The following is a 67,947-nucleotide window of genomic DNA, read 5'->3' on the forward strand; positions in this document are numbered from 1 at the left end:
TGATTTAAGCGACGTACGGAAAATACCCCACCCCCTGCCCGTTGTCTGCAGAAGTTATCCTCAATTTATTACATCCGAGTATCAGGCATAGACAAACGACCTGTGAGCCTGCGTTGTGTTGCACCGATGCCAGTCCTGTGTCTGCTTGTGGTGTATCACGTGGACTTCTACACCTATCTAAGACGCAGGCAGACGCTAAACACGTCCCACTTTGTGTAAAGTACTGGCAATGAGTACAGGATTGATTCATGCCTTGTGCCCTTTGCTGATGGAATCGCTTGTGAATCCCTCTGACTCTACCCTGCTAAAAAAAAAAAAGTTGTCCACCACCTTCAACAGGAAACAAAAATGGAAACCATTTAACACATTTTCTAATTAAAGTAGCCGTGGCAATGCAAGAGTTGGTCATTTAGTACAAACTCATTTTTTTTTTCATCTGTTAGAGCACCACAACGAGGTATAAACTGTTAAAACATTAATATCCCCAAAACAAATAATGGTTCTTTAGTCTCCAACTAGCACTGAAGGACCACTAACGTTCTGGGAGATTTGGAACAACTTGTGTAAGATAGTAGGAGACGGGGCTTGTTCTCTTAAGAGTTATTAATGTCACCAGGAGGGACTCCACAACCAGAGACAAGAGCAACTGGGTTCTGAAAATCTATGCCGTTTCATTGAAAAGTACACTGTGTTCACCTCACTAACAACGGTGAAATTTTCACAAATATTTGCAGACATTTATACAATGCTTGATTCTGTGATTTTTCAACATCTTATGTCTGAAACAAGAAGTGCATTTATTAAACCACAAATAGAAAATTTCTACTTCACATACAAGTTATTAGTTATTTTTGGCATTACAGAATTAGCACCATAGAATACCCCATACTAAACCCTTGAGAGACTAGCCCTTACAGAGACTCATCATGTGGGAGCCAAAGGAGAATTCTGGAACGTCTCTGCTGTTAACCAAGTGTAAGTGACCATTCTATCCAATATTCCTACTAAAAATAACATTCCTGACTCCCAGCCTTTTGTAACAAACTTTACTAGCTACAACCAGCAGTGTGTGGCAAAGCGGAGATGCTCACAATTCTGCAAGATGCTCCCTCACAAGTCAGCAGTTAAATCAGCTGCTGGTTAAACCGAGTTCTCCATTTAGCTGAGAGATGGAACTTGCAGCTTGGAATCCCAGAATCTTCCATTTGTGTCCCAGACATGCCGTTTTAGGATTGTGATAAGGAGCAAAACTAGGAGCACGTACACTACAATAATTGTCTTTCCACTCAAGCTGTGCTACCAAAACAGACAACATGCCTTTGCAAACACAACCTCCACCTGGTGTAGTTGAAGAAAACTCATAAACGACAACCCATTATTAAATAGCTTTTATTACATTAATACAAGGAATTACATATTTGTATGAGCAAAACTATGTAAACTTCAAGCAAAGCAGGACATAAAATAGAAAAGTGCTTAAAAGCAGGATTTCTAAATCTGCTGTGCTGTGAAAGATCTAAAAACCAGCTACTACTCGAGTGGATGTAAAGCAAGCATCACACTCGTAGTGATTAACGCGTCTTAAAACTCTTCCCTGGCTGCAAGACGCTCAAGGAAGAAATGGAGCTGAAAGGATAACACTGCAGACCTGGATAAGTTAGGAGAGTGTTCAAATTGCAAGTTCCTCAAGTTGTTTGTAGAAGGATGTGGTCCACACAACAGCAAGAGCAGGTCTCCTTCACATTTTAGGTCTTATTTTATCTTCAGCAAGGTGCAACCTGGAGATATGAGGTTAGGAAAACAAAAATTAAGACGTACTTCTGAGGTAATGTGTACTTATTTAAAGTCTCTCTCTGAAGATCACACACACATATATATATATACATATACATATTAATTCCTGAGCTATTGCCACCAATCATGTGTCATTATCATAGGGAAATGACTAATCATACGGGAATCAAAGGCAATATATAGCAAATTGGGGGGTGGGGTTCAGAGGGTGTTCCTCAAAGTGTTTTTTTTTTTTTTTTATTTGGATGTTCTTCTTTTCAAGCCTGCCTATGCTCGATTCATGTCCAAATGTCAGTTAATGGCTTTTTTCTATATACACACATTCAAATACAGAGAAAAAAAAATCTAAATTCACAGGCAACATCATCAAGGAAAAGATTCAAGTTCAATGTTGCAAATCTAAAATGGCTTCCACTTAACGGTTGCGCATTTTACTTTTTGGATCCTTCTCCAGAAAGCGTAGAATAGGACGGATTAAAAGGAAGTATTGTCTTTTGGCAGTGAATTAAAACATCGAGACACAGAGGACTTTAGGCTGAAACTGCACATTTTAGAACCGGAGAGAGGCTTTACATTAGGATACAGTGGAAAAAGGTTCAAGGTGAAGGATGGCATGAAGAGACAATCCATGTTTGCTTACACACGGTGTCCTTTTAAAAATGCTGCCTCTGAACCCACCAAATGGACCGTTACATTTTTAAAACAGTAAATTGTTTCCATCAGTAAGGCAATGCATACTTAACTACATGAGCTAGCTTCAAAACGTACAACAAGCAAAGATGGATAAAACGGACGACGCCGTGCAGTGCCTCGATCTTGAGCTCATTGTTTTGCAGATTTGCTAGGGTGAGTGTGCTGTTCAGGCAGCAGTGTAACAATTCAGCAGATAGCACCATCACTTCATATGGGGGGGGTTGGGGGTCTGCAGTTTGATTCTAGTTCATTATGTGAAGTTTGCAATTGTTATTTATGTTTGGGGGTTCCCCGCTATTACAGAAGGATGAGGTTTCACTGTAAGTTGCTCCACTGCCCCTCAGTTTTTACCCCTTGATGTGAAGATGTTTAGATCTTTAAGGTGGCGATTCTGCTGCCTCACATGTCCAGTGGCTTTGGTTTGAACCCCATACAGAGAAATACACACCCCATCTTATCTGCCTCCCACTTCCTCAAAGATGTTCTTGTTTGGTCAACTGGAAATGCCAATCTGGCACACTCCAAGTCTCAAGTAGGCACCACAATGAACTAGTTTCCTGTATCTATCCTGCCTTGTGCCCAGTACCGCCAGGACAGGTTCTAGCCAAACATCCCAATAACCCTGAATTTGGATTTAAACTTTAGGATCCAACACTGGTCATGTGCATGATATATATTTGCACAAACAAAATGACACAGTTATACCCCCCTATTTAATTATGATTTGAGAATAATAATGGACATATCCTAATAAACTCCTTTCAACTGCATTTTTTAACTTTGCTTTTCGTATTATGTTTTCCTACAGCTTTGTTATCACACTCATTAGTTGTTGTTATAAAGAACACAAGTTGCCTTTTGGTTTACAATGCATCATTTCCAGGGGGTCCCCAGCGCCAGTCCTGGAGGGCCACAGTGGCTGCAGGTTTTCATTGTAACCCTTTTCTTAGTGACCCATTTTTCCTGGTAATTAATGTCTTTTTAATTTATTTTAAATGGACTAGTTAAGGTTTGTGCCCCTAAATTTCTTTCCTTAAAAGGCACCCAAACTGAAATGAACTGTGAAATGAATGAGTGAGCCAACAGAAGACCAACTAAGTCAGGGCCTCAAACATCAACCAGTTGCTTAATTAGGCAACGATTCTTCTTGTTAATTAAGCCCGTTCTTTTAATTCCAAGGCTTGTTGCTGCTCCTGTTTTTTCATGCTTTCTGAAATGATTGATTGTCTCTTTTCTGTTAAAATGTTTTGCGGACCTGAGCAGATCAGCATTCCAAAAACCTTCACCTTTCTTTATTTTCAGATATTGTATGATGGACACAGTTTGCTGGTCATGTTTTGTATCTCATTATTGTTTGGCTTCTAATTAAGGAACAAAACAATCAAGGGGTCGGAGTCTTCAAGAGCAAGTTATTTTGAATTAATTTGATTTATGTAAAATTAGCAGCAAAAAAAAAAAAAAAGTCACTAATTAAGGATTAGAATGTAAACCTGCAGCCACTTTGACCCTCCATGACCAGAGTCGGGGACCTCCACCCCAAGTATACTGCAAGCACAAACTCCAAATGTTCTTCCTATTTTTTTTAACCCATCATAATTGTGATTACAATTTTTTGCGTCTATCGTTTAATGAAATACACACAAGATGAACATGAATGCTTAATTACATTCACAGGAGGCTTGCTATTTCAAGAGCCACCATGCAGAATAAATGTCGATCCGCGGCCCCCACCCTTGGGCACTTGAACTGGTACAGGAGAGTTTGCCAATTTCAACAACGTAGGCAATAGTTAAAGATTATAGAATTAATAGGTGTTGTGTGCAGCCCAACTCATACAGTATATTTCTGATGCATGGAATTATAGTTTCAAAATTATGTTGAAGGCCTGGTTTTGTTTCCTTGGCAGCGCGACAGTCTCGGTTTCATTTCTATTACATTTAAATTATCCTAAAACGTATTAGAATTTACCCTGAAACTGGAGAGGGCAGATCATTTCTGTGGGTCTGGGAATACCTCAAGGATGCTGTGGTGACACTGAGCCGTCGACGACTACATGGGGCTTTCAAGTGGCTAAAGTTGACCTTCCCTGCATACTCGTTATTTAGCTTACAACATCCGAGATACAATTGGGAACGTTTCTTTTTTATCACACATCCGCCCCCAAACAAATGGAGAGCAGGTGGGTGTTGTGACTTGCTCGTGTTCACACGGTGCCAGTAGCGAAATGTGAAAGACAAACCCCATGGGTTGAAGCCCATCCCCTCACTGCCTGCTGCTTTATTGATACTCGTTATTTTCTGTTTACTTGTTTAAATGCATGTGCTTTATGCAAAATGAACTAACAGCTGTACCACTTTACTGAAATTCGGACAAAAATGCAAATGTTTATCGATTTTCAACGCATGTTATAATCACTAATGAATTTTAAAAAAATGAACGTGAAGGCAAGCTGTAAAAAATTAACGCCATACTAATTTAGTCCATTGGAATTAACAGTGACTATGCCAGCCACTTTTACTGATGTTTTTTGCTCTCCCACTCGTGTGGCTGTAAACGAGCAGATTTCTGTCCCAATCAAGGGCGCTGCTGCAGGTTTTCGAACAAAGCTAAACCTGGTAACTAATTGTCTACGCCTGTAAACCTTTGAGTTTAATTAGCTAATCGCTTATTTGTTGCCACGTACAAACTAATAGCCTCATACACCGCGCTCAGACATGACAAAGTCCATCCATAGAATTCCTTCTTCAAACACAAGGACATTACGTACCTCTAAGAGGACGTGCTCCGGCACCGTCGTCGCTTTAGCTCGCTGTTGTGAAACTTGGTAGCGATCTTTCTTTCATGTCCGGCTGGGCAATGGCGGTTGGTGTTCATCCCAATTTCTTTCTTTGTCCTCCCTTTCCCACCTGCGTGACAGGAGTATTCCTGCATGTTATAATACTCATATTCATCATAATGCTCCTCTTCGAAGGAGGCCAAGGTCTCGCTGTCGTTCGACATTGCAGACTTTGAATGCGTGCTGCCCACACAGTCGATCAAAAACTTCCACAGGAGTGTTGTGCACTGTGTGTGTAAACAGATGACGTCAGGCATGGGAGGGCGTGTTTTACACTGTCAGCAGGCTTCCTATTGGCTGGTAATGGCATTACCCAGAAGTTTGCTTGAACGCATGTGCAAAATGTTGTCTCTGACTTTTGGGTGATTTAATTGTAATGGATCTTTGGGAGTCCTGGACAGATGTGAATGTAATCTTACGCTTCGTGTTTCAAGTTCGTGTCAATTATGTTATACAGATTATTGTCTAATATTCACATAGAATAATTGAGCAATTACATAATTTACCAGTTCTTATTGCCTTTCCACCTTATAGCAGTGTTTCTCCGGTAGTTCTGGGAATACTTTGTGGTATCTGGTTTTTTTGTTCGTGAGAGCTTCGGTAGTCAAACATCTTGTTTTGGTCAACATTTAAAGCAGAAATGTCGAACTTTGCGTTTTCCAGTTGTGCCACTGCACCAAGTAATTCCAGGTTTTGATTTACTGTTTTCTCGTACATTTGTAAGAATGTATAACTTTATTGATGGCACAGGCGTTAAACTGTTCTAGACCTCTTTAATACCTTCGTCAGCTCGTTGTTAACAAGAACGCGGCTAGGTATCTTGACACAGAAGAATTATCATAAATGAAGTGTATGTTAAATTACACATTTCTTTCAACTGTGTGCTAAATCTACAAGAAGAGTTAAACGTGACAAATAAAAGAGGACATAGGTCCCATATAATGCTTGAAACAATATTCTTCTAGTTGGAACCATCAGATTTAAATAAGTTCTATACTTGGTTTAACAGCCAGAAAAGAAAGGCATTACAGTTGGTTTTGTTCTCGTACAGCTTATTAGAACCCAACCATCCATTTTCTGAGCCCATGTCTTTAGTACAGTTTTGCAATTCAACATGCAGAACCAGCCATAGGGAGATGGGTCCAGCTGCAGGCCCCCGAAGCTCCGTGTTTCAATAGCTCCGCTAGGCAGGCAATTGGATTCAAATTTTTGTCAATTGGTTTACTTGACTTGAGTCGGATATCCGTCCACCAGCCCTAATCTTAACCACAGTGTAACCACTGATCAGTGGTCAGTGCTACCACTGATGTATAATATAAAGCAACAACCTCCTCAATGGAGTGGACCTCTGGAGGTCCACAGCTAGAGTCTATTGGCCACAGGGCCCACTTAAACACACCCTCACAGACACTTTGACACAATAAGGATTTGCTCATTAACTTGACCAAAACGTATTTGTTTGGATTGTGGGAGGAAACTTAATGGAACAAATCAAGTTAAGGCAATCACCTAATCGGTAGCTGCCTAAGATTTAACCAGATCAAGGCTCGTTTGCTGCAAACTGTCAAAAATATCCACTGCACAACCGTCACCCCAGTACACAACCGCCCACACTTACACTTCCATTTTCCAAACCTACTTTAACCATTTTTATGGTCATACTGGACAGTGTGCCAATCCATCAAAACACATACCCTATAGAAATGAAAACTATGAGTAATGAAAGTCTTACATTAAAAATTGAATCATATATTGCAATAGGTAGTTTCAGCATGTAAAAGAGTGTAGTCGATAGCCTTAGGCAGTGTAAGAGTTAAATATTAAAGGCTAACGCCCACAACTTTTCTCTAAAGTAATCTGGAAGGCCAGCACTGGCCTTTACAAAAGCGAGGTTTTGAAATGAGCCATGCAAATAAGAGCTGGACAGTCAAGTGGCTAGAAGGCAGCGATATATTTTGAAGGTCATAAGATAATGGTGGAAAGGTAGTCATGTCGATCAGGAGATTATCTATGGCCATTTAGCCCAAGAAAGCATTGATAAGATTTACAAGCCAGAGGGTAAGAATGTGACAGGTAAATAAGATGGGGTCATTCCTATGTTCAGGAGGCTTACATGCCTTTAAGGGTCAAGGTAATGGTGACCAATAATGGGACAATTATATTAATTAGAAACTTATCAATGCTTATTAGGTATTAGAAAATATTGGTGAATAAGCAAAAATACAGAAATGTATTAGTCAGATAATGATGAGTAAAATATACTGAGTGAGGTAATCTTATGTTAAGTGATTAAGTGTTAAAACGAGGTACTGTCGGACTAACAGCACTCACTTCAATGAACTGGGTCGGTTTTGTGCTGTGCAATATACTCTAAATTCTTTTTTTTTATTGAATTTATTAAAAACAAACAACATTCCATACAAGCAAGTCAAATTTTACAAAACTAGGTTCAAATCAAGTTGACCCCTACCTATGAGAAACCGAGCTAGGACAACGTAGTGAAACTTTAATAGTAGAAAAGATAAGTAAGTAAATAAATGGGATAAAAAGGGGAAGAGAATCCGCTTCCTCAATTTAAAAGCTTATTCTAAAATATTATTAATTAGATCCTGCCAGGTTTTAAAATAGTTTTGCACAGATCCTTTAAATGAGTATTTAATATTTCCCAATTTTAAGTAGCATATAACATCAGTTACTCAATGATTGCAAAGAGGAGAGTTAGGATTCTGCCAGTTGAGCAAGATCCACATGCTAATAGTGAAGTGAAGGCAATCACAGTTTGTTTGTCCTTCTCCACTTTAAGCCCACCTGGAAGAACACCAAACACAGCTGTTAATGGGTTAGGAGGGATTGTGACACCAAGGCTGTCTGAAAGGCACTTAAAGATTTTGGTCCAAAAATGATGTAAATTCTGATTGCTCATCCAAGAAACTCTGTGTTTTCTTCCAAGAGGGAACAAGTCACAAGCCACATACAAGGTGTTCCGTATTCTCACACATTCTTGCTTATCATTGTTCTAGAGAATGGTGACATGTTGTATGCTGGTCAGACATGCAAGTAGGAATTTCACCGTATTCTGTATATGTGACTACTACTGCTACCAAACATCCATACTGAGCAAGTTTAAAATAGACAAAAAGGCTAACATGCTTTGAGGTGTGGGAGAAAAAAATGAACAGAAAAACAAACCCTGCTGAGGCAACAAGAACTTCACAACAACATTTTGAGCCAACTGCTGTGCCAGCATGTTGTCCTCTTCTAAATAGATATATCTGAGAATGAGTATCACTTATCATGCAGAAATCAGTTAAAACTGGAAAAGCATGTGTCAGCAGGCAGTGATGAGGAAGATTTGCCTTTGATATGATCACAAGAAAGTCATATGAATAGCCTTCAGACAGGCCAAGGAAATCCTTTATCTTTGCTTTGGATAAGTGACTCGAACAAAATTAAGCTACCAAAGAAAATGCTGATGCCAGGCAATATAAGTTAATAACATAGTATTTATTTGACTATTTTGATTGCTGTATTTGTCCCCTATTTTATTTGGAGTGTGTAACATCAACCTTACTATCTTTAAGCATTTGAGTTAAATAATGAATGGTGTATTTATTTCAGTTTTACCGGACACATGGGGGGGACGGCACGGTGGCACAGTGGGTGGCGCTGCTGCCTCGCAGTTAGGAGAAACGAGTTTGTTTCCCGGGTCCTCCCTGCATGGAGTTTACATGTTCTCCCAATGTCTGCGTGAGTTTCCTCCCACAGTCCACAGACATGCAGGTTAGGTGCATTGGAGATCCTAAATTGTCCCTAGTGTGTGCTTAGTGTGTGGGTGCGTGCCCTGTGGTGGGTTGGTGCCCTGCCCGGGGTTTGTTTCCTGCCTTGTGCCCTGTGTTGACTGGGATTGGCTCCAGCTGATCCCCGTGACCCTGTAGTTAGGATGGATTGGAGAATGGATGGATGGACACATTGGGGTGCATGGCAACATCATTTCTGAGGCAGTTGAACCTGCCACTGCTTTTATGACACAAATAAGATATCTTGTTATGACAATTTTCCTTGAGAATTAACAGACTGAGAAGGGCAGATCAGAATAGGTTTAGGGATGGAGTTTAACCGATTAAATTTAACTTCTCCAGCATGTCACTGGGCCTACTGTCAGTGGTCAGTATGCCTGATTTACATCAAATGGGCATCTTCACTGGTTGCCCAATCCACCTTTATTCGGGTCTTTCTGGACTGTCATGCTCCTTAACCTAGCCGAGAAAAACATCTCCCACATCTAATATCAGTAATACTATGTTGTTGATCATTAGGAGAATTTTTTTTTTTTAAGAAATTTTATGCTGAGTGACTGGATATCCAATCAGTTGTCGTAAGGGTCTACAAATAAAGAAATAATAAAAATAAAAAGGCTGGCAAAACGAGATGGGTCCAGCTGCAGACCTCTGCAACTTTGTGATTCAGTAGCTCCGCTGCACAGCCAGTTGGATTGCAGGTTTTTGTCACTTGGTTTACTTGACTTGAGTCAGATAACCTTCCCCAACACCATAATGTAACCAGGTGCTATCACCTCCTCAATGGAGTGGAGTTCTCCAGGCGCACAGCTAGAGTCTATTGGGCAAAACAAGTCATTTTAAATAAATTTCATTAGGCAAGCATCAAAAGTCCGCTGAGATCACATTGGTCAGACAAACAAGTGGTGCTCTTTCTGTGAATAGAAGCCAGAAGAATGAACGTGTGTTAAAAGCCAATCAAGTTTGTTACAAAGAAGAAAAACAGATTTCTTGCCAAATCACAAAACAAAACTCTAAACCGTAGTTGCAACCATAAATTGGATAACCCAGAACATCCTGGGTGTCATTTTAGGCAACACTTAACAATCACAGCACAAGACATCCTCAAAAAAAAAAGACGGTGGCAAACAAAGATGCAAATAATTTCAAGCCACTAGAAAGTAACATTAAATCAAAAACTTAACATTAAACTTGAATTCAGTGGCCCTAAAAACTACAGCAACTTCATTTTATCATGCAAACTTTTTTCCGGGCTAGAAAAAAAAATAGAAAACAAGTTATAATACAAATCAGTGTGTGTAGATGAATAATGATTGTGCCCACATGAAGTGGGCAAAAATATGGTGGTTCCAATGCCAAGTCTGTTAATATGAGATTAGGACGCTATGTGCCACCAGAATGAGTTTGCTTGGTATGTAGCAGGAGGCGTGTAGTGCCAGTAGTATTATGATCTCGTGTATAGATTATAGTGACATTATGCCCATATGACACACTCTGGTGTCGTGGTAAACAAGAATATACTAAAATACACAATTCCATTTTAATAATTATTTCAGAACCCTTTGTGCCAATGTTCTGTGATAATTACTTGGAAGTGACTTTCACAGATTAAAAAACAAATTTATCTTGACTGTAACACGTCAAATCAGAATCTAGTTGCTTTTCGGTGCTTGTTAGGCTTCTGTTTAGTTGTTTCACGGCCTCAGCAGCTGGTAACATTTTTCATCAGCTCACGCTGTTTTAGAGAAGATGGAAATCAGTATCTTAGGTGTGTTTGCAGGATCTTCAGTGTGTTCACATCTCGTGTCTTAGAAGATCACATAATGTGTCACACTCATTAAACCACTGGATGACTTCTAACATTATTATTATTATTCAAGATACCCCATTGGCAGGAACTCATGGAGAGCCTCTGCCGTTTATGATGACCATGATTGCTCGCAATCATTAAATCTAATTTAGCATTGACTACACCTTCTAAGAGTGTATGTGTTACCAAGAAATGCTAGGAGCTGTCTGAATCCATCGGTGGTGGCAGCAGCCTCAGCCCCATTGTCTGTCACCTGCTGCTTGTGTGAGATTACTTGTTATTCATCTGTTGACCTTTTTCCAATTTGATGTCTCCTAACTCTCCATCCATTAGTCTCACTTATCTGATTTCATGTTTCATAATGTTGCCAGTTACTTTTGGTTATATGCCTCTCAATGGTCCCAAACTCAAAAGGGTGAAGACCTGAGCATACTACATCAGGCATGATATTTATCCCAGCCTACCCTCCATCTTTCCTTCATACGTCTGATTGATTTACTGTAGTTTGCCAGCTAAAGTTTCATGCCTTTAGTCTTTTGTGCCCTTTGTTTTTTTTTAACATTCATTATATTCTTTCTTGACTCCAGTTTTGTATTTGACTTTGTCTTGAATTGTGGTGTGTTCTGACCCTCACCTATCCATCCATGTTCCCAACTCCCTCTGCTCACTCTTTCCTAATTGGACCAGTTCTTGAAACACAGCACACTCAAATCCTGCCACAGATTTTCCTGAATTGCCACAATGCGCCAGCTGCCCAGCCGCTGATACCGAGTGTTGACTCCGACAGAAGGGGCCTGGCTGGTGTTTGGGTGTTGTCCTGAGACCTAAAGGCTTCTCGTGGCCTGCATCACACATGCACTTAACAGATGATCATGTCACAGGCCTCTGCTGCTTGGTGCATTTGGCACAACTTTACACCCAAATGTGTACTGCTGGTTCCAAGCAGTGGCTTCTGTGCACCTTCAGTGTCTGTTTGTGCCCAGGGCTGAACTACAAACTAAAGGCTTGAAATCCCATCTCATGTATGTTTAAAAAAGCTACTAAATAAGTACTGTGGTTGTAATCATTTGGCTAAATGAATTAATTACAATATTCATGCCCCAGCATGCTCAGGAGCACATAAAAAATCCTAGGCAGGCCTTGTTGACTTAGCATGAGAAGTTGCATGTCTAGACAATGAGGCCTCAGTGACTTTGGCGGAGGGGAAATTGTCAGGGTTTGTTAGGCAGACACTTTAAAGATGGTTTGTTTGTTGATGTTTCCCTAGGAACAGTTCTAGTGCTGGTGTGGTGCAAAATGTATACATTGAGAGCTAGTTCCATGAAAAGTGTCATTTTTTGAGCTCCTTTAATTTATGACAATAGGCATAAGCATGCCTTTACGATACCTGAGGCATTGTGGCTAATGTCACAGACCCCACAGGCAGCATGGATGTCTTTGATGGGCTACATTTGGCTCCAGGATTGTATGCCACACATATCTGCCCTAAAGTGATGTCACAGTGCAATTCAGAGAGAAGGTCATCTTCATAAATGTCCAGAAGGGAACACCTTTGGACTGTGACTTGTGAATTCTTCAACTTAGTTTGAACTGCAAGCTTAAACACAGGAGGGACTGTAAACCAAATTGCAATCCACTTTACACCAACATTTCCAGATAGTAATGGCCTGGGCATTGAGCTTTCACTTATTGACAAAAAATATGTTTTGCAGGTGGCTTTAAACATGTAGACACCCAGCTTCCCTTGAACTTTTAATCAAACATGACTAAAATATAGGGTGGTCCAGATCTAATTATGCAACTTTTAATGCAATGCAGGAAAACAATACAAGACAAAGGAATTGTTTGAAATATCTTGTAATAAATGAAAATGGACTTACATTGAATTAATTCACTGATTTTCCATGTAATGTCCCACTTGTCCTCCAATTTTTTGTGAATTCTCTATGTAGTAAACTTAATAAGTTATAGCGTAATGAAAATTGCATAACTAGAACTGGACCACCCTATATGATTCAACCCTGGGGCCTCAAATTCAGCTTGTGGAAGGCAGGTTTTCCGGATACACACTTTTTAAGATTTTTTTTTCTTTGAATTGTTGCTATTTCATTAGTTTCACTTTTATTTCAGAACTTCTGTAAAAAATATTTGGAATCTTTCGAGTCCCAATTAATCTTTTTAATGAGGTCAGTGAGACGTGTGCTTAAAGACTTTGTACCATAATTCAGGATATGTTTCTCTGTTTGGAATTTCAGCACAGACAAAACGATTGACATCATCAGTTAATTTTTTTTGCAAAGTAACCAATAAATGCATGTGAGGTAAACCACGTTTTTGAAATTCTCTGATTTAAACTTCAAAGCCTTACAATATTTACATACTTCTTATATATCAACTGTGTCCATATATTCGATCTCTATTCACCTTTTCGTTATTTCTCCGAGTAATAATTTCTCTTTGCACTAATGTGATGTTTACTTTCTTTTTTTTTTGACACCATCATTTTTTTCTGCTTTCATATTCTGTATCTCGCTCCGCATGTGTTTCGCGCCTACGTTTTTTTGGAGTCTTTTGAATTCCAGTTTTCATTGTCTCTAACCTGCTTTACATGTGTTTGGCCCCCTTATTTTTTAATCTTTTTATGACGTTTTACTTTGTTTTCTACTGTCTTTTATTTCTGACCTCGCTTTTGTTTCAATGACACCTGGTCCGTGGTGATTATTTTCCCTTTTTCGAGTAATAATTTCCATTTGTTTGCGCTGCTACGATCTTTACTTTCTTTTTTTTATACTTTCTAATTTTCCTACTTTCATATTCTTTAACTTTCTCCACATGTGTTAACGCCGTTTATTTTTTGAGCCTTTCAAATTCCACTGCTTTCTTAATCTCTAACCTGCTCTGCATGTGTATAGTGCCAACATTTGTGAACGTCTTTATAAAGCTCTACTTTGTCTTTTACTCTGTCTTTTAATTCTGAGCCCGAATGGATGTGCATTGTTTCAGTTCCACTTGTTCCGGGCTGATAATTACTTTCTTTATTTTCTTAATTTGCACCTAGATTATTCTTTTCCTTTTTTGTCTCTCCAACATTTTTGAGTCTCTTTTCTCCACGCTGCTTTCTTCTTCACTTAGTCGTCTGTGTTTCATTTATAACATATTGTCCTTATATGCTTTATATGAGCTGGGAGTCCTGGATCTGTGTGTGCTCAAAGCCAGTTTATGACTGAGTATGTTCCTCCCTGTGCTGTTATGTGGTTGTGAGTAGGGCATGTCTTGCAAGAATCTCATGTTCTGCATCATTGCGAGGTGGTCTTGGGTCAATCTCTTGGCACAAAGTCTCATGTTTAAGGTCCCCGCGAGACGGTCCGTGGCCAATCTGTTTAGTCTCATGGGTCTTTTAAGTGTTTTCAGTGATCATAGCGTGAACATCAAGTCTCGTCGCCCTACTGTTTCTCTCCAGGATTTTATTTTATAATAGAGAGATATTGTAACAATGAGACAGAGGAATAGAATTAGCCGCTTCACATGGAGTTTTGGTGAGTAGACTTTAGAAGGACATTTGGTTTCTTCAGCCCTGCTTCCAACATTCTGCTCAGATCTTCAGCAAAGACAAAAGCTCCTAGCTACTTTGTCCCTTTGTCCACACACAGGCCACACAGCTCCGTCTCTCTCTGCGCTTACCCATGCTCAGAGCCAACCCGTATGCCACACTATACCCCTGCTCCCTGAGCTGACCCAAGCCCAGGGTCTAAATCTGAGGCTCACTAACAACCATGCATCCAGGCTGATGGCCTTTAGTAGCTGCATGAGGCATCCAAAGTGCTCATTAAGTGCTGTGTCCATTCCCCCTTCTGTACCTTCAGCTCATGGGCCTGGTTTATAGCTGGCTTCTCCTGTTATTTCTGCCCCGCGGCCACTTGAGGAGTGTGTCCCTCTCAGATCCATGGTATGAGGTCACTACAATATCTGTTTCAATATAAATGTCTATTGAGAACAAAATGAAGACTTAAGAAATGTTGATCTACCTTAGTCCACAAGTAGCGCGTGCCATGTGTATTACTGACCTTTTGCTAGTTTGCCTTCCCCTTTAATGTATACCTTGAAAAATGGGTTTCTAATGGGGATCTGCACCTTTAAAGAGGAGACACTGCGAAGACAGGACAGTTGGCCTAAAGGAAATTTAACCCGGAAAATTATGAGGGGAGAAAGAGATACATCTGTAGTTGAAGCAGGGAGCAACAGCCCACCAGCACAGGAAATCCACAACTGGTACTACCTTCGAAAAGTTGAGATGCATCTTAGAAGATAAACCTTTTTTTGTTTGTTTTTTTTCTGGAGCACCCAACTATTTTTACAGTAGGACAGGATGTTAATTTTATTTGTGATGGCTTGCTGGGGATTCCCTCTTGCTTCCATCGCCCTCTTACTGAACATTAAGGACATTAATGCAGACTGTGTTATATTTGGTGAAATGGGTTAATAACGGCAATTGTATTATGCACCCTAATTTTTTAATTTCTAGCTTTTTTCTTGCAATGTATTTGATGTTTGTAGGGTGTGGCGGACAGCCGGGTCCCATGCCCGGCAGGGACTCCCCTGCTGCATCTGTTCTGGGGGAGCAACCATGGACACCTCAGTACCTCCCCCAGGACGCTTGGTGGCAGCCTCCCTGGCAGACGGTGATCCCCCAGCTTGTCGCATGGCTCCATGAGAGATGGAGTCCTCCACAGCCTGGTTGGGGGCTCGGATGGCCGCTAGGGGGAGCTGCATGGAGTCAGCAGCCTGGCTGGACGATTCTTCAACCCCACCCGGAGGTGCAATCAGGACCAGGTGGTCAAGCACCTGGAACACTTCTGGGTGGGTTATAAAAAGGGCCAGCCACCACCACTCAAGGAGCCAGAATCGGAAGGAAGAGGACGAGGTTGCCTGGGAGGAGTGGTGGTGCAAGGTGGAAGTGTGTTGGCATTGTGAACTTAAGTGCTTTTGGGACTGTGTTGGGACTGTGGGACATGGGGAATATTTGCTCCACGGCTGAAGAAAAAATAAAAGTTTCTATTCCTTTGACACGTGCCTCTGTGTAAGTCTGTGCCGGGTCGGGCGCTATAGAGCGCCTTTCACAAGGGTTTATGTTGAAAAGTGTTTGTCTTGTCTGTAAAGTTGTAAATACATATTTTCTTTTCTTCAGTACTCTTCACTGTGTGCTAGTCTGGAATTTGTGATTATTGGATTAAATAAAGATGAGTATTGGTCACTGACCTCTGCACATATTTTTATTTTTTGCGGCTGGTACAATAATGGTATTCTGATCGTTTGGTGTAGATGTCCTAGAAAGTAAAAGTGCACACCCAGTGATGTTTTTAGCTGACTGCACCACTCTCTGTAGAACCTTACACTCCTGCTGCATGTTCTTCCCAAACCAAGCATTTAATACTTCCTGTCAGGATACGTTCAATGATGAATGTGAAGAAGGGTTTTTCCTCTCTCAATGAAAAATTACATTTATTCAGTTAAAGGATGACTGGCCTGGCATGAATAAACATGGGTTTGTGCAGCCAATGATACACTGGCATCCCACTGGGCGTTGCCTGATGCTGCCAGGATTGGCACTCTACTCACTTTAGCAATGATTCCTCCAAACCCTTAATAAACTTAGAACAAGATGTCAGTGGGTGTTCAGAGGGCCTCTCTGTTTTTATTACAACTGCATTATCTGTTTGTTTGTCGGTTTAAACAGATTAATTATAACTAGCTGTGCTACCTGTTTGAGATGGGTTGAAATCTAAGTAATCAATGTAGACCTCAGTGCTAACATTTGCAGTGCACAATACAATGTATATAGTCTTGGTCACCATTATTGGCATTATTTCATTTTTTGCATAACATGTAGACATATATACAGTAAATGGGAATATACCAAATTTGTATCATCAGAATATCTTAATTGGATATCCAGAGTACTTTAACCAAAAAGCATTATTGTTCAACTTGTGTGTAGTAATTTCAAAGAACAAGAAATGTGACATGGACAGCAATAAAGGCACCCTTCCTTAATATTTGGTTGCACAGCCTTTGGCAGTGATTACTGCCTCAAAATGTTTTTTGTTGCCATCTATAAGCTTCTTGCACCTGGCAGTTGGAATTTTCTCTCACTCTTCCTTTGCTGTTTGCTCAAACTCTTGATTGTTTGCAGGACTCCTTTCCCCAGTGACAGATTTCAGCTCTTTCCACAGATTTTCAATGGGACTGAGATCAGGAGTCATTGCTGGCCAGTTTAAAATGGCCCCTTTTTTCCTTTTTAACCATTCTTGTGTGCTATTCGATGTGTGCTTTGGGTCTTTATCTTACTGCAGTACTCATAATCTTCAACTCAAACCAAGTTTTATTATACCATGTAGCACATTTCTCTCTAAAATACTTTGGTAATTCTCTGATTTCATGATTTCATTCTCATATCATTTCTGTGATACCGTCAAGGCCTTCAGTACCAGAGGTACCACAGCAGCCCAACAACGTTATGGGTCCTCCACCATGTTTAACTGTAGGTAGGGTGTTTTTTCCTTATAAGATGGCTTCATTTCTCCATATGTAAACAAATTGCTGGTGTGTATTGCCCAAAGGTGGTAGTTTGGTTTCCTCTGGCCACAGAACATTTTCCCAGGAGGACTGTGGTTTGTCTTTTTTTAAGCAGTGGGGTCCTCCTTGGCCTTCGTCCATAAAGCCCTTCTTGGTTTAGAGTGCGGTGTATGGGACATGTCGAAATCATGACTCCAGATTGTTCTATCTCAGGCTTTAGGCCTTTGGATGTTTTACGTGATGTTTTTTCCACCATTTTCAAAAACCTTCGAAAACTTCTATCATCAATTTTGCTCTTTCTTCCATGACCAGGGAGGTTTTTGACAGTTCAATGCTTAGAAAACATCGTATTAACGTTGTGCACTGTTGAAACAGGAACACCAAGGTCTTTGGAGATGGCCTTATACCCTTTAATAGCTTTGTTTTTGATGATAATAGCATTTCTGATGTTCTCCGGGAGCTCCCTTGTCTTTACCATTGTGAAAAAGGAACATGAGACTTTTTAAAGCACTAAAGTCATCATTCATTAGCTAATTCAAATCATGTGGGCACTGACAATTTATCACAGGTTAGTCTAATTTCCAATTTATTCCAGATGAGTCAAATGTAATAATTTTTTCACATTGATTTAAAGGGTGCCAATACCAGTGTCATTGGAAATTTAATTTTTTTTCCTCCAATTGTTTATTATAATTGTTGTTTCATCATTTGCTGTTCTGTACCAAACATGAGTGTTGATAGACCATAGCTATTTGACTAGATTTTTTTTTTTTTCTAGGAAACAGTCTACATGTTGTACTTACATTGTAAATTAAATTATTGGGTGCCAATAATGGTGTCCAGAGACCTAATGAATAATGTGTATAGAATTCACACTAAAACATGGTGGACAGATCGGGATTAAATCACTTAGAGATCTGAACATAGACAACGTCTTTGCATCCTACGACCAATTACACTCCAAATTTAACTTTCCAGCAACACATTTCTTTCACTACCTTCAAATTAGAAACTTTGTTAAACAAAACCTGCCGAATTTTCTTCACCTCCCACCTACCTCTATCCCGGAAAAAATATTGATCAGTCTTGAGGACTCAGACAGCATCTCCATAATACAGTCTCTCCCTTTCAAAGATCCAAGAGTACAGTGGGAAAAGGACCTCTCACTCAACATCTCAGAAAAGGAGTGGAAGGCAGCCACACACAGAACTCACTCTAGCCCCATATGTGCAAAGCATACAATTATTCAACTTAAAATTATACATTGAGCACATCTGTCTCATTTAAAATTGTCCAAAATGTTTCCAGGGCAGTTTCCAACCTGCGAACGCTGCAATCAAGTTCCAGCCTCACTGGGTCGCATGTTTTGGGCCTGAACCAAATTAACACCATTCTGGACCAAAATTTTTAAACGGTTGTCACAATCCCTCCTAATCCATTAACAGCTGTGTTTGGTGTTCTTCCAGATGGGCTTAAAGTGGAGAAGGACAAACAAACTGTGATTGCCTTCACTTCACTATTGGCATGTAGACTTCTCTTACTCAACTGGAAGAATCCTAACTCTCTTATTCTAAGTCAGTGGGTAACTGATGTTTTATAATATTTGAAACTGGAAAAAAACAAATTCTCACTTAGAGGATCTGTGCAAAACTTTTTCAAATTCTGGCAGAATCTAATCAATAACATTATAGAATAAGCATTTCAATTGAGGAAGCAGATTCTCTCCTCTCTTTTTTTTACTCTATTTCTATTCATTTATTAATTTACCTATTTGCTTATTTTTACTAGCTTAAAGTTTTACTCTGATGGCCTAGCTATCTTTCTCATGGGTGGGGGTTGATTTCTTTCAAACCAAGTCTTGTGAAACTTATTTGCATGGAATGGAATGATTTTAATAAAATCAATAAAATCCCCCAAAAAAAAAAAACCATGGCGGATGGACAAAAATAGAAATGTTCCTATGCACAAAAGAATCCAGGTGCATAAAACTATGTGTAAGCAAAGTTCCATGCAGTTCCCCTTTATAAATCCCAATCAACATGAATTTTAATGCACATGCACATGGCTACAGCCCCACCCCGACTCCTCCCAGAATTACACCTATTTGAATATGCAAATCAATATAATTAGCCCCTTCCATTCAATGTCAATTCAATTAAAAAGACAATGGCAAAAGCATGTGCAAAAAAGAAGAACTTCAGTGAATGCAAAATGGAGGTCCTGCTCAGGGAAGTGGAAGCAAGGAAAAATGTACTATTTAGTGGCTTAAGCAGAGGATTAACCAATAAAAGGAAATTGATAGAGTGGTACAGTGTGGCGGAAGCACTCAAAAGTTCAAGTTCAAAAAGTTGCACGGTGCCTGAAATAAAAAAGAATTTGTCGGGTATCAAAGTTGCAGTGAAAAGGCGAGTCGCAGCCCACCATCTGAAAAAAAAACCCTATTTCGTAATTAAAGTTGAAATGTCGACTTCAATCTTGAAATGTCCATTTTAATCTTGTAGTTTATTTTGCCATTAAAGTAGAGCATTATAAACTTCATCTTAAAATCGCTGTTTCTCAAACCCCGTCATAACTAAAGTAACACGTCAAATACTTCGTATTCCAAGTGTGCTCCAATCCAGTCATAAATTGCTATGTGCTTCTTAAACAGGGTTTCTCTTACTGCCACACAGAATACATTACATTCATGATATTTCAGCTCTCTGAACATTTTATAACACTAATACTATTTTTATGATGAAGTGCATTAAAGCATGTATTAAACATGTGGGGACACCGTGTTGCAGTGGTAACAATGAGCTGGTACTATGCACAGGGATTGTTCTTGCCTTGCACATGATGCTTGCTGGGACAGGCATGACCCTAGATTGAATAATTTATTGCAGCAGTACTGTGTCTGTCAAACGTCCCCCGATTCCTGTCCCTTCTATTTTCTTTCTCCACGTAACCAATCACTACACAATAAACGTCTGTAATAAATGTAAAACCAGCTGTAAGCTTAGAATTCAGATTCTTTAAAACTTTTAAGGAATGTTGAAAAATCTTTGTTATACTTGTTTAATTATTCCATCCATCCAGGGTTGCACCAGTCCCAGCAAGCACTGAGCATGAGGCAGGAATAGTCCCTGGACAGTTTACCAGCTCATTGCTACCACTGCTCCACCGGGCCCCCACATGTGTAATTATCAACAGTACATATTATTTAAACGAAGTTAACAATTTAACTGTGTGGCAAGTGTCTGGGGGTGGCACCCAGCCGGGATGCCCAGAAGGACCGGAGGAGGGATTATGCCTCCTCTAGACCATGAGGGGGCGACCACCCTGGTGGCTTTGGGGACCACAAGAACTGAGCTTGGAAGCTCAACCCTATAGGGGCCTGTGGTCATCGCCAGGGGGCGCTCCAATGCCTGGAGAGCCCTGGTCCTCAGCACTTCTGCCAGACCCGGAAGTGCTGGGGGGAAGACAAACCAGGGACACCCGGAGTGCTTCCAGGTGCACAGCTGGTACTTCCGCCACACTTGGGAATGTGGGTGGAAGATAATCGGGAAGCACCTGGAGCACATCCAGGTGATTATAAAAGAGGCCGCCTCCCTCCATTTGATGGCTGGAGTCGGGTGGAAGAGGACGGAAGTCGGTGGAGAGGAGTGGAGGCGGTCAGAAGAGAAAGAGGCATTGGGTAGTGGCCTGGACTTTTGGGGGAGTTGTTTGGGGTTGTGTGGCACTTCATTTGTAAATAGTATGTTTAATAAACGTGTGTGGGTTGAACCATCGTTGTCTGCCTGTCTGTGTCTGTGTACCACTCCTGTAAAATGTAATATACATACTTTAGTGCATTTAGTCATAAAAATGATATCAAGTATACATCCTAGTATTCTAACATCACACAGCTCCAAGATGATAGCTCATGGACATCTAAATTGACTTAGAAGCCAGTCATCATCATCTGTAAATATATGTTTTCTTCTAATACTTCATTTGAGATGTCGTCTAACAACACTAAAGTAGCTACACCATTATCTTGATACAGATTGATTACAATCAAGTGAATTAAATTTGTAAACAATATGCAATTCATTTTGGTGTATTTGATAAAGCCCACATCATGGATGTGAATCTAAAGAAGAAAAGGAAACGACACGGAAACAGTAGCACGGCTTTGATGTTGGGTGCTGCCCGTTTGCAAAACTGAGCAGAAACCTGCATATTCATGGTGTGCGTGGCTTTATGCCAAGTTAGTTTTTATACATCTCGAAGTGAGCATGGAAACGGATGTATGTAACAACGTGAAGCAGAAACTTTGACAGCCTTCAAGAAAAATGTGGATGAGATATTAGAACAGCTTAGCTATTAGCTAAACAAATGGGCTTGATGGACTAAATGGTCGCCTCTCATTTGTCAAATTTCATATGTTCTTATGTTCTAAATTCCCCTATTGGAGATTTTATAACATTTACAGGGCTTTCTTATCCACTAAATAGATTTTTAAACATTTGTGTTTTTTTTTAATCTTCACTTTTAAGTAGTGATCAAAATATACTTAAAGTCACATGTGTATCATTCTTAATTGTATCAAATGTCAATGTTTTAAATGCTGATTGTTAAAAAAAAGACCTACTTCCTCTTTTCTGAAGAATGATCCTGACACCATCAGCTGCTTTCTGTCAGACTCACAAAAGTGTGGACAAAGTGATAAAGTTTGCTGTTGGCCTTCAAGACAAGAGATAAGAAGCAGAAGACTGGAGTGCACCTCAACAGCACTGGAAGTTGTGCAGTAATACTTCTTTACCGTTCACATCAGAAAATTGTACACAACAGAAAATATAACTGCATTTTGGACTAACAAAATCATTTATAGAATAAATTCCACACAATGTGACCATTTCATCTTTTGCTTATCTTTTGGACAGTTCTGGATGCACAATAATCAATTTCTAACAACACTTTTGAGAGTAACGCCTGACGGGACAGCACTGCTTCATGAACACTCTGTTGTGGCAACTGACCATATACTATACAGCCAGCACGCCGTCTGATCTGGCTCAACTAGACAAATCCTAACCCAAGTACTGAAAATTAGAAACAATCAAATTCACTTTATGAGAAACTATTCAAGACTTGAAAATGGCAGGAATTCATTAATGTATCTCTGCTAACCCTCAGGATGCCTCAGTGTCCAGGAGTGGTCACTTCATGTTGAGGCTTATCTTTTTTGCAATCTGAGTGAGTACAAGAAGGGATATTAGATCTGAGCTGATTGCATATTACATCTGATTAATATCTAATTAATTAATTGTAATCAGTGCATGAGATATCCCACCATAATTTGAGGTCCTGTTGGCAGTACTCTGAAATCATACTTTGGTACTATAAAATGTATAATGAATTAGATGTGGAAAATGTTAGAAGTTATGATGTGCATATCAAATGTACAAAAATCACATTATACACAGATACGCACTTTGCAAATCCAACTCATGTCAATATCATGCGGAAAAGCCACTTTTCATGACATTTATACACTTAGACACATTCTGTCAAATACTGCTTCAACTCTGCACTGAACATTTCCCCTCTGAACACATTTAAAGCAACACTGATTTCCCATCAGACCCTGCTCACTCCAGCTGACTGCCAGAAATTAAACTCATTTCAGTTCATTCAGCAACAGTGTACAGCAATACAGCAGTCTAAGAGCATAATGAGACTGAACGTTTCACTTTCCTGTTTTTACAAAGCACTGTAAACACCTCCAAAATGGATACAGACTAAGAACAAGACATGACTGGCTTGTAGAATTCCCAACCTGAGCACCATCAGGATCACTGTATCAACAATCACACTCATACAGGCAAGCACAAATAACTGTGTGGAGTTCTGATTTATTTGTTCCCTAAGAAAGTCTCCACCTTCTTTTTCATATCCTCCTATTTCAAAGGATTTAGTCTCCGTTCTTACTGGTGGGCCTCTGGCACCCAAATGTCTCACCCCACCCAGCCTGTGAAGTGCTCACAGACAGCTGGCTTTCTGCCCTGCCTGTAAAGAACTCTACACACTCTGCTAGAGTATTTTCTTGTAAACTCAGCAATGGGGACTGAGTAGTTCATAACACAATAATATGTTTTTAATAGACAGACAGATACATAAAGACTGATCTATCGATCCCAAAGGGAAATTGCAAAATCCAAATAATCTACAAATATTAACATCAAACAGATATACATAAAGCCTATAAAGAATACCCTTCAGCATTAACTAAATTAATTTAATTATCCATAATTTATTTTAACATTTACATATAAGAATTGCTGAAAAAAACTGTCAAAATATTGTTGTAACGGTCCTGCACTATAGGTTCAAAACTCGTCTTTAACTGTTCAGATTGGCTGTGTGGGCTTTCCCCAAAGATGTGTTAGTTAGCTTGACTGGCCATTACTAGGTAACTCTGAGTGAGTAATAATAGGCCCTGTAATGGACTGATGTCCTGCCCAGAGATATTCTTACCTTGTACCCTGTGCTGATGGGATTGAATTAAATGGGTTGGAACAGTTATGTTACCTTGGAACACTTTTGGTAGCCACAATCCAAGCTGGTTAAGCAGTAAGTTCTTATTAAGCACCGTTCCACTTCAGAGCTGAGCACTATACCAAATTCAACTCCTCCCTAAAAAGTGCGATGTGGGACAGATGTAGGACGTTTTTGAAGTATCTGCACCATGGTGGGTCTCTTTGGTATTCAGAAGTCAGAGAAGCGAGATTGCATTGGTTTGGACATGTGCAGAGGAGAGACGCTGGGTATTTTGGGAGAAGGATGCTAAGGATAGAGCTGCCAGGCAAGGGGAAAAGAGGAAGGCCTAAGACAAGGTTTATGGATATGGTGAGAGAGAACTTGCATGCTATGGGTGTAACAGAGCAAGACGCAGAGGACAGGAAGAAATGGAAAAAGATGATCCACTGTGGCAACCCCTAACAGGAGCAGCCGAAAGAAGAAGAAGAAGAGAGCACACAATCAACACCTAAATGCAGGTGATATTGGCAAATGTAATGTGCATCCTTTCCCTTCAATGAAGATTTTTTTTTTTCAAAAAAATACAATTGTGAAGCAAATTTCCTACCTCATTTCTATGAAGAATGGTGTTCACTTGCATATTATAAAAAGTCACATCTTTAAATGTTTTTACTTTAAAATAAATACTTAACCACACAATTGTTTGTCTAATCAGAAATACTACAAAGAACAAATTTGAAGAAACACTTTAACTCTTTGTTGTAAGGCAATGCATATTATGAAAATATGAATAACTTATTATCATTTACTAGCATATACCACAAGGGCTCTCAATAATACAACATTGGAATAATGTCAGAATCAATTGCTCTAAACTCAACATTAGGACCACTAACACACAGACAATTCACATGCAAACCAACATATAATAGACTACAGTTGTGTCTGCTAGAGGGACGGGTATGAATCTGCCATGAATTGAATCCTTCATAACACTGAGCGCTTCAGTATAAAACCATCAAAAGTAAATCCACTTGATAAATGGCAGGACTGTTCCATTACTTATCTATGTGATGGAGAAAATGTATATATATATATATATATATATATATATATATATATATATATATCTATATCTATATATATATATATATATCTATACTAATAAAAGGCAAAGCCCTCACTCACTCACTCACTCACTCACTCACTCACTCACTCATTCACTCACTCACTCACTCACTCACTCACTCATCACTAATTCTCCAACTTCCCATGTAGGTAGAAGGCTGAAATTTGGCAGGCTCATTCCTTACAGCTTACTTACAAAAGTTGGGCAGGTTTCATTTCGAAATTCTACGCCTAATGGTCATAACTGGAAGGTATTTTTCTCCATTAACTGTAATGGAGTTGAGCTGGAATGACGTGGGGGGGCGGAGTTTCGTGTGACATCATCACGCCTCTCACGTAATCACGTGAACTGACTGTCAACGCAGTGCATAGAAAACCAGGAAGACCTCCAAAAAGCCCTTAAGAAAACATGCATTATATAATTGAGAAGGCAGTGAAACAATAAGAAGCGAGCGAGTGACATATACTACCATATTCATGACTGCTGCTACCTCGGAAAGAAAGCAAGGTGTAAACCTAAACTTTAAATTAAGTTCATAGACAGGCTACGCTGGCGTTTCACATGCCCACAGGTAATGCGGGATACAAGTTTAATGAGAGGACGCAGGATATAAACGAGTTTTGATCACTTTGTAACTAAGTTAAAATTGTAGGTGAAGGGGTGTGCTTATGCAAATTCGAGACTGTGTTTGTGGGGATTGACAGTTAAGGCGGGTGGGGAGTCACGTCATCATCTCCCTCCCATTCATCTCATTTGGCTCTGAGCTGAGCTCTGCAGCTAACGCCGTCTTCCGAAGCAACTTGGTCAGACTGCCACCAAATACTCACAGAAAAATCCACAAGTTAATACACACGCTGTCTCTAGAGTTTCTCCACACTGAATCCTCCAGGCACTACTTACAAAAGGTTACATTGACAATCGTGTTACGTTATTTTTAAAATCTTTCCTTTTCTTAGCACAAGCACAGCTGAGAAGCTTCGATGCATGTGCTCCATAACGCGTTAAAAATAATGCATTTAATCACACTTTGCATTACAAGCAAGGGAGCTTTTGTCAATGCATGATTTCCTGTACTGTACACGATTACATTGATCAGCGCATCCCGATTCATTTTACCCTCGCACCACCTTAGTTTGAGAAGAAGTATGAAAAATATGAGGTTAACACAGAAAAACATCACCAATTCAAGCTTTATGAATAATCGATTCGCCATCAATAATTGTTTTGGTAAAGCCATCCTCCTTCCATTTTATAATTTTTCCGCCACTAGCCATGATTAAATGAGCGGTAAAAAAGTAAGAGCAAAGCGAGGGTGACTTATTTAGGCAGGCATATATATGACAGCAACACTCATGACAATGTCAATCATGTTACGTTATTATTAAAATGTTTCCTTTTCTATTTCATTACTTCTTTAACACACTACTTCTCCGCTGCGGCGGGTATTTTGATATATATATATATATATATATATAATATATGAATGACCTCCAAAGAGCGCTGAGACTTTTGATATCATGAACGTGTCTGCAAAACTGTGGTCTCCTGCCCTGCAAAAGTCGAGCAGCCAGCGCGTGCATAGCTGTGCCGGCCTTTGAGACGCTGACTGCGCTTCTGCCTTAAGTCAAAGTGAGCACTTTTAATTTTTTCATCCTCCCCTGCGCTATAGCCCAGACAAGTGCAAACACGGGACCCCTTTTCTACACCACGGCAAAATAATATTAAGGCGATTCACACTTTCTTTTGCACGTATACGATTATGAGGTTCTCACCCCGGATTATGAACACACGCATACGAGTGGAGGACTGACAGTGCCATCACAGCCGATTAATGGCGGGGCGTCTCACCAGTCTACACAAGACCCACCGACTGTCCAAAAGGCGATCATAACGTCAGCGAACACATCTCTCTATACTATATAAAAGAAAAAGGCAACTTTCCTTTCTTTACAACTTTTTTCCTTTTATCCCAAACCAAAGCCTTTCTCTCTTAACACTGCAGAGGACACAAAACTAATTTTCTTTAAATGCCGGTAAGGCACATTACCAGAGGCACAAATTTGAGCGTTCACATAGAAAATGTAATTTCTATACCACAGCCGTCGTGTAGCGCCTTTCAAAAGGGATCTACTACCGAGAGATGATCCATATATATTTTAGCTGCTGTTAGTTACTTACCTGTTGTGTTACACAGTCTTTAAAATGTAGTTTACCCAACCACTCCAGTAGTGCTCAATGTACCTGTACTTCTTAAAACGTTAATGTTTTACTGTTTAATAACTTATAGACTATATTTTATTATTTCTCCCTTGCACTCAGTGACCAAAGCTATACACACACATATATAAAAGCTATACACACAAGTATATGTATGTGTATATATATGTATGTATGTGTGTGTATATATATATATATATATATATATACACACCCCTATCTACATTATATATATATATATATATATATATATATATATATATATATATATATATATAGATATATATATATATATAGATATATATATACACACACACATACATACATACATACACACATATATATAATTTGTGTGTGTGTATGTATGTATGTGTGTATATATGATGTAGATAGGTATGTATATATATATATATATGTGTGTATATGTAGATATGTATATAGATATGTAGATATGAAGATATGTATGTGTATATATGTGTATATATATCTATGTATTTATGTGTGTATGTATGTGTGTGTGTGTGTGTGTGTATGTGTGTGTATGTGTATATATATGACAGCAGCAATCCAAGCTGTGAGAAAACAGTAAAAAGGAGGCGTGTCAGACGTTGTGGTACATTTTCTGATGCAGCTAGACGAAAAAAACTTTGTGACGCTGCCGCCAAATACACAAAACAATTACTTTGACAATCATGTTATATTATTTTTAAAATGTTTCCTTTTCTTTTCATAACTTCTTTAACACACTACTTCTCGCTGCCAAGCGGGTATATATATATATATATATATATATATATATATATATATATATATATATATAATATATAGATAGAGATATATATATATAGATAGATATGAGAACAACATATATATATATATATAGATATATATATATAGATATATATAGATATATATATATAGATAGAGAGATGAGAACAACACTCAATGACAATCAATGACAATCAATGACAAAACAATTACATTAACAATCATGTTACGTTATTTTTAAAATTTTTCCTTTTCTTTTTCGTACCTTCTTTAACACACTACTTCTCCGCTGCGAAGCGCGGGTATTCTGCTATATATATATATATTGTCACACACGTGCGCATGGGAGGCAGCTAAAGAGCTTGAGTGAAGGCAGTTCTGAGGCATGCCGGGATGTGGCAGAGTGCACTGACTCTTTTTCTCCCTTTCCTGTAGACCATTCCTGGGAGATTCCATCTGGCTCTTTTGACGTCACTTCCGGGACCGAGCCAATGGAAGTAGACCTTACCAGCTCCGGCCCCTCTGATGTCACGTCCGGGCTTGATCCAGTGGTTGATGAACACGTGCCCGATCCTTATGACCTCACTTCCTGTCTTCCCCTTTAAAAGCCTGCCCTTTTTCAATTTTCCCTAAGTCTTGTGTTGGACTCCATGGTATGCACATCGGTGCTGTTTACTGTAAGAAATAACGACTTTTGCAGCCAGGATACCAGAATATATGGGTGGCTGCCCCAAACCTTCATCTGAGTATGTCTCATCTTTGTGACATTGGCGTAGCCAGCAGGATCGAGAAGTTCTGGAAGAGAAGGGGACAGGACCTGCAACCCATCCAGGTGGGAGCGTACCAGGGCCGAGTTTCCAGGCAGGGAGGGTGTCCCGTGTTTCGGAGTGGCCCAGTACAGGCTCTGCTCCCGGCATGCTCTACTAGGCAACCTAGACAGGCCAGGGAGTGTTCGGGAGGGGCTCACAGACTTGGGCTGCTTCGGAAGGGGGAGGCAAAGAGGGCTGTTTATGCTCTCTCGGAGGAGAGTGCCCAACTCCCTGTAAAGCCAGAGCCCCAATTTCCACCAAGGGGTGCCCCAGACTGGCAGGTGAGTATCCTGAAAAACTGGGAGTTCGACCCAGAGAGGCTGACCGCTCAACAAGCCTGGTCCCTATGGGCAAAGGTAGGGCGGTGGCTACGGCCACAAGAACTGAAGCCCTCTCAAATAATAGAGCAGGTGGCTTGCTACCTGCTTCTGGACACACTACCCCGGGGCTTCACCCAACCGGTCTGGGGTAGAGAATTTAAAAACATGGCAGAGCTCATAGAGCTCATAGAAAGACAAAGGATGGCCTCACAATCTGGGGAAGCTGAACCGTCCTTTGACCAAACTCAACCAGGGTATGTCCCAAAACCTAGCTCCCCCCTGTACAACCCAGAGCTTGTGCCGGTGTCCCCAGGGCTGCGGGCGCACAAACCGCTTGGGAATAAGATGGAATGCAGGTGGAGGGGGAGGAGGGGTTGGTGTGCTCTGATTAACCCGTTGGCGGTCCCACACACAGGCGCGGTGATCATTAACGGGTATAAAACGTCTGCTCTGTTCGATACCGGCAGCAACATTTCCATTGTTGCCTGCCGATTTGTGCTACCGCGAAAGTGGTTGAAATTTAAGGCCGGTATAACCTGTGTCCATGGGGAAACCCGCTGGTACAGGACCGCCGCTTGTGTCATCAGCTCTGGGGGATTAGTTCGGAAATTAACCGTGGCAATCCTCCCTGATCCTCCACACCCGGTGATACTGGGGCGGGACTGGCCTGCGGTTCCAATTTAAAGAGACGCCGGCATCTTTTAGAAGGGAGCAATGGAATGACGACTCCCTGAAGTTTGCTAAAAATGCAGTGGTCCTTGTCAATGGCCAGCGCACTAACCAGTCGATGCCACAGGGCCCTCACTTTGTCTTTGACAATGACCTTCTTTATCGTGTAGCAATGCATGATGGGCAGGAGAGAAAGCTACTGCTAATTCCGCGTACCTTCCGGAGGCAGGTCTGCGAGCTAGCACATGCCCACCTCCTAGGTGGCCACTTGGGCACCAAGAAAACTCTGGAGCAGATCAAGCTCCGATTCTCCTGGCAGGGGATCAATGAGGAGGTTCGTCGCTTTTGCGCTTCCTGCCCGGAGTGTCAACTGCGACAAATTCCTAGAAGGGACCATGCTCCTCTCTCGTTCCTATACCCTTAATTGACATTCCCTTCCACAGAATTGGGGTCGATTTGGTCGGACTCCTAGAGCCCTCAGATCGAGGACACAAGTACATTTTAGTCCTCGTGGATTATGCTACAAAATACCCCGATGCTGTTCTGTTGCGCTCAGCTACCTCTAAAGCCATCGCACGGGAATTACTAGGGGTCTTTATGCGTGTGGGTATCCCCAAGGAAGTCTTGACAGACCAGGGGACACCTTTCACCTTGTAGACGTTCAAGGAGACTGCCAAGTTACTGAAAATAAAGCATTTAAAGACCGTTCGGGAGGTAGTCAGTGAAAACCCCGGAAGGACCTCTCTGGTTGAGCACAACATTGTGACAGAGCCCTGGGTTATTGTCCGAGAACGCCCGTATCATCTTCCCGAGGCAAAAAGGGCTGAAGTGGAGCTTGAGATCAAGTGCATGCTGGAACTAGGTGTGATTGATGAAAGTTATAGTCCCTAGTCCAGCCCCTTTGTGCTTGTCGGTAAGCCTGACGGGAGTTGGAGGTTCTGCAATGACTTCTGTCGGCTTAATCAAGTCTCCCAATTTGATGCCTATCCAATGCCACGAGTGGAAGACCTCCTCGAGAGGCTTGGACAGGCTCGATATTTGACCACACTGGACATGACAAAAGGGTACTGGCAGGTTCCTTTAACGGACTCCGTGAAGGAAAATAAACGCGTTTAGTACCCTTTAGCGGACACTGGCAGTATCGTGTCCTTCCATTTGGGTTACATGGGGCTCCAGCAACCTTCCAGCATCTGGTGGACAAAGTGCTCCGACCTCATAACTCATACAGTGCTGCCTACCTGGATGACGTGGTCATCTATTCCAGCACATGGAGGGAACACCTACAGCATGTCCGTGCGGTATTGCAGACACTTGGTGAGGCCAGGCTCCGGATTAATCCCAAGAAATGCTTCTTTGGATTGAGCGAGGCCAAATATTTAGGCTACCTGGTGGGTCGGGGTACCGTAAGGCCACAGTGCTCCAAAGTTGATGCCATTCTGAAATGGCCCCGTCCGCGAACCAAGCGGCAGGTCCAAGCCTTTCTCGGGTTAGCCGGGTACTACCGCCAGTTTGTACCCCGGTTCTCGGAGAGAGCGGCGCCCTTGACTGATTTAACAAAGAGGGCCCCGAACATTGTGGTATGGACTGAAAAGACAGGCGCTGCATTTGGTGACTTAAAGCAGGCCCTTACGTCCACACCTGTTTTGATGGCACCTAACTTTTCTTTGCCTTTCATCCTCCAGACAGACGCTTCAGACACAGGCCTGGGCGCCGTGCTGAGTTTCCTGTAGACCATTCCCGGGAGATTCCACCTGGCTTTTTTGACGTCACTTCCGGGACTAAGCCAATGGAAGTAGACCTTACCAGCTCCGGCCCCTCTGATGTCAGGTCCAGGCTTGATCCAATGGTTGATGAACACGTGCCCGATCCTTATGACCTCACTTCCTGTCTTCCCCTTTAAAAGCCTGCCCTTTTTCCCTTTTCCCTCAGTCTTGTATTGGACTCAATGGTATGCACATCAGTGCTGTTTACTGTAAGAAATAACAACTTTTGCAGCCAGGATATATATATATATATATACTGTAATTATATGCTGTATGTGTATACTTTTTTTTAGGTCTTTTGTTGGTAATGTATTATTGTCACTGATCTGAGGAAACATCCAATTATCCTTCTTATCCAAGGCAGTGTTACAAGAAACTGAAGCCCATCCCAGCAATCACTAAACAAAATATACAGTAAGAATGTCTTTACACTATGTACACAAGACAATAAGCTGAAATGTGTTCAATTCAATTCAATTAAGCTTTATATTTACATAGTGCAGGCTCAGAGAACTGTAACAAGATCACAGGTAATAAACAATTGCACACTTTACAAATTACTAGTTCCATAATGCACATATTTAAACATACAGATTAGTTGTTATGTGGATCAGTTGTTATAGTACAACTGAGTAATTGGGTTTGAGTTGGAGCTACTTTTACAGCTGAGGTAGTCCAAAGGACTGGGGTCTACCTGTGTTGAAAACCTGAGTATCTAAGGATTAATTGCTTAATTTCACAATCTGATCCTTGTACGTTTAACTGTAATAGCCATTAAAGATTTATAACTATTAAAAAAGTGTCCCACAGTGCTACAGGTTAACCTAACATTAACACAATTTAAATCATAAAATATCCTGAATTAGTCAGCACTGTTTTTTTTTTTTTTTTTTTGTATTTTTAATATATTTGCCACTGTCATTGAGGCAGTCTTTGTTGGTGTGAGGTAACAGTTCTAGGAAATCTGCTGCCCTTCAGCAAATAATTTTAGAAAATGAAACAAACATTCAAAGTACAAAATAATAATAATGCCTTGCAGATGGTTCCAGGTTTATGAATTGTAAGCTTGTGTCAGACATTTTGGAAATGCATCACTTACAACTGAGAATGATTTTACAATGTTATGTTAAAAAAAGAAAAAATATTTTAACTAAATCTCATTTAGGCCACAGCCATCTAAAAACATATACTAGCTCTTTCATTTATAGGATGCTCTCAATGCCATAACTCCAAGATGAGAAAAAACAAAGAGAGCTGCTGCATACCCTATAATGAACATGGTGTGTAATCTGAAAGTGAAATAAGCAGAATTGCATCATTTACTTTTATTCTGAATGCAATATTGTTTTCAATTTTAAAATTGTGGTTATGTTTACATATATTTAATTAGCAGACGCTTTTATCCGAAGTAACTTACAAAAGAGATGAACACAATCAAGCACAATCAATTAAGGTTGTTGATTGGGAAGAAGTGTTACAGGACAATGGTACAAAACTTGACCGTCACACATGGAGAGCTCAGAATAGAAACACAAGCGGATTACATTTCCTAGATTACAAACTTTTATGGCTAACATTACATAGACAGAAAGTTACCAAACAATGCATCTTAAACACAATGAGGAATTCAGATTTTCAAATGGAGGTGGGCAGCACATTCCATCTGACAGGAGCTACACATGACCTTCCATTTCATCTGAACCCGCCTATTTCAGTTTTATATCAGAGAGAAACTAAAGAGTGTCAGACAGAGTAATGATTATGAAGCTGGTAATTGGAGGTGTGATGATGAATGTTGTTAGTACATATGCCCCGCAAGTTGGGTGTGCAATGGGTGAGAAAGAAGATTTTTGGAGTGAGTTGGATGAAGTGATGAACAGTGTACCCAAAAAAAAGTGGTAATTGGAGCGGATTTCAATGGACATGTTGGTGAAGGGAACAGTGGAGACGAGGAGGTGATGGGTAGGTATGGTGTCGAGGAGAGGAATGAGGAAGGTCAGAGGATAGTGGATTTTGCCAAAAGGATGGACATGGCTCTAGTGAATACATATTTTAAGAAGAGGGAGGAACATAGGGTGACGTACAAGAGTGGAGGAAGATGCACACAGGTAGATTACATCCTATGTAGAAGAGTCAATCTGAAGGAGATTGAAGACTGCAAAGTGATGGCAGGGGAAAGTATAGTTAAGTCTGTAGGATGACGTTGGAGATCAAAAAGAGGAAAAGATTGAGGGCAGAGGCAAGGATCAAATAGTGGAAGTTAAAAAAGGAAGACTGCAAGGTTGAGTTTAGGGAGGAGGTGAGACAGGCACTGGGTGGCAGTGAAGAGTTACCAGACAGCTGGGAAACTACAGAAGATGTAGTAAGGGTGACAGCAAGAAGGGTGCTTGGCGTGACATCTGGAAAGAGGAAGGAGGAAAAGAAAACCTGGAAATACAGGAGAGTATACAGAGGAAGAGGATGGCAAAGAAGAAATGGGATAGTCAGAGAGATGCAGAAAGTAGACAAGAGTACAAAGAGATAAGGTGCAAGGTGAAGAGAAAGGTGGCAAAGGCTAAAGAAAAGGTGTGTGATGAGTTGTATGAGAAGTTGGACACTAGGGAAGGATAAAAGGACCTGTACCGATTGGCTAGACAGAGGGACCAAGCTGGGAAAGATGTGCAGCAGGTTAGGGTGATAAAGGATAAAGATGGAAACGTACTCACAAGTGAGGAGAGTGTGTTGAGCAGATGGAAAGAGTACTTTGAGAGGCTGATGAATGAAGAGAACGAGAGAGAGAAGAGGTTGGATGATGTGTAGATAGTGAATCAGGAAATGCAACGGATTAGCAAGGAGGAAGTAAGGACAGCTATGAAGATGATGAAAAATGGAAAGGCCGTTGGTCCAGATGACATACCTATGGAAGCATGGAGGTGTTTAGAGAGATGGCAGTGGAGTTTTTAACCAGATTGTTTAATGGAATCTTGAAAAAGCTAGGTTAAGAAGTGAGGTGATGATTAGTGAGCAGCAGTATGGTTTCATGCCAAGAAAGAGCACCAGCAGAAAGATGCAATGTTTGCTCAGAGGATGTTGATAGAGAAGTTTAGAGAAGGCCAGAAGGAGTTGCATTGCGTCTTTGTGGACCTGGAGAAAGCATATGACGGGGTGCCTCAAAAGGAGCTGTGGTATTGGATGAGGATTTCAGGAATGGCAGAGAAGTACATAAGAGTTGTACAGGATATGTATGAGTGAAGTGTGACAGTGGTGAGGTCTGCGGTAGGAGCGACGGATGCATTTAAGTTAGAGGTGGGAATACATCAGGGATTGGCTCTGAGCCCTTTCTTATTTGCAATGGTGATGGACAGGTTGACAAACAAGATTAGACAGGAGTCCCTCCCCGTGGACTATGATGTTTGCTGATGACATTGTGATCTGTAGCGATAGTAGGGAGAAGGTTGAGGAGACCCTGGAGAGGTGGAGATATGCTCTAGAGAGGAGAGGAATGAAGGTCAGTAGGAACAAGACAAAATACATGTATGTAAATGAGAGGGAAGTCAGTGGAATGGTGAGGATGCAAGGAGTAGAGTTGGCGAAGGTGGATGAGTTTAAATACTTGAATCAACAGTACAGAGTAATGGGGATTGTGGAAAAGAGGTGAAGAAGAGAGTGATGGCAGGGTGGAATGGGTGGAGAAGAGTGTCAGGAGTAATTTGTAACAGGCGGGTATCAGCAAGAGTGAAAGGGAAGTTCTACAGGACGGTAATGAGACCAGCTATGTTATATGGGTTAGAGACAGTGGCACTGACCAGAAAGCAGGAGGCAGAGCTGGAGGTGGCAGAGTTAAAGATGCTAAGATTTGCATTGGGCATGACGATGATGAACAGGATTAGAAATTAATACATTAGAGGATCAGCTCAAGTTGGACAGTTGGGAGTCAAAATAAAAAAGGCAAGATTGCGTTGGTTTGGACATGTGCAGAGGAGAGATGCTGGGTATATTAGGAGAAGGGTGCTAAGGATAGAGCTGCCAGGCAAGAGAAAAAGAGGAAGGCCTAAGAGAAGGTTTATGGATGTGGTGAGAGAGGACATGCAGGTGATGGGTGTAACAGAACAAGATGCAGAGGACAGAAAGATATGGAACATGATGATCCGCTGTGGCGACCCCTAACGGGAGCAGCCGAAAGAAGAACAAGAAGATCAGAGAGAAACTAAAACTATTAAAACTAAAAAAGGTGCAAAACTATAAGTAGATGAGTTATTGCTATGTTGACTACATAGTTCTGTTTTATGCATCGTGTCCGGGAATTTAAAGAAATGTCAGGTTTGTCCCGTTTTTAACCGGCCGAAACGCGAAGGTGCATTCCCACCCCAAACCCAACGTCTTCGACTGTATGTACAATTTTATTGACACCACATTCACAGGATTAAACAGTCGTGTCTTGTTTTGGAACCAATTAGAACCTTGTCAGCCTAATCTTTAAATATTTTAGAACCGCTGTTCTATACCTGTAACATTTAAACAAAAAGCTGTTATCTTCCCGTCTCTCTAATTTCACCATTAATATCCGTTGTTGTTCAATTACAAATACAGTATAGCTTTCAGCTGACGACAAAAAGCGCCAACATCGTCTTCCCTTTGGGCGCGCTGTCCTGACGTCACGACGCAGGCGCGCTCCCGCCTGCACACGGCCTATGCGTCGGCGTCCCCGCCGCCCAATGGTAGGCGGTTGCGTGTGCGAGCCAAGTTGGAGAAAGATGGCGGCGCCCGTTCTGAGAGTGTCCACCCCTCGATGGGAGAGAATAGCCCGGTTGCTGGTGTGTCTTTTGGGTATCCTGCTCTCTGTATACGCTTACCATGTGCAAAGGGAAGTAACGAAGGACCCGAACTACGTGGCGCTCTGTGACCTGAACGACTCGTTGAGCTGCTCGAAGGTATTCACATCCAGGTAAGAGAGCGCCGGCTGGGTCAGAGCCGCCACAGGTTTTCAGCTTATTGTAGGGGCGAGGTGGGCCAGAAGCGCTGTTAGAAAATGCTTTCTTTTCGCTTACTTTGAATCTGTTGCTGTCGCTGTGATCCGGGCGAAAGATGCGCCTCTATGTGTCCTTAAACGTAGTATCATTTTGCCTGTCTCGGGCTCCCAGCTGTCGTCTAGGCTGGCAGTCGCAAAAGTCGCGTGGAAGTGGGTGTTTCCAAGGGTAAGGGAGGGATTCATTCTATTCCGTAGACACCTGACACACCAAAGTAATTCCAGGAGACGTTTGAATGAATCGAAACTGCTAGGCAGTGCTCGTTTATTTAATGCTTGAAATAACTTTTAAACACGACCTGCCAGTCAGTGCAATGTGGCGCTGCTGCTGCTTCAGTTACATATTTGCCGTGGTGGTGGTGGTGAGCTGGCAGTGTGACACCAGCCTTCACATGACCTGTCGCTTTATCTTTAGGATATAAGCAAAGCAGACTGTTTGTGGACGTGCGACAAAGTCCATTTTTATTGATGTAAAACTGACATTGCCATATGTGTGTTTCGTGTTGAGCTGGTATTCAGGTTATGTTTAATAATGATAACGTTCTTACACACCATTCTGTCTTTGTCAGTTGCTTTGGCAAGCAGTGTGCTAAATACAAGGACCGTTTTACTACATTTTTATTTCTCTAACAGGCGGAGGCTTTTCGTATTGTCTTGCATCAGAGCTGTAGCCAAAGCTGTCACTTCCAGACACACACATCCATAAAGTGTTCACCGTCACAGTTATCATACCAAAAATGTCTGAATTAGCGTGAGCCTTCCTAATTCGGGGTTTTCATAAGAAATGTAATGACTTCATTAGGTCTTAAGTACATAATAAACGAGAATAGTTGTCAAATATTTGAAAATATTAAAATTTGTTCTTCACTTTAAATCTCTAAATATAACCAATACAAGTCTAAATATAATAGAAATTTGTAATTTTCACGCTCTCATAGTGGTCAATAGAAGGCTAGATTCATAGTAAGGGATCAAAAATTTAAGTTTTTTTTTTAATGAATAATTCTATTTATATAGTGCATTTCCCACGTTCAAAGCGCTTTACAGAAGTTCAGAAGGAACGGGGCATTTACAACATTGGATTCAAAATAGCAATTGTATAATAATATAAAAGCTCCAATAAAACCCTAAATATATAACCCTAATTTACGACAGAGTCACAGATCATCCTGGGCACATGGGCAGAGAAGCTAAACTGAGAGATAATGGTCAGAATATCAGTGAGACTTAAATGACTTCTCGATCAAATGAGTTTTATGTTTTTTTGTTTTTTTTAAAGAATGAACTGAGTCATCTGTTCTTATTCATTTGTGGGAGATTGTCTCAATGTCTGGGTACGATACAGCTGAAGCCTTTGTCACCCATTGAGCACAATTTGATATGCAACAAGATTTCCAGAATCAGTTGATCTTTGTAGCTGGTCAGGAGCATAGTGATTGATAGATGGTGGAGGTTTCTAATGTAGTCCAGTACAAGGCCATTTAAAGATTATAGGGTAGTAATAGAATTTTATATTCAATCTTATAAGGCACAGGGAGCCAGTGAAGACAGAGGAGGATTTCATGTGCTTGTTCTAGGTATGTGTAAGGACTATTGCTGCAAAGTTTTAAACCAACCAGTGCTGAGACAACAGATTAGAAGAGGCCCTTGCTGGGAGGGAATTACAGTAGCAGATTCAGGAAATATTAAAATATGGGCAGGTTTCTCAGCATCAGAAAAGGAGTGTAATGAAATGTGATTCATGAGGCTAGAATTAGAAAGGGAGGAATCGAAAATTGCACCAAAGATTCTTGCAAAAGAAAGGTGGTCTGCTGACATCATCACTAAGAGTGAATGAAAATGAGCTAATTTTCTTAAACTGAGCATTAGTGCCAATTAGCATGACCTTGTATGTTACAGTTTAATATGAATGAGTTACTGTATGTACAATCCAGTTTTTAATTTCACCGAAACAAGTAAGTTGTGAGGTGAGTAAGCTCTGAATTTTCACTTTTAACACTGAAATAGACCTGCGTATCATCCTCCTAAAAATAATCTGGTCCAAAGCTGCAAATAATATGGACTAGCAGAAGCATGTATACAGTATACATAAGAGTAGAGGGCAGAGCTTTGAGTAACTCCTTCTGTGACTGGCGTTAAGCTGGACCTGCTGTTGTCAAGACTAACAAACTCTTGTGTATCAGTCAGGTAGGACTTAAACCATATACTGTACAGTATGTGTCATATATACATGTTCCTTATTCTGGAAAGTAGGTATAACAGAATTTAATATGCTGACTTGCCTACTGCCTGCTGCCATAAACAAGTAATTAGTTACTGGAAGCAGAGCAGTTTCGTATCTGTGCTGTGCTCTGAAACCAGACGAAAAGGAAGGATTCCTGCATTAACTTATTACAAGTTAAGTTACTGGTGAGCTGGGAGGCAACAAGCGCAGCGTCAGCTTCTATTATGGATCATTTTTTTCTGCGTGGCAGTAAACTACACATGCTATAGACGCAAGTACGTTTTGGTAACCTAAGAAAAATAATTTCCAGTTTAAACTTCCAAGAGACTGATGGAATATCCAAGCAGAGAGAGACAGAAAAGCATGACTTCCTTCATTAACCTAGCACATGGAAAGCTGATCATTGCATTCAGACACGTAAAGGAATATATTACCAATTTGTTGCCGTTTTCTATTTGTATTTCACTAATGGGTTTGGAAGTGGAATAATGCATTTAACAAGGAAAAATGTTTCCTTTGCTCCGTTTTAAAAAGTTCTGTCATTTAGTTATCGCAATACTTGCTGACGTGTTTGTTGCTTGTGAAGTCAGAGTTCGTAATCTTGGAGTCTTCCTCTCATTAGTGGCAGCAGGCTTTTTTTTTTTTAATCAGTTAAAAGGTGATTGCATTTCTCAGAAAAAACTCTTTTTAAGGCAAAATGTTCTTTTAAACATATTTGAATCTGGTCCTTTAACACAGTGATATAGAAGATATAGTTTCCAAGTATACTGTTCTAAATGATGATACTCTTTTTGTCTACAGAGTTTCTTTTTTTGATATATAGTTGCTGTTCCTACTTTGTGCCTATTGATGGATTTGACTCCCTGTGACCTTGTATTGGAAAAATCATGCTCTGAGAATATACTGTACTTCATTGCTACTAATTGTTGAATGTGAGGTGGGCATGGAACTGAAAATCAGCAGCTTTTTTTTTTTTTTTGGACAATTGATGGTTCTCTTTGCAACCAGAGATGAGTGTGAATGTAATACTTTTAATACATTTACATTTCAGTATTTCTCTGTTTTCTATTTTATTAAGTAATTTTGGAAAGTGCAGCAGATAAACACCATTTGAGATGGTGACACATCCCCCATGACTAGTATAAACAACATGTGCAACCTGCTTAACAAGACTGCAAGCTGAGAACACCCACCCCACTGGCATGACTGAAGCAGAAATACACAAGCAGCCATTGTGTACATGCACCTTACATTTGTGCTTCTTTTCCCTTAACATCAGATGCTGCCTTTGGAGAGAAGACTTTTTTATTTGGCAGTCATGTAAGCAATATTATGTCTTGCTTTAGATGTTACTGATATGGTTTCTTCAATGTTGCTTGTATTTTTGCTGTAATCATTTTAGAATAAGTCATCAAAAAAGAAAGAAGCTCTGATTACTTTTTGGTGATCCATTTCGGGCAAACGCTTAACAGTGACTTTTCCCTAGATGATACTTTTCTTATTGTTAACTACAATGTGAGTCAATTCTCATTACAATGTGAAACATGCACAGCCTATGTGTAAATTCCTAATATAATGTATAATATGTACGGGACATAGTTTTAAAGCTGAAGTAAAAAAAATAGTAGTCAATTTCATCCGTGCTTTTCAGAACTTTTTCCTTTCTGGGGGGCATGTTGTTGCAGTGGTTAGTACTGCGACTGCTTCATAGTTCCAGAATTTTGAAATCATTGGTCTAGACATCAGCTTTAGAAGTTTTCCCCATGTCTGCATTGTTTTTTCTCTGGATCATTCAGTTTTCTTGTATCATGTTATTTGGTTAGTTGGTACAGTTCAAGTGTGAATACATGATTTATGGTGGACAAGAGCCTCTCCCTGGGTTAGATTCTGCCTTAGGATTGCCAGGATAAACACTGCCTCCTTGCAACTCCTAAAGTGAATAAGGTGGATAGGATATTAAGTGCCCTCAGCCATTTCTGAGAATTTGGAAGAGATTTATTTAGTGTTTCCTATCACACTGTTAATTGATTCTGTCATCCCACTTTTGTTAGACCTGTAAATGTGACCCTTTATTGAAGCACAATAATAAATGAATTTATTATTTACCATGATCTTGAAAAGGAAAAGAATCTCTTCCCCTGATACTCATAACTACTATTTGATTGTCAATTTTTTATATTAATTTATTACAATTACATTACAATATATTATGTGGATCAGATCAATCATGGCCGAAATTATCGGCATCCCTGGAATTTTCCCAGAAAATGCACCAATTCTTCCAGAAAATTTTTGCAATTACAAATGTTTTGGTATACAAATGTTTATTTCCTTTATGTGCATTGGAACAACACAAAAAACAGAGAAAAAAAGCCAAATCTGACACCATGTCACACAGAACTCCAAAAATGGGCCGGACAAAATTATTGGCACCTTTTCAAAATTGTCGGTAAATCGTTTTATTTCAAGCATATGATGCTCGTTTGAACTCGCGTGTGGCAAAAAACAGGTGCTGGCAATATGGCAATCACACCTGAAGCCAGTTAAAATGGAGAAATGTTGACTCAACCTTTCTGTTGTGTGTCTGAGTGTGCCACACTAAGCATGGAGAACAGAAAGAAGAGCAGAGAATTGTCTGAGGACTTGAGAACAAAAATTGTGGAAAAATATCAACAATCTCAAGGCTACAAGTCCATCTCCAGATATATTCATGTTCCTTTGTCCACTTGATTTCCTTTGTCCATAATCAAGAAGTTCACAACACATGGCACTGTAGCTAATCGTTCTGGACGTGGATGGAAGAGAAAAATTAATAAAAGACTGCAACGAAGGATAGTCTGAATGGTGAATAAACAGCCCCAATCACCTTCAAAACATATTCAAGCTGTTCTGCAGACTCAGGGTGCAACATTGTCAGCTCGAACTATCCGTCGACATCTGAACGAAATGAAACTCTATGGTAGGAAAGCCAGGAGGACCCCACTGCTGACACAAACATAAAAAAGCCAGACTGGAGTTTGCCAAAATGTACTTGAGGAAGCCAAAATACTTCTGGGCGAACGTCTTGTGGACAGATGAGACCAAGGTAGAGGTTTTTGGTAAAGCTCCTCATTCTGTTGTTTACAGAAAACGGAATGAGGCCTATGAAGAAAAGAACACAGTACACAGTCAAACATGGTGGAGGTTCAAAGATGTTTTGGGGATGTTTTGTTGCCTCTGGCACTGGATTCCTTAACTATGTGTAAGGCATCACGAAATCTGAAGACTACCAAAAGATATTGGGGCGCAATGTAGGGCCCAGTGTCAAAAAGCTGGGTCTGCGTCAGAGGTCATGGGTGTTCTAGCAGGGCAGTGACCCCAAACATACCATTAAAAGCACCCAGAAATGGTTGAAGACAAAGTGCTGGAGAGTTCTGAAGTGGCCAGCAATGAGTCGGATCTAAATCCGATAGAACACTAATGGAGAGAACTCTAAATTGCTGTTGGGAGAAGGTGCCCTTTAAATATTAGAGGCCTTGATCAGTTTGCAAAAGAAGAGTGGTCGGAAATTCCAGTTGAGTGGTGTAACAAGCTTGTTGATGGTTATAGGAAGCGCTTGATTTCAGTTATTTTTTCCAAAGTGTGTGCAAACAAATATTAAGTTGAGGGTGCCAATAATTTTGTCCAGCCCGGTTTTTGAGTTTTGACTTTTTTTTTTATTTTTGAGTGCATACCAAAATATTTGTAATTGCAACGGTTTTCTGGGCGAAATGGTGCATTTTCTGGGAAAATTCCAGGGGTGCCAATAATTTCGGCCATGGCTATATAGTCTAAAGGACAAGCACAAATTAAAAAGTAGACCTCAAGGTTTTGGAACTCAAAATTGTGAATTAAAGTAAACAATTGCAAGAAGCCATGGGATGTAAACCAATTTGAATAGTAGGATAGTAAAATAATGAATTTTCCTTTGATCATATGGCACAGGTCTTGGTAAGACAGGATTATTGCATTCCATTATTTAAAAAATCGAATTTTTATTGTTACATTAATAGAGTAATGATTTTGCTTTTTTGGATTTCAGGGTACAATCTGATTTCTTTTTTCAACATGGTTCTATCATCCTTAGAGTAGACTTTTCGTTAAACTTACTCTGATGATAACTTTGTCAGTTTTACATCAAATAAAGTACTTTTCGGGAGATATCAAAAACAGTAAAGAATGCAAATCTATATAAAACCTTTTTTTCAAATGTATTTCATGCAATAAAGAAATTAATTTTTCTTTGTATGTGTCAATACTACTGCTATACTGCACTTTTACATTTTATTACCATACAGCATTAAAGTACAGAGAATTATTTTGACTTTTTTGACAGTCAACAGAAAATGACTATCAAAGTGAAAGCAGACCTCTATAAAATGATCTACATTAATTACAAGTATAGAGCACGAAATAACTGAGTGTCAGTGTTTAGTAGATGCACCTTTGCAGCAATTATTTTCTTAAATCTGTGTGTACAGGTGCGTAGAATTCACACTAAAACATGGCGTATGGACAAAAACAAAAATGCATGCACACACAAAAAAATCCAGATGCCTGTTCTGCTACAGTTCAAATAGACCTTGCACGTGGCTGAGGCAGCATGTGCTAGATGCTGTAACCCAATAATCCTCTTTACAATCAGCTGCTGTAGAGCTGTGATTCCACATTCGGACACAGTGGGTTAAATTACTCTGAGTAGTGCACTGAGAGTAACAACGCTAAAGCAGCTATGGTATTTGGAAGAGCTTGGCCATTCCGTGGACCATAGTATTGTTACAGGTTAATTACAATCGGATGCCTTAAACTAATAAACGATATGCGATTAATTTCAGTGTAAGCCGTGTCAGGGATGTGAATCTAGAAAAGAAAGGGAAACCACACAGGAACAGTAGAACTGCTTTGACGCTGGGTGCAACCAGTTTGCAAAACAGAGTCGAAAACGTGCATTACGTTATGGATTGAACTGGTGTGAGAATATGTGTGGCTTTAAGCCAAGTTTAGTTTTTATACATCGCGATGTGAGCATGGAAATGGGAGTATGCACCGTTTATACATGAGGTCCCTGGGCACTGAAGTTTTTCCTTATTCCAGCCATTTTCAAGTTCAGCCACTGTCTCAATTGGATTAACATATGGACTGTGACTCAGCCACACCAGGAAATTAACATTGTTGATTTTAAGCCATTCCTCTGCAGCTTTGGCTTTATGCTTGGGGTGGTTGTCTTGCTGGCAAACAAATCTTCTCAATTGTTTCAGGTATATTGCTGACTGCTTTAGGATTTACCTGTATGTTGGAGCATTGATTTAACCATTTACCCTCATGATCCTTCTAAGGCATGTTGCGGAGATGCATCCACACAGCATGATGTTGTCACCACCATGTTTCATAGTGGAGACTGTTGTTTTTGATAACGTACGGTAACAGTGGAGTTTAGTTTGATGGCCAAAACCTCAATATTGATATCATCAGACCATTGCACCTTTTTCTGGCTGACTTCTCAGTCCCCTTATGGCAAACTCTAGCTGAGAAGTCCTGTGTGTGTTTATTTCTTTTAAACAGCAACTTTATCTTTGCTACTTACCCATTAAGTTCCAGCTGGTGAATGTTGTTGTTGTATGTACAGTCTCTTTCATTTGAGCCACTGTAGCTTGTTACCCCTTCTGAGTTATCCTAGGTCTTTTAGCAGTCTTTCTCTTGCACCAACATTTAGTTTTTATGAATGGCGTGCTCTAGGTAGATTTACAGCTTGTTTCCTTCCCCTCACTTGCATTTCTAAATCACCTTTTCCCTGAGTTGCTTGGAGTGCTTTTTTGTCTTTATTGTGTAGGTTGGGCCACGATACTGACTCATCACAAGTTGGACTTTCCCCGATAGAGTTGTATTTATACTATAATGAATTAATTGTGTGACTTCTAAAACCAATTGTCAACCAATTAATTTAGATAACTTTGCAGAAATCGGTTTTAAATTTGACATTAAAGACTCATTTCCTGTTGATCTGTGTGAAAAAAGCCAAATTAAGTCCACTGTGATTCAATGTTGTATAACAATAAAATGGGAAAAATCCTAAGGAGTTAAATACTTTTTATAGCAATTTTGTAATATATAATATATATATATATATATCTATACTAATAAAAGGCAAAGCCCTCACTCACTCACTCACTGACTCATCACTAATTCTCCAACTTCCCGTGTAGGTAGAAGGCTGAAATTTGGCAGGCTTATTCCTTACAGCTTACTTACAAAAGTTGGGCAGGTTTCATTTCGAAATTCTACGCATAAGGGTCATAACTGGAAGCTATTTTTCCCCATATAATGTAATGGAGTCTTGAGTTGGAGATGGCGTGGGGGAGTTTAGTGTGACATCTACGCCCACGTAAGTACGTAGAGAACAAGGAAGAACTCCAAACAGCGATGAGCACAAAACGCCATTTCACAATTGAGAAGGCAGAAAAACATTATGAAGCAAATGATGCATACAAGCATATTCATAAGTACAGCTACTGTGGAAACAAAGCACGGCGTGAACCGTAAGTTTATATTAAATTAAGTTCATAGACAGGCTGCCACTAGCGTTTGTAATTTAGTGCCTGCCCATATAAGGCCGTCCATCAGCGGCAATCCAATACAAACACTGCCGGTAAATGTTCACGTGTGAAGGACTGCGCTTATGCAGAGGAAGATGAGATGGTCAGGGTGGTGTTTGGCACAAACTCATTGAAACTGCGAGAGAAACTTTTAAGTGCGGGTCTTAGCTGACATTACGAGATGGCACCAGTACAGCTGGGAACCTTCGATGCAAGAACACCAAGCGGCTCACGTGAACTGACGCAATGCGCAGACAAAAAGCAACAGTTCCAAAGAGTGCTGAACAAAAACCGAATTACACAATTGAGAAGGCAGCAAAAAATATGAAGCGTCTTATACATACAATCATATTCATAAGTGCAGCTACTGCGGAAACAAAGCACACGGTGGAAAAAGTGAATGTCCTGCTAAAGGAAGACAGTGTAAAAAAACGTGCATGCAGTTTGTCACATCACAGATAAAAGGAAGGCGAGCTGTTTATTGATGCAGTAAGGAACTAATCGATGAATGAAACCTCTTATCTTTACAGCGATTGACAAACACGGAATGTAACTTGAACACATCCTACAAATACGAGCCTGATTGAAAGAAATAATGATAATCAAATCCTTGATGACAGCAACATTCAATAACACTCACAAAACAATTACTGTATATTGACAATCATGTTACGTTATTTTTAAAATGTTCCCTTTTCTTTTCATAACTTCTACTTCTCCACTGCGTACGGGTATATATATATAAATGTATATATATACCCGATCTACAATACATACTTTAGCATAGACAAGCCACACGCTGTGGCTAATTGTAGAGTCTTAAGCCTCTAACGCCGACATTGAGGTTCGATTCCGAGAGGGATGTACTGACTATGTGCAGCGCTACCGATTCATTTTACCTTCGCATCTCCTTGGTTTGGGACGTATGAAAAATATTAGGTTAAGCAGAATCATGTTACGTTATTTTTAAAATTTTCCCTTTCTTAGCACAAGCACAGCTGAGAAGCTTCGATGCATGTACTCCATAACGCGTTAAAAATAACGCATTTAATCACACTTTCAATTCCAAGCAAGCGGGAACTTTTGTCAATGCATGATTTCCTGGTACATCCATTACACTGATGCACACATCACAGCTACAAAAATGTTAGAGTCGGAATAAAGCGCGTTCCTACGACTGATCATTTCGACTACCCGAAGCCTTGATAAAAGCATGGTTTTGTGCACACTGAAAAGCAAGCAAAATTAGATGCATTACAGAAAGCGGACTTTGTGGCTCTTACTGGGGATCATTGGACTTCCGTGACCGTTAGTAATTCTAAATACATCTAATTACAAAATGTTCAATGATCACACTGTTTTAGCCTAATGTACAAAATAATTTTGGCTAATGTTACTCAGAGTTTAAAGAGTAAGCTGGTCAAATTACCTTTTATGTTTCTGACTTATTTTTTAAGAAGAAAACTGCACTTTATGTTGAAATTTTGGTTATTATTATTTAAAGACAATACTATTCTGAAAATGTACTTAAAGTACTTAAACTACCACTTTATTTTTAAGTCTGCCCAATTTTAACCAGGGATGATACTTTTGTTTCTGTTTTGAATTCAAATGCAGTTTAAAAGCTTTTTTTCAGAAATTAAAACAGCTTCAGTTTACAATATTCATGTCCATGTCTATTATTTGATTCTGTAAGCCCACTAAAACCGTTTTAAATTTAAAAAAAAAACATTTGCGATTTGGGGCAAATTTACGTGTGCGATTACATACGATTAATCAAGATTAATTCTTACACAGCCTCTAATTAATTGGATTAATTTTTTTAATCGAGTCCCACCCCTAATATATATATGTAGATATATATGTAGATTTGTATATATGTGTATATACAGTATATATGTAGATATGTATATGTTGTATATACAGTATGTATATATGTGTGTGTGTATATATACAGTATGTGTATATATGTATATGTATATACAGTGGAGGAAATAATTATTTGACCCCTCACTGATTTTGTAAGTTTGTCCAATGACAAAGAAATGAAAAGTCTCAGAACAGTATCATTTCAATGGTAGGTTTATTTCAACAGTGGCAGATTGCACATCAAAAGGAAAATCGAAAAAATAACTTTAAATAAAAGATAGAAATTGATTTGCATTTCATTGAGGGAAATAAGTTTTGAACCCTCTAACAAAAAGACTTAATACTTAGTGGAAAAACCCTTGTTTGCAAGCACAGAGGTCAAACGTTTCTTGTAATTGATGACCAAGTTTGCGCACATTTTAGGAGGAATGTTGGTCCACTCCTCTTTGCAGATCATCTCTAAATCCCTAAGGTTTCGAGGCTGTCTCTGTGCTACTCTGAGCTTGAGCTCCCTCCATAGGTTTTCTATTGGATTAAGGTCCGGAGACTGACTAGGCCACTCCATGACCTTAATGTGCTTCTTCTTGAGCCACTCCTTTGTTGCCTTTGCTGTATGTTTTGGGTCATTGTCGTGCTGGAACACCCATCCACGACCCATTTTCAGTTTCCTGGCAGAGGGAAGGAGATTGTCGCTCAGGATTTCACGATACATGGCTCCGTCCATTTTCCGTTAATGCGATTAAGTTGTCCTGTGCCCTTAGCAGAAAAACACCCCCAAAGCAAAATGTTTCCACCCCCATGCTTGACGGTGGGGACGGTGTTTTGGGGGCATAGGCAGCATTTTCTTCCTCCAAACCCAGCGAGTTGAGTTAATGCCAAAGAGCTCTATTTTGGTCTCATCAGACCACAGCACCTTCTCCCAGTCACTCTCTGAATCATTCAGGTGTTCATTGGCAAACTTCAGACGGGCCTGCACATGTGCCTTCTTGAGCAGGGGGACCTTGCGAGCCCTGCAGGATTTTAATCCATTGCGGTGTAATGTGTTTCCAATGGTTTTCTTGGTGACTGTGGTCCCTGCTAATTTGAGGTCATTAACTAACTCCTCCCGTGTAGTTCTAGGATTCTTTTCACCTTTCTCAGAACCATTGACACCCCACGAGGTGAGATCTTGCGTGGAGCCCCAGAGCGAGGTCGATTGATGGTCATTTTGTGCTCCTTCCATTTTCGAACAATCGCACCAACATTTGTCACCTTCTCTCCCAGCTTCTTGCTAATGGTTTTGTAGACCATTCCAGCCTTGTGCAGGTCTACAATTTTGTCTCTGACATCCTTGGACAGCTCTTTGGTCTTTCCCATGTTGTAGAGTGTGGAGTCTGCTTGATTGATTGATTCTGTGGACAGGTGTCTTTCATACAGGTGACTAGTTAAGACAGGTGTCCTTAATGAGGGTGACTAATTGAGTAGAAGTGTCTAACCACTCTGTGGGAGCCAGAACTCTTAATGGTTGGTAGGGGTTCAAAAACTTATTTCCCTCAATGAAATGCAAATCAATTTCTATCTTTTATTTAAAGTTATTTTTTCGATTTTCCTTTTGATGTGCAATCTGCCACTGTTGAAATAAACCTACCATTGAAATGATACTGTTCTGAGACTTTTCATTTCTTTGTCATTGGACAAACTTACAAAATCAGTGAGGGGTCAAATAATTATTTCCTCCACTGTATATGTATGTGTGTATATGTATATATATATATATATATAACTGTATATATGTATGTGTATAGATGTGTGTATATATATGTATTTATATATATATATATATATATATATATATATATATATATATATATATATATATGCCAGCAACACTCATGACAATGACAAAACAATTACATTGTCAATCATGTTACGTTATTATTAAAATGTTTCCTTTTCTTTTTACTTCTCCGCTGCCAATCGAGGTATTTTGCTATATATATATATATATATATATATATATATATATATATAAATAGATAGATATGACAACACTCATATTAATGACAAAACAATTACATTAACAATCATCTTACGTTATTTTTAAAATGTTTGCTTTTCTTTTTCATAACTTCTTTAACACACTACTTCTCCGCTGCAAAGCGCGGGTATTCTGCTAGTATTAATATATTTTTAAAAAGCAGTTTTGAGTGAACGGTTTTGTGTTACATTTAAATTTTTAAAGATGATAAACATTCTCTATAATTTTCAAGAAGTATTTGCAATAAACATGGAACGAGATGTTTAAATGTAATTTATAATCCAACAATATTTGAGGACTGTTGAAGAAACTGAATACTTCAGCAAGGCACTTTATAGAAAACCAGAAATATGTGAGCATCGAGTGTGGAGACCATGCACCTTAAGGATCCTATCAAGCAATATTTTAAAGTCTGTCCAACCGTCATCAAACTTGTACACAACTACACTCATTCAGATCAGGTCAGTTTAGACAAGCCAGCTATCCTAATGCGCATATCTTAAGTATATGGGAGCAATACCCAGACACATGGAGAAATTGCAAGCTCCATGCAGACAGATACCAGGCTATGGTTTGAAGGGGGGATTCAGGAGTTGGGCGTGTTTCAACAATAGTCACTGTGCCATACAGAGTATGTTAAAATTAGTACTATATACATGCATAACTAATGTTAAATAGTACAGTGTTTTCATTACAGATTACTGGACCAGTAAATTGCTTTTATAAGCTTTATGGTAATTTACTTGTAGTGCTCCTTTATGCAAGGTATTTCAGTAGTTGAGCTAGCAGTGCTAGCACACATCTTTATTTGCTGCAGTTTTCCTGCAAACGGAGAACAATAAGCTAGACTTTACAAGAGAAAGATAAGACTGGAGAAAAAGTGTACTTTAATGAATTCAGACCTTTTTATTTTGTCTATTAATTAAAATGAATACTGTCGGAAGTGAGCTTATGTTAAATACAGCAGCTAACATTTGCAATTAGAAATACAAGAGATAAGGAGGAAATTGGAATTGCTGCTTAGTGAACAATAGGCTTGTTAGCTTAAGAGCAACTTTTGTCTATGTTACTAGTAAGCTTGTTAGTCTTGTATCTTCTTGATAAACATCTTATGAACATTTAATAGATTTGTGGGTTTTTAAATTCCTGTACTGGTTATGTTAATTGTAAGTATATACAGTGTAAGTTTTGTTAAGCAATATTACACTTCAAGAATTAGGGTTGTCTAACAGGTACACAGGAAAAACAAAAACATTTTAAATACTGTATAGTAAATGTATATTTTCACAGCAAAAAAAACTAGTGCAAATCTATTGCTCTTTCTAATGGGCAGAATTAACAAAGCAAAAATAGATATCCTCCCTCAATTGTTGTTTCTTTTTCAGAGCATTTCTATATTTGTTAAAAATTCTCCTAAAATTGTTGTAATATTCTTTATTTAGCCGATGGTCATGCATTAAAAAAAAAATACTACAAAGACTGGAAGACCAGATGGTGCGGCATGGTGCTACCTGACTTTCAGCTTTACTACTGAGGTTTCAAATATTTTTAGACAATTGAAGTAAATAGAAAGTGCTTCAAATAATCCTACGTGGTTAGTTTTGGAAAGAAATTCCTTATATGCCTTGTACTCTGCTCCACTTGTTAATAATTCCAATTTAGTTTTAATTAGATTGTGCTTCACTCTCTCAAAATGTAGAACCAATGCAGATAACTCTTTAAGGCAGAGGCCCTATTATCCATTGCCCAGTTACAGAATAATGTTGCATTCTAGCCCTCTCTTAATACAAAAGTTTTTAATTTATATAAGCTATTAGGTATGCAAACCGTCAGAGATTGTTATGCTAATAATGTTTGCACCTTTTGATCAACTCAGTACAAATAGGGAATTTCCACATTTCAAGACTCATTTGTCTCTTCAAGTGAGGAGCTTTGTCTAATTTCATTAATACTCCAAAAAATATTCACACTTGAAAATATTTGAACTAGCAATGAGAAGAATATAGGTAGGTTTTACAGACTTTAATTATATCATGAAACTCAAAGCTATATGATCTTGGGAAATACTGGGAAAGAAATCCTCTTCCAGTGTTTCTGGTAATGAGTTGAATTCAATTATTTGAATATCCTTCATAACTTAATGGATATGGAGATATTTATATTACCTAAAACTAAAAAAAATCAAACCTTGTTTGTGTTGGACTTGGTGTATAGCTTCTTTTGCATCTGGCAAGAATTCATCAATGTTTTTCTAAAATAATTTTGCTTGCCTCCTGCCATTGTTTTTGCTAAATACGTGTTGTTTCAATCAGTATATTTTGTCTTTCATTTTTCTCTCCATTGTATCAGGATGGGGTTTTAGTGCTGCTTAAAATGAAAATATCTTAATATATCAGCATTATATACACATCTATATATAATGTGTGCCTGATTGTTGTATTACAACATTTCTGTTGTAATGCATATACATCTGCATATATCTTGAAATAAAACATTTTAAACTGGAAATATTGTTCTGTCCTTCTATAAATGACCAAATCCAAGTAAATACCTAATTTGTAACCTTAATAACTAATTTCATATTTAAACATTGTTTGCTTAACAAATTATAGTTATATGACAATACTGTACTTTTTTTGGGGTAGTTGACTAACTGATTACAGTAAGGTCTCCAATTATGCAAAAGTTGCCAGCCCCCACCAAACACCCAACAATGTCCCTAATAACTTTGTGTATGCGTGTAAAAACTTGAATTCCCATGTGGTATAAGCATGGAATCAACAATAAATCATATTTTCTTAATCAAAATGCATTTCAAGAATTCAATTCTTCTGTCCTGCCAGTGTCTCTGTCACCTGTTTGCAAGGCAACTTTACAAACTTTACCCCTTCTGGTATTAACCACAACAGCACTTATTGGGCCTCATTCATGAAGCGTTTTGTAAATTAACAGTCCAATGCTCCAAATCTGCCATATAAGGATATGCTGCCACACAGGCACAGAATCTGCCAAAATGTCAAAAGCGAAAAAAGAAAGGGAACAAAAAAACTTTAAAGAATCGGAGATAAAAATACTTTTAACAGACGTTAACAAACAAAAAAAAAATATTCCTTTTGTATGAGTAGTGGTGTTACTGGGTCAGGCAAAGGAATTGCTTGGAAAAAGGAGATGACTGCAGTTAATTCATTGTCTTCTGTAGAGTGACGTGTTCTAGAAATAAAACAGAAAGGGTTTGATTTGAAATTAGGAAACACATAGCAGCTCATAGAAAAAGTACCTTCCTGATGGAAGTGGGTCCTGGCTCTTCACAATTCTGTTTCAGATGAGCACATTGCATCCATTATTGGAGAGGCATCTTCATATTCTACCCAGAGGTGACGGCGACGTGCCTCTGACTACAGAGCATTCATCAAATGCGAATTGTAAGAGTTTTTTCATTCTGCAATAATGTTGAACTGAAACATTCATTTATTTGTATTTATTATTAAATTAAACAGTGAGATTCCACTTGCCATGCAGAGACTTCATGTGAAAAACCCAACAGTCTACATGCTCAGGAACCTTTCTGCCTGAAAAGTAGTGGAGAGTGGTCTAGTTTTCACAGAAGTCATCGTGAATCATAAGCAACTTGTAGCGGTCCAGGGCCGCTAAGATTTACACCGTCAAGATGACGGTGATTTATTTATTTTTATGGAAGAGATCCCAGGGACACTCCCAGCCTTAGCCCGACCTGCACACACTCACAAACGGAGACAAAATAATGCACACTGGCATCAAACAACAATTAAAGAATATAATGAAATTAAATGAAAACACTACCACCCTGTACTACGGCGAAATTACATTAAACACATAAACACAAACAACCCCCACCCCCCCACAGCAGAGTCCATGAAAAACAGCACTGGATGTAATGAAATAATGACAACAGTAAGTCCAGAGATCTGTATGTTGAAAGGGAATGAAAAAACAGTCCTACTGGTAGACCCTGTAAAGGTGAAGACGGGTGGATGGTTCAGGAGCACTCCTTTTCTTGAGGGAAAGCAATGAATCCACTATCAGTCCTCTGCACACAGGTAGACGGAAGATAATCCAGACCCCAACAACGATACAATCCAGGACACAACAACTAAGTATGGTTAATCAACAGAAGGCAGCCTGACAGGTACACGGAACACAAAATACAAAAAAAAAAAAAAAAAACACTTTTTTTTTTTTCCTTTGGACACCTGCCCTCCTTTTAAGAGCCACCCTGACCACCTTTGACCCCAACAGACCCTGCACCCCAAACAGAAGACCAATCAGAGCCTCTGCAGGGGCTGCTGGGAGATACAGTTTTAACTTATAGTAGCACTGCTACAAAATTAACCAAGAAACTGAAAGGAATGTACTCCACTCTGAAAGACATACAAACCAGTTTGAAAGAAATAAGCAATTCTCTGAAAGGATTTTACAAAGTGTTAAAAAATGGTGCCAAATGCTAAGTAGTTTACCAAATACTTGCTTAATTTGTGTTTTCAGCATTTTTAATACAGTAAAACATCAAACAGTTGATGTATTATTCTGTGACGTGTCATAATTGCTATTACACTGGGGTTTTCATCAGCAAGCATTGACTAAAGGTCACTTTCATTTGGTATATTGTAATAATATTATAATATTATTTGGCACACCTTTTCAGGTGAATCTAAAAGAGTGCTGCCCTTGTATCCAGGCACAGCCATTGTGCCTTCCAAATTCCATTTGTGTGCTCGATAACAGCCTGTGCTGTTGCATCTGCCCCCTATGGATATAAACAGTTAGCCTATTTATACTTCCCAAATTAACACAATTTAATCTATAGGGTAAACTTTTACTCTTGCCAAGAAACCAGCCTTCTTGCAGAGTTGTTTGCTTCAGACACGTGCCATCGGAACTGTGCTACAGAATGAAACTCTTGTGTGTACCGCCAGGCCATTGGGCAACGACGTTGAGCAGCACACACTTTGCATCACATATAAGCTGCACACTGACAGAATGAAAGTGTTTTCTTTTTATATATCCAAACACATCATTGAATGGAATTCTGATGCTTACTTGGGTGCAGTCTATTGCACAAATGACAATGGGTAGGTTTGACCGCTTGTAAAACCATTAACTAACTTTCACTTGCCTTTCCCTACCATGAGAATTGAATATAATCCCACAATAGTGTTAATATGCTGTTAACTTCTCCAGTTAGAATGTGGCTAGTATCCATAATAGTACATAAATACACCAGAATGGGTCTAGGTAGTGTAAAACAACTAATCAACCATTCATCACTCTCTTCATTATCTCAGGCGGGAGCCCGTTCATCCCTGGGGCCTTACCTGAGCTCATTGAGTCCAATGCCTCTACGTTCAGGCAAAAAGATGGAAGCATCTAGAAGAGAAGCATCTTCTTTAGTGGGACTGGGGAATGGAAGGATGTTAAGGAATGATTTGATATCTGAGGGAGTGGTACCAGAGGTATCAGTAAATACCTAAAAGTAATAATCTACAAATTCAGTATTTATTATCTGGTGATCATTAGAAATCAAACCAGATTTAGTATGGATAGAAGGTATGGAGGAAAAGGAGGAATTTTTCTTAATCCTAGAAGCAAGACGTCTGCTCAGCCTGGCACTGGAGACATAATAGTGAGCTATTATGGTAGATTAAGAATTTGGCTATTTGCATTAAAAGACTTTAAGTTCGTATCTGGTGTTAGCAATTAGTAATTTGTGTTCTTTATCAACCACGAGAGGTGTGCTCTTTCTAAGAGTGAAAGTTTAGACTCAAGGTCTTTTGTTTTTGGGAGTTTAGTATGTGTCAAATGTCAGGAAAAGAAGATAGTTAAGTCCCGATTAAAACCTTTAATTGCCTCCCAAATGGCGTCTGCATTATCTACAGACCCAATATTGAATAAGTACTCCTCTAGTTTGACAGCAAGTTCATTTTTTTTTTTTTTTTACAGAAGAGACGTGTTGAATTTCCACCTCAGGGCATGAGATGTTTAAAACGGAAGGATCAACTGTAAATGAATAAGTTTGTGGTCAGATATAGTAGGTAAGACCAATGAAGCATCTGAGACCAGCGAAGACAGCTTGTATGATTTGAAAATATAATCAATGCGAGACTGAATTATGATGGGAAAAGAAAAGAGAGAATTCTCTGACTGAAGGATTAAGTAACTGAATTGAATCTATTAAATTAAGATTGTCAATAAAATTACATAAAGAATATGTAGAGTTAGGCTTGCACTTGCCGACTGGTGGTGGAGATATGTCTAGCAATGGGTTTAAGGCGGCATTGGCATCAATGCCGACCACAGTCGGAGAACTTAAGAAGATGGTTGGTGAGTTTGGTGGGGGGAAAAAAGATAGGCAATACAGGGTATAGCCATAGACTAAAACAAATAGCAATTTACGACCTTCAAGTAACAAAATCAGTCAACGTTGTCACTACCCAATTCCAAAAACCTTAATTTGTAATGTGCGGCACAGTAAAATAAGAATGCCACATCTTTTAGAGTGAGCGGAGGATGCAATGCTTGTGGAAAATATTATTATCATAGTAGGAGACGTCTCCAGCCAACAGGTGCGACTCCTGAATTAAAGCCATATACATATGGCTCATCCATGGTGATGGTGAAGGAGATCGAGGAGGCAAGTGTTGACCGCAACTGACCGGAGTTCAGGGCCCTGACATCCCATGGAATAATGTTAAGCTTTTCCATAATTAGATTTAGAAAAGAGGTAGGCAGAACCTAGAACAGAGTGACAAGAAATGGAAGTAATAGTATGCTGTTGTGTGGCAATCGATAATGTCACAAACATAAAAACCGAGAGTCCCACCAGCTCAGGCTCCATCCCAAACCCACCTCAACAGGCCCATACACTAACCCCCGTGTAAGGAACCCCACAATAAGTAAACAAATAAAAGCAGAAGCAAGCAGTAATGGCCCAAACCACCCCTGAATGCAGGCATACCAGGAGTGTAACCAAAAGAAACTACCAAAAAGTGAGATCAAGACAAGAGGCCAAAAACCATCCACAACCCTCGATCCTCATCCTCAGCTACATAATTAATGAGAATGAATTATACATTATTTTGAAATTGTATACATGGTACAGAGATAATGGAGGGAGAGGATTAACTGCGGCACCTGGCAACCCACAATGATGCTGAAGACGTCATCAGGCCCGAGCACCTATGCAGAAAATCCCTCAATTCCACCTCAGCGTATGTTAGCATGGCATAACATCAACATCATATGAAAAATATAAAGGACAGTTCAAAAAGTGATTCCAGTCCATCATAAAATCATTAGATAAGACAGAAACCTAAATGGCTGCTTCACGGCTGGAACTTGAACTTGACCAACGATGTACAGAATACAGCGAATGGGGAGATCTTCATGGTGTGAAAGTGCTGGTTGAAGCTAAGCTGACATTCACTGCAAGAGCTTCAGAGAGTGAGTTGAACAGATTTTGTTCTGAATCGAGACTTAATTTCAACTGTGCAGGATACAGCAAATATAGCTGAATACCAGGAGCATGTGCTTACTGGGCAACTGGGACTGTGGCTTTCCTTTGCTGCACAGTAATTGAACTAAAATCTGTGAAGAAGCGGATCCCTGAGCCTTCGAAATACTGTAGATGTTTTAAACATGACATGCCTCTGAAAGAATTTGTTAGCTGTCTCAAAACCTCAGAAATATTATTATAAGAGGCCAGCACTGCCAGTGTACACACAATGAGCCTGCATGATATCCGTGACACAGTTTGAGAGGTTTAAGAACCACTTTTGCCACATTTGGGAGATGAAGTAAATCGGATTGCTTTTTTCAGTCCCTTCTTTAAGTCCGACAATTCTTAAATTATCTCTTTGAATCCTGTCTTCTAGATCGATCCGTTTTGTCTTTCAAGTCAACAACTTCTTTACAGAGTGCCTTCTCCATAGTGTGACGGTTTATGGTCGAATGTAGGGCTTGGACATCCTTGATCAGTTTCGCCTACTCTTTAATAGCTTTCAGGTTGCCCCATATTTCAGTGAAGCTGGTCTGCATTGTAGTATTTAGTGTGGTGGTGTGTTCAAGGAGGAGATTTTTCATCAAGTCCCAGTAGGCATTCACATTGACACTGGATTCCATTTGAGGATGTTTCAGCTTCTTTGGTGAGTTAGTAGGTAAAGAATGGGGTCTTCAGCCTGAAGGAGACATCTGTTCTTGGTGACGGTGAGAAATATGGTACAATCTGTCCATTTAGTAGTAAGGTGGGAGAAAAGTCGGAAATGGGGTTTTATTGTTGTGAGGGGATGGAGCTGAAGCCCATGTGTTATCTATATTAATGTTTATGTTCACTTTTTTGAAGGGTGCCAATATTTCTGGAGTTGACTGTAGTAATATTAATATGTTCATATGTACATTACCATTCATAATCAAGGGCAAAGATCTTTTCAGGCAAAAGTCAGTTTCAGATTCTGTTGTAAATAAATTTAATGGAAGAAAATCATACAACATTAGCTAGGCAGTGAACCCTAGTGGCTAAGGAAGTTAACTTTATACCACAAGGTTGCTGGTTTACTTCCAGGCTTTCATTGTGTTGTCATGAGCAAATCACCTAAATAGCCTGTACTCAAATTATAAAGAGTATTTATGCTTAGTAATTATAATGATAATTATACTTGTTCTTAATACACTTATAAGTATATTTTATTAGCATTAGTAGAAATATTGTAGTTATTGTTATTGCTATGGTTCCTAATTATGCTCACTAACTTGTATTACTTATATTTAGGTTTTGCTTTACAAGTACAAAAACATGTCAATGCTCTATTTGCTTCCAGATGGGGACGAGGATTTGGGTTGCTGGGCTCCATCTTTGGTAAAAACAGTGCAATGAACCAGCCGAACAGTGTCTATTCATTTGCATTTTATGTTCTACAAATGCTACTGGGTATGTATTGCCTGAAATGGACTTGCTTCTGTCCTGTTGTGATGTTTTGGCTATTTACCTTTGATCATACTCTTTTTGCATATGAGCCTTTTAAATTTCTGCTTAAAATTGTACAAAAAGACCCTGTTCTTCTCAGAGGAAATTCATTATATGCCCTACAAAATATTTAAAATATCAAAAATAGTGTAGACTTACTGTACTACAAGATTTTTTTAACATATTTTTAAAATGTTCCAAGTTAAACTAAAGACTGGAGTGGCACACAGTTGATAGCTAGGGTAGTTTTCCTAATTGTTTTCCATTTAAATGACACGTGTATCTCAATCATTGTCTCCATGTTATTCTTTACATTTAATCTTTGGAGTTGTTTGCCAAGTCAGCAACAACAATAAATATATTGATCTGCCTCAACATAGTGGATTTCCCTGGTTTGAGAGTGTCATCTTTCTCATTTATTAGCATTACCTCAGATAATTTGACATGCAGCTCGAGCAGACTGCTAGACAACAATTTTTCATTTACTGTACAAAAGTGAGGTGACATCTCTGCTCCTAAGGTGGTTACCGTTTTGGTGTTTAGTGTAACATTTGTTTTTCTCTTGCAGGTATGACAGCAAGTGCGATGGCAGCTCTCATCTTAATGGGCACTTCAATAGTTTCAGTCATTGGCTCTTTGTACCTTAGTTACATCCTGTACTTTGTGCTAAAGGACTTGTGTATCATCTGCATCACAACATACACACTGAACTTCATTCTCTTAATCCTCAATTATAAGCGACTGGTTTACTTGAATGAAGCCTGGAAACAGCAACTTCAAGCAAAGCAGGAATAAACATGACCCTTGAACTGTGATCTACCACCTGGACATGTTGCTTCCATCATGTTTATTCTGCAAAAAAAAAAAAAAAGAATAAAAAGGGAAGGGGTGATGGGATTGTATAGGAAGAAAGTGTACAAACAAACCCCTCTTTTTTTAAAAGAAGGAAGTATCACAGTTTCCTGAATGATGTAGAATTTTTTATTTTTTTTTGGAGACTGTATGGTCTTGAATTTATGTATTTGTGTATGTATGTCAGAGTTTTTTCCCCTCCTTAGTCAACTGTTTCCTGCAAATTAAGAAAGCGGTAAAATAGTAAATATTGGTTGTTTATGAGCTTCTTGTTGACAAGCTTTAACTGTACTTTACATTACAGCTTCAGGCTGTTAAGTTATTTGCATTTACTTGAAACTAAATTAAATGATAACTGTATATGCATCAAAAAGAGGAAACCGTGCAGAACTGAGAAACTACTGTATGGGTCACAAGTATGACCCCTCAGTACAGAGTAAGAAAATAATCTTTGTTTACATTATATTGTAAAAGGACCACTAATCATTTCTGGAGCACTGATGAGTGGCTCCTGTAGCTGTCTCTCTGTTGTTTTTGTTTAGATGTCTTTACAACCTGTAAATAGTAGTTCCTAAATACATTGTATGTCTTTTTTATACTTTTCATTGTTTTCAGCATTATTTTGGGTTCATGTCAACAAAGTAGTAAAAAATTATATTCGAGAATATTCGATATAACCCATGATGGTGACAATAGATATAACAGGTGAAAAAGCAGTCTGAGTTCAAAATAGTGACCCACCCGACACAAGCGTACTTGCACAGCAGATATATTGTTATGTTCATGAAATGGCACAAAATGAATTAGAATGGCTGGAGAATGAATTTTGAATGTGTGTGTGTGTGTGTATATATATATATATATATATATATATATATATATATATATATATATATATATATATATATATATATATATATATGCCCCCCATCATCTCTAAAAAGAGTATACAGATTATAAATGTCAGAAAAGTTAATTAAAAGAAACTTATTGCAGGGTTTAGGTTGTCAACAGTTTTTCTTGTCTCCTTATTGATTATTGAACATGTATTGATGTGCTGCCATCATTTAATAGTTTTAGTTTTAAAAACAATGCAGAGGGGTGTTTCAAAGTGTGTTCAGTTTTGTCTTGTTATATCTGATGAACTGATTGGTATGACACACTTGGTGTAATTGGAGGTTTTCATTTAATAGGTTATGCGTTGCTCTTTCTGTAAACCATGTCAGCAGATCAGGTTTTATCAGGTTGAAATGAACTTAATTAATTTTGACACTGAAACATGTTTTTTTTTAATTTTTTTTATATTCCCAATCCCATTGCAGGTATATACTGCATGTACATCAAGGTGACTCTTTGCGGTCATTCAAACTGCCTTCACTATATATTACTTTGGATGTTAATTACACTTTTTAATTTTAATATTCAGATAAAAAAATGAATGAAGCAGCCAGGCACTAGAGTTTGATTGCAGTTCATTCCAACACTTTTTTTTTTTTTTAAACTCTTACATTACCACAAATCTCTACTTTTTGTATCTTTTTTTTTTAAACGCTAAAGCTGCTCAGCTGTGGTTCCTGGCAGAATTTTTTTTTAATTTTCCATAAATTATAATTTTAATTGTGATATTTTCTCATGAATTCAGTTATGTTTTATGTTATTTAGTGTCACTTATTTATAACGTTTTGGTTGTTGTAAGTAAGCAGGCATGATTGGCAAATTATTTTCTTTCATTACAAGTTATTTGCTTATTGGAGTCTAACAAATTAAAAGTTGCAGACATTTAGTAACATCCAAGTGTTAGCAAATGCACCTGGAAGTGATATTGGGTTACAGAATTTCCCCATTTGTAAGTTTCAGAACACACACAATCAGTGTAACGATAAGTGTAGACGTACAATGGCTTCATAGCAATCTGCCATCATCTGCTGAAACACCAACCCTTCTACTGGCTGTACCAGCATAAAATAACCCATTTAAACTTGACTGTATATTTTCAATATGTAGAGTTGATCTCTTGCCAATATATGTATTAAAAGCTAAACCATAAAACCATTACATGTGACCTCAGAAGTGCCTTCTGCTTAGTTGCGTTTTCCGGTCATCTATGGACTTAGAGTAACCAGTATCTGCTAGTCTACTACCTTTAAGTTGTGTTAACTAAATACATGGTGACATCTGAAGGTGTATCTTGTGACTACACTGAACTGGTCTCCTATTTTGTGGTTGTTGAAACTGTGATGTGTCCAGTCTTGTACATTAACCTCCCCTCAAAACATGATTTGCAATACACTATTAGTGTTGTTTTATTGTTTACATGTGCTACTTGCCATAAATTAACTTTTTTTTTTTTTAATCCAATGTTTTCCTTGGACTCCTATTTTTGTCTTTTACCCACATCATGTGGGAATATTTAAGTATTTTTTTTATTTGTATATAATGTTGGGACTAAGGTGCTTTGTTCTATGAGCATTTTAGGTAACGGGGTCTGAAGAATGAGCACTTGGAAAGCAATCAAATGTCTGTTTCTGTAATGTTTGCCAAATACATCTTGACAAGAAAACTATGCTGTATTTTCTTATAAAAAGTATTACATGCAGATTTTGTTTGACATGGTTTAATGTATAAATACTGTACATGGAATTATAATTAAAATGAATGGTTTTCAAATAAGCATCCCAATTTAGGTGACTTTCAAAGCTGATGCTGCCATGCAAACATTCCTACTGCTGAGAATGTCATTGACCTTGCGAAACCTGTTGTAGTCTTGTCCTGGGTGTGCTTGTTTTGTCTTGTAAAGTCTTGTTAAAGCTTGTTCCAGCCTGATTGGTTTGATTCAGAAGTATTTGTCATTATCATTATATACATTATTATTATTAGTATTAACCATGCAGGACATCATTGTTTCTTTTTTTTGTTTTTGTTTTTTTTTATTACAGTTATAATTGACTTCTGTGTTGCCACACATTCCTCTGACCTTTTGTCAAGCAAAGCAGGCAAAAGTAATAACTGTTTTAAGATTTTGCACAAATTAAAAATTAAATAGACTTCTTGATTTAAATATTTTAACCATATTTTACAGTGACAAGGGTTACAAAATGATGTTTAGGATCTTTATGCCATTACTTTTAATAACCTAAATTTTATATTGAATTTGCGCATGAGAGGTTAGTCTGAAATTTGCACAAGAGTGTGAAAGGAGAAACACAACCCTTTTTAATATTTCGGATAGGCAGGAATTTGGGAGGTGGGGGTGTGGTTTAGATTTTGTATTAAGGTGTTGCAAATATGAAAAAATGGATTAAAGAGGCTATATGTAAAATATTAAATAAAACAAAGCACCTCAAAGGGCCTCAGGAAATGTTTGAGTGGATGGTGCCTCATTTCTGCTGCTTAGTGGTATTTCTATCATTTCTGTAAAGCCTGTATTTATTGTGTGTTTAGCTGGTAGGGAAGAGTAGCTTCTTTGGTGTATCATTTCCTCACAGTGCCTAAGTCACTATAAAACATAAAACTAAAACCTAAAATTGTGTGTGCTGTCCTTTTGTGTCTTTTCATATTGACTGTTTGATTAGGCCCCATTTTCATGTGCTGTATTTATTTTACAGAAGGCCATGGTGACATATTAAAACTCTCTCGAGGTCCTTAAAGCCCAATGGCCCATTCCTGGAAGTGGACTAGATGGGAAGCGCCCATAGTTTTATGATGGCCTGCCTGAGTCTGCATCTGGGAAGGGGAGTTCTTTTCTGTCCTGTGGGTTGCTGCGGGTGCAGGTTACAGCAAGACGTATTTTGAGGTTGGTTATGAAGAGGTTCATGTTCATAGGGTCACAATGAGATGTGCATTTTCATTTTGTTGGGTTAGTCCTTCATTGCCATTAGCACATTTGTATGGGGAGAAAAAACCTCTGATTCCTTTTCTTAAGCTTGACGGGTCTTAGTGTTCAGTTGCTGCAAATGTAAATGTGCATGAAAAAGAAATGAAAAGAAAACATCTTAGAATTCAGGAATGTGTAGTTTAGATTATTTGTATGAGCTTTTTTTCTCTATTTGTACACCAGTGGCATTTTCAATACTACTGAAAGATGTGGATCTATGGCCCTAAAACAAAATGCAAGTACAATTCAGGTTATAGCACTGTTGACACTTTTCTAAACCGTTACTCCCTTCAGTTCTAGAAGTCCTAATGTGCTTTATTACTTGCAAGGAGGACTTTTCGTGTTTGTAAACATGTTCTTTTATTTTCAGCATCAAAAATGCACTCGACACATTGCACATCGCTGATGTAAATATACCATGCAGTGGTCTTCAAATAAACATCAGTGTCAGGATGGAAAGGCAGTGCTTGCATGTGGTCAGAGGTTTTGAGAACTGGAGAATCTCCGTTGTTCACGTACATTTGTTTCTGGGGTATTTATTGCAGTGTGCATTCTGGACTTCACCGTGTATGAGCCTGATTTGCTTGACACTCAGCAGACGTCCCTGCTTTTCTTTTTGCCGTTATGGTGGTTGTCACTTGGTTTTCTGTTCACTTTGCCATTAACCCATAACCACAGCTCACTTTGTCATCCTTTATGGCCACTACTTAAAATTTTATACTTGGGGGTTATTTGTTTCTTGCCTGTGCTTCAGCGTATTGTCTTTTTTTTTTTTTCTTGTTTTTTTTCTCATTTAATTACCTTCTGCAGTGTGTTTGTTGAACAGGCGTTGCTGCTGTTTCTGCCATTATGGGGTTTCATTTGGTTTTTGGATCACTTTGTTGTAAACGTATGACCACAGGTCAAGGCCACCAGTTTGCTGCTATATAAAATGTTTCGCTTTCAGTTTATTGTGCTTGATTTCTGTATCCCCCACTTGACCCTCCACAGGTATTGCTGCTCTTTTTGTTATGGTGGTTGTTGGGTTTTTTTTGTGTGTGTAATTGGCTTCTGTGATTTACTTGACGCCCAAAAGATGCTGCTGCCTTTCTTCCTCCTCTTCCTGTTATGGTGTTCTTTGTCACATAATTAGCGTCTGCGATTAGCATGATGCTCAGCAGATGTTTCTGATCTTGTTCCTTCTGCCATGTCACTTAGTTTTGTGACCACATTGCTGTAAAAAACGCACACAACCACAGGCCACGTTTGCAAAGGTTGCTTCTACATAATTTGTTTTGGATTTCCACAGTATATCGGGTCATAAGCTTTCGATTAAAATCAAGATTAAGGCTATAGCCCCAGAAGTATGTAATTAATTGAATATTCCTTTAAGTATTAATTTTAATTTCTTCAGGTACTGGAGAGGTTTTGTATTCTTACATACCAATTTGAATTGAGTGTTTAATCCTTTAGAAACTTTGAGGACTGCCCAGAGTAAATGGTGAGTGGCACCCCATGCCTGCACTTAAAGTTAACTTGCAAATCTAGCAATGAGACTGCAAGGCACAAGTGAAGGTGGATGTGAATTCACAGACTCTTGCGCAGATGAGGCACATTTGCTATGCGTCTGTTTATACAGACGCCTGAATTAGCTTTATATTAAAACACAGGATGGATGAAGTGCCATAGGGGGGTCTCGACAAGTGTTTGTGAATGGCTGTTAGGACAGTGCTATCCAAGTTCATTCCTATGTGGCTCCTGTGGATGGACCTGTTTGTTCCACACAGCTCCGCGGTCATTTTCCCCTAAATTGATCCAGTTCTTTGGCTACATTGAGTAACGCTTCACTCTTTTGGTTGTCTTTCCTTTTTCTGCATTCAGAATAGTGCAGCAGTGTGAGATTTACTTTTATAATACGTTTAGAAATATTTGCACTTTCACCATAGCATTTAATTCCCTTTTGCACTCCTCTAATTGTAGTTAATAATGATAGTTAAGGACAAGCCAAGAATGCGTAACGTGTCTGACCAGCTGCCTTGATTATTAGCAGATGACGGCAGAAATGACCAGAACACCTGGAAAGATGAGGAGGAGGAGGAGGATGGTATAAGATTAAGATCCAAAATGTAGAGTTCCCAGTCTTATAGCACTGTGTATTAACAGAAAAACTGGGAAGTGCCACTTTGCCAAATTAAGGCAGGAGTTAAAAGCAGAAATTGGTTGGGACAAAACCTGCAGCCACAAGAAGTCCCAGGGCTGAGGTAGGAGAAGACGACACTAACGTGTCTCTTTACTGCATTTGCAGGCTGCTGCTCAGATCATCCATAATAAAGATTGTCGGTTTGTGAAGTTGACCAAGGGCCCAGCTGTTTCAGGTGGTGTCTGCTCTTGAGTGGCCTTTTTCTTTTGGGATGATGCATTGGCATATTAGAATGTTTGCCCCTGTGTTTGTGATTTACATGCCTTATGTAAGTAGCCTGTTCACGGCCTTGCTTATGTATTCTGTACTGTGTCTTCTTACTTACTATTTGATGCTTTTATCCAAGGCGGCTTACAACATTTGAGATTTCTTTTGTTTTTCTAGTTGGAGCAGCGACAGGTGAAGTGACCTGCTCTTGGGCACCCAGTGTCAGTAGTGGTGGCTCTGAGGCTGAGGATCTGCGCTGGCATCCCGAAGGTTGCCGGTTCGAATCCCCGTCACTGCCAAAAGAGATCCTGCTCTGCTGGGCCCTTGAGCAAGACCCTTAACCTTCAATTGCTCCATGGGCGCTGTACAATGGCGGACCCTGCGCTCTGACCCCAAGGGGTATGCAAAAACTAACAAATTCCTAATATGAGAAATCGTAAAGGGGAAATAAAGAGCAAAAAAAGACTGTGAAGTCTTAACTGAGTAATAACTGAAGCAAATGTTTGGTTGTTGATGTAAGCTTGAAACGCAGAATGAGCCCTTCGAATGGCCAAGACCCCGGAGGGTCACAAGTCAATCAGTCAGTCAGTCATTTTCCAACCTGCTATATACTAACACAGGGTCTCTCTGCTGGAGCCAATCCCAGCCAGCACAGGGTGCAAGGCAGGAACAAACCCCGGGCAGGGCGCCATCCTACCACAGGGCACACACACCCACCAAGCACACACTAGGGACAATTTAGGATCGGCAATACACCAAACCTGCATGTGTTTGGACTGTGGCAGGAAACCCACGCAGACACGGGGAGAACATGCAAACTCCACGCAGGGAAGAGGGGCTCACAAGGGTTTTTTCAAAGTAATCCGTGGTATTTTAGTGGTGTGTGGGGTGAGGAGATTCAAACAAGGGGCTTGTTGTTCTTTTGCAGACTCAGCATGGACTCTTGTCTCTCTCTCTCTCTCTCTCTCTCTCTCTCTACCACTTGCAGAATGAACAATGTAGTTGACTGCAATAGACTGGTGCCCTGGCCAGGTGCCCACAGCTTTGGATGATTTAATTAATTAGAATTAAAGCAAAATCACATTGGAACACAACACAAAGCGGCACCTTTACTTGAGTTTTGTAATGAAGTGTTATTTTACTTTTAAGAGTTAGTAATAGGGCAACACGGTGGGACAGTGGGTAGCGCTGCTGCCTTGCAGTTAGGAGACCCGGGTTCGCTTCCCTGGAGTTTGCATGTTCTCCCCGTGTCTGCGTGGGTTTCCTCCCACAGTCCAAAGACATGCAGGTTAGGTGCATTAGCGAATCTAAATTGTCCCTAGTGTGTGTCCTGCGGTGGGCTGGCACCTTGCCCAGGGTTTGTTTCCTGCCTTGTGCCCTGTGCTGGCTGGGATTGGCTCCAGCAGACCCCCCGTGACCCTGTAGTTAGGATATAGCGGGTTGCATAATGGATGGCTGGATGGATGTAGTTAGTAATAATAAAAGAGTGCATACTTGGACTTCCAAGGGTTTTTTTTTTTTGTTCATTTTTTTAATTTACTTGATTTATTCGTCTGTCACCATCATAATATATAGAACTTTAAAATGTGTGAGTGTGTGCATGGCCATCTTAACGGCATTATAGGCCCCCCAGCCAAAGCACTGCACTGGTGCCCCTACCTACACAACCACTCAGCAAGTATAGCATGAGCCCCCTATGCTCGTGGTGCCCCCGGGCAACTCCCCAGCATGGCCTTGTGTGTGTGTGTCTGTCTCCGTGTCCGTCCAGTATACAAATGTTGATCAGGAGAAGACTGTAGACTGTCCCGAGACAATATTTTGACCCTGGGGGTACCTTTGGTGTTTTTTTCTCTCTCTCTAGACTGAAGGACAGGGCCACGTGGTGGCTCAGAGCAAGTGAACCTCCAAAACAGACTGAAGGGAGACGAGCAGACAAACGGACCAGAGCTTGAATTACTCACCTGTGCAGCGCCGGGTGCTGCTGCTGCTAGTAAATAATAAATGGCACTAACAGTAAAATAGCGTGAGTACTGAACAAGAGATCGACAAGTCTGGGGTTGGTCTCACACGTACAGCCCTCGGGCGCAGCTACAAAAAACAGCTTTTAGTCCACAATGCACTGCAAAGCACCACTCGCCTCCTGCTCCTTTAGCTCAGGTGAGCCTTCACTTCGACCAGTCCGAGGTGCAGTTCTCTCGTCAACGTTGCTGTCTTCATCCTTCCTGTCTGAATTTCCTCTGACGTTGTCTTCCTTTTCCTTCCTCCTGGCCTTCTCTTTCTTTGTCACTCTGCATCTTCCTTTGATATTCACAGCGATATGAGCCACAGTCCAGGTGTTGCTTTTTATTCTCTTCTTCAAACATCTTATCAACATGTTCAGTTAGGAGCTCTTTGTCCATTCTTTAGATTGAACAATGACCATCTCATGTAAT

At 39.5% G+C, this 67,947-nt stretch overlaps 1 protein-coding gene across 1 annotated transcript; it reads left to right on the plus strand.

The window, feature by feature from the left end:
• Nucleotides 1-36,381: 36,381 nt before the first annotated feature.
• Nucleotides 36,382-59,853, plus strand: vkorc1l1 (vitamin K epoxide reductase complex, subunit 1-like 1). The gene is made up of 3 exons (XM_039756823.1): nucleotides 36,382-36,606; nucleotides 58,258-58,367; nucleotides 58,972-59,853. The coding sequence occupies exons 1-3, from the start codon at nucleotides 36,416-36,418 to the stop codon at nucleotides 59,196-59,198; spliced, it is 528 nt and encodes a 175-aa protein (XP_039612757.1). The 5' UTR covers nucleotides 36,382-36,415; the 3' UTR covers nucleotides 59,199-59,853.
• The last annotated feature ends 8,094 nt before the right edge of the window (nucleotides 59,854-67,947 follow it).

The sequence above is a fragment of the Polypterus senegalus genome, chromosome 6, assembly GCF_016835505.1.
Source record: "Polypterus senegalus isolate Bchr_013 chromosome 6, ASM1683550v1, whole genome shotgun sequence".
NCBI lineage: Eukaryota > Metazoa > Chordata > Cladistia > Polypteriformes > Polypteridae > Polypterus > Polypterus senegalus.

Coding starts and splice junctions, on each gene's coding strand:
- vkorc1l1 (XM_039756823.1), top strand. CDS start 36,416: ATGGCGGCGCCCGTTCTGAGAGTGTCCACCCCTCGATGGGAGAGAATA. Junction 36,607..58,257: donor TCGAAGGTATTCACATCCAG/GTAAGAGAGCGC, acceptor ATTTGCTTCCAG/ATGGGGACGAGGATTTGGGT. Junction 58,368..58,971: donor TGTTCTACAAATGCTACTGG/GTATGTATTGCC, acceptor TTTCTCTTGCAG/GTATGACAGCAAGTGCGATG.